The 67,998-nt window shown below is 39.3% G+C and overlaps 2 protein-coding genes across 10 annotated transcripts; one reads left to right on the plus strand and one right to left on the minus strand.

Moving 5' to 3' along the window:
* Nucleotides 1-16,032: 16,032 nt before the first annotated feature.
* On the minus strand, nt 16,033-31,964 carry LOC113965246 (cytochrome b5). The gene is given in 7 exon segments (XM_027678364.1): nt 16,033-17,143; nt 18,015-18,049; nt 20,140-20,169; nt 21,869-21,997; nt 31,654-31,816; nt 31,818-31,859; nt 31,861-31,964. Coding segments are annotated over 7 exon segments (567 nt in total). The 5' UTR covers nt 31,950-31,964; the 3' UTR covers nt 16,033-17,064.
* Nucleotides 31,965-32,042: 78 nt separating this feature from the next.
* On the plus strand, nt 32,043-56,001 carry CUNH18orf63 (chromosome unknown C18orf63 homolog). Of its 9 annotated transcripts, XM_027678285.1 has the most exons (15): nt 34,349-34,907; nt 35,306-35,475; nt 36,129-36,207; nt 37,622-37,678; nt 39,037-39,148; nt 40,206-40,247; nt 41,100-41,176; nt 42,561-42,670; nt 43,288-43,384; nt 43,478-43,563; nt 44,107-44,284; nt 45,727-46,797; nt 47,781-47,897; nt 49,411-49,498; nt 53,833-53,946. In XM_027678285.1, the coding sequence occupies exons 1-14, from the start codon at nt 34,821-34,823 to the stop codon at nt 49,465-49,467; spliced, it is 2,340 nt and encodes a 779-aa protein (XP_027534086.1). In that variant the 5' UTR covers nt 34,349-34,820; the 3' UTR covers nt 49,468-49,498; nt 53,833-53,946. The 9 variants fall into 9 exon arrangements, with proteins under 9 accessions (XP_027534134.1, XP_027534123.1, XP_027534086.1 ...); XM_027678333.1 differs by lacking the exons at nt 34,349-34,907; nt 49,411-49,498 and adding an exon at nt 32,043-32,795 and having other exon boundaries at nt 53,833-55,999; XM_027678322.1 differs by lacking the exons at nt 34,349-34,907; nt 49,411-49,498 and adding an exon at nt 33,146-33,240 and having other exon boundaries at nt 53,833-55,999.
* Nucleotides 56,002-67,998: the final 11,997 nt, after the last annotated feature.

The following is a 67,998-nucleotide window of genomic DNA, read 5'->3' on the forward strand; positions in this document are numbered from 1 at the left end:
GTAGTGTCAAACTTAATGTCTCCAAAACCTTTCTCCTACTGCCAAATTTATTTGAAAATAGTCAATAATTTCAAAATTATACAGGGGAAATAATACACACTTCTGATGCCAAAAGTGATAGTTCTTTGGAAAAAGCACAAACAATAGCAGAAGATTGGTTAATGCATTTTGTGCCCACATTAATTAAGTAATTTCTTCATTGGTTTAGGAAAATTAGATGAATCAACATCTAAATCTAATAGTTTCAGCCCTGAAGCACATATTTCTGCTGTAATTTTAAAACCCTGTCATAAAATGGCAACTCTTAAAATAGTGTCTCAGGCTTGAAGAAGATGAGATATTTCCTAAACCCTAAGAAAACAACTGATGAAAGAGTTACTTGTTCCACCAGAAAATACATTATGATACTCAATTTGGTTTAAGAAGTAGCAGTTTTCTACTCAGAATAACAAACCAAATGTGGAGGTGTATTTAGTGAAAAACTTTGTTTCTAATTTTAAGAAGTTGCTTTGGGGGTTTTTGGTGGTGTGGATTTTTTGGTGGTTTCTATGGGGGGTTTTGTTTTGGGTTTGTTTCAGGTTTTTTAGTTTGTGGGTTTTGGTGGGGGGTTTTGGGGGGTTTTTTTGGGGTTTTTTGTGGTTTTTTTGCTTGACTGGTTAGTTTCATTTGGTTTTCGTTTGGTTGACTGGTTTTTGGGTTTTTTCATGGTAGAGAGTGCACTTAGACTTCATAGTATTCCAGACACAATAAACTTCTGATTCTCTTTTCTTCCCCTCTCAAAGTGTCTGTTTGAAAGGAAGGGAGACACAATTACTCTTACTTTAGATATGTCGAATAATCTGTAGTTTACATATTTCATCACTAGAGGGAAATCCATTACAGTGCTCTCCTCAGTAATGCTGGTAAGCACACTGTTCTCTAGAGTTGCACAATGTGCAACAGGTTTGAGTTAGAATGCAAAAGCCGGCACCCTTCCCTGGCCCAGCTCCAACTCTCACATCCCTGAGGGTGATCTACATTGCTAAGAGAGAGAAAGAAACAAAACGGAAGTGCTAGTGAGGGAGCAAACCTGATTTTCAGTACTGGCTGTTAGGGATTTTATAATACATTTTATCTTTGACCTCATTTGGTAGGAATCAAAGAGAGTCAATGAGACAACAGAAAAGGATTGCATGAGCCTGTGCCATTTTGCATGACCGTTTGTCCATTTCTAGTTCAAACATTTCATTTTAGCATAATACATTGCACTTGTCTCCAGAAACACCATCTAATGCTATTTTTCCTGTGACCTTCTGAGGTCAGGCACTACAGAAATAGGTATTGTGTGTGTATCTGACATTAATTATGTTTTTAATCAAATATTTCATCTGAATATCAGGACATTTTAAACCGTGAACTTCATACTGTGAATAAAAGAAATAATAAAGAAATTTCTGAGTGATTTCTTGACAGACAAATCCTCACTTTTCCATCCATGCTTTCTGGGTTTTTCTTTTATTTTGTTTTCCTCTCCATTGCAATACTACATACTAATAGCTGCTTCACTGCTCTGGCATCCTACTCACAGGTGCTGAAAGATAGAGTAAATCTTTGGATTGACAGAGGGTTACATTCACTTATCCAGGAACAACCTAAGCTCTGATCAGGCTTCTATATAATTTCGCAATTATATTGTTCCTTTAACCCATTTCAAAGTGATTTTCATCTTCTTACACAACTTTCTTTGAATGCAGTTGAGCATTAGATTACAAAATTTTCAGGCTTCACAGATGACTGCCTGAACCTAAGCCTCATTAAACCCTCAGAGATCAGACTGAAGAAACCCTTGCTATAAATCTAGTTTCAAACAGCTGTTAAAATTCATCTAACTTTCAAAGTTTCTTATTCTGGAGTAGCTCTGTGTTTGCATATTGAAAAAACAACACACAGTAATACCTCATGTGTCCTAGGAGGCTTTTTTCTCCTAACAGTATTTCATCTCCTATACACAAATATTTTAATGCACGTATTTATCCATTTAGAAAGGACTTAGATGGGATTTAAGTGCTATTCCTAGATAACAGCAACTAGCAGAGAAAAGAAGAAGATGAAGTTTACCAGGAATAGAGGGAGGAAAAGAAAAAACTAGGGAAATCGCAAACAGGTTATCAACAAAGGTTGATCAAGTCACGCTGGTGGAGACTTCAACAACCTGCCTCCACACTGTCTTAGGCCACCACCTCTGTTGTGTTGCTGCAGGTCACTTTTTGCTGTGCAGCAGGCAAGACTTCTAGATTTGCCTGCTTTGGAGTGAGAAATGCCAAAATATCAATAATTCCGAACTGTTTCTAGATTTTTTTTCCTCCGGGAAACAAATCTCTAGGAAAAAAGAAATTTAACTTGCAGAAACCTATAAGTAATGGCCCCTTACTCACATGAGTTGGCTGCTCTACCGCTGACTTTCCATATTTAAATGCTTTAGAATAGCCAGATAAATTACAATCGTTTTCTCTTCTCAGTGGTTTAGCCAAAATGCCCTATGACAAATTTAATACTGATGCTTTCAGTATGAAAATTATATCCTTAGCCTGGAGCCCAGGAATAACCTCTGTCATATGCATACACATATACAAACTCACAGAAAAACCTCAGTCAGAATGATCTTCCTGATCTCTTCTAGTCTGATCCCTGCTCAAAGCAGGACCAACCTTGAATTCAGAGGCAATGTTAAAATTAGATTGGATAGCTCAGGGTCATGTCTAGTCAAGTTCTGATTATCTCCAAGGATGGAGATATATGCTCTTTCCATAATAAACCCATGGCTTAGATCTAGAGCACAGGCAGCTCAAGGACTTAACCTCTTGTAGTTTATCTGCAAAATAAATTAAGAACCCTAATGGAAAGGATCATGTAAAGGCAAAGACACTTCATCCCATTTGCTAGACCCAGATCTGCATTCGGATTATAATCTACTGTTCTGTGATTAATTTTGCTTTTCCAATTCCAGTGTTTTATCTCATCCTAATATCAAAACAATCATGGATATTCTTCACTCTATGAGGAAAAAATAATTACATTATATACAGATTTAAGGGCTGAAATTAAAATTGTATCAAAATATATTTCCTTTTAGGTTCTCTCTCACCCACAGACTCTGAAAAACTTCTTTTACTGATTAATAGACTTCTGGCAATCAAACAGTCCAAAGTTTTACTGGCAGGACTGAACTCTTTTGCTCTTTAGCAATGATGAACCTTTTCAAAGAGCTGTAAAAGTAATTAGTTAGGCTTTTTAATAAATTACCTGGGGAAAAAAAATCTTTTTCACCAGCTCAGCATTGTCAGTAAGCAAAATGATAAAATCAATTGGTGAAAATATAGGTTCATTTCAAGATAAGATTTAAAATGTGGCATTTGATGTGTTCCACTATTAGTTTGGAAGGCTATGTAAAATGTTGATATTTTGCATTATAAAATACAATTACTTAAAAATATGAATTGTTTTGAGAAAAAAACGGCACAGACAATGTTTTAAATACACAAAATACTGAATAGCTACATGAAATTTTTCAGATAGGTAGGACTCAAAACTAGAAAACAGGAGCTGCTGTACATTATGCCAAAGTAATTTCAGATGTTCTTGACCCTGCTAAAGGTCTCTCTCTTCACCACCGAAGGTTGCTGAGCCCATGGAGACATTGCCCTGTCTCCATCCTTTATCCATCACAACCATGGGCCACTGCAGAACTCTCATCCATCACGAAGATGGGCTTGTACTAATATGCTGATTTGTAAACTGAGTTTTATACCAGGTGACATTGCCACAAAGATGACACCTCCAGCAGAATGGGGCTAAATCCACCAGTACCTGTCTGTCAGAGCTATTAGGATTAGCAGCACACATTAGAGGATTTTTCCCCAAATGAGAAGATTCCAGATGCCTTCTTCCTTTACCTGCCTTTCATCTCTTAGAAGAAAAGTTTAGTCCCACCTGTGTAGCACACTGAGCCTCAGCCTGTCCATGTTCTCAGAAGATACCAAAGCCATTCCTCCCAGATCAAATCCTCAGGGACTTTACACAGAAGGACATTTATTTTACTGTTCATATAATCAAGGTATCAATTTTCTCAGCCTAGTTAATACCTCTGGATACACATACAGATGGAACTGCAGTCATTTGGGAAACTTAAAGCAGATGGAAAGGTTTTTTTTGAGGATACTGAGAGAATCCAAGGTCGAGCAACACCTAGGCATGGTTTATAGGACCTTTATTTTTGGACATTTGTCAATGCTTTTGTCTGACTTCTGACATCCTCAGCAACAGAACATCAGCAGTAGGAAATAAAACAGGACCAAGGCCCAGCTGCCCACTGCACAGATCTAGCCCAAGCAGCTCTACACACGTCAGGGGTTGTGGGTGGCACAACGTGCACAGCAGCAGCCAGGCTGCCCACAGAGGATAAGCATGTCCAAGGAGGTTGGTCACTGCTTGCTGACACAGCACCTCTTCTCCACGGAGCAATAGGCAGGTGAGACAGCTTCATACAGAGATGGCCACAAACCAGGGAAGTCATCTGTTGTAATCCCAGCTGAATTCTCTCTGCTAGCCTGGGCCTCCTGTGAATTGGGACTGCAACCAGCTCCTCTTGTCCTCATTTCCAGGCAGAGTATCCAGCACATCAACCCATCAGTAAATTGAGAAGGATGATCCTAAATCCTTCCTTTAACAGGGCCTCATTTCTCATTGCCTGAGTAAAGGTAGCCCATAATCGGAACCTAACCCAAGCCCTAGTTCAGCCTGTGCCATACTGTCCTCAAGTTGTTTGTGTTCTATTTTCCTGTTGGGACATCAGAAGGTAGCCACAGCCCATCAGAGCATTTGTCCTGTACTCAGTCTCCAGCCTCCAAAAGCTAAAATCACAAATACAGCATCAGTCATAATCTTACCAAATTAGAATTTGGATTGCCACTTAGAAATTGGGTTGATCAGGGAATAAGTCTGGGGATAAAGTTAAGAAAACAAATTACCAAAACAATAGCCCAGATTGTTATATGTTCATTATGAAATTAATTCATCTTTCCCTCTTGGCCAACAATATTAAAAATTAGTGTCTGCAGAAACTTGGCCACCAAACCCATAAAGGATCCCATGCTTCTTTACAAAGTTGACACTGCAGGGGATCCTGGCACATGATCCATGTTGAACCTAGACCAAAACTGAGAGAAAAGAGCATCATCTGGTATTGCCAAACCAAAATTCATCTTGCTACCTCTGAAAGAGGCCAGCATTTTTCCAAACACTTCCAGCCGTCTCTTTGAGGACAATGTGAGTTAGTGGCTCCTGACACAGTAGAGCCAAAAGCATTAGGGCTTCAGGTATGGACCTCTGGCTAAGGTGAAGGTATGGCTTCAGGCAGGATCTCCACTGCTGTGGGAGGCCACTGCCCCGGTGCCAGGGACAGGGCAATGAGAGTACAGTGCCATAACTCCAGGGATGGAGAAAGCACCAGGGGTTGGCCAGCAGACTGACACCTACACAGGTCTGTGGACAAGCATGAACTTGCCCTCTTGCAAGGACTCCCACACCAACCGTCCCATGAGGTACCCATGCTGGGTCATGAGCTCATCCCGAGAATATTGTGGTGGTCCAGGAAGAACTTTTAGGCCATGTGCATGTGGAACTATGGGCTTAAGGTCAGATTTCAGACTCTGCAAAGCCCAATGCAGGAAGGTGACTGTAATGCCTGAGGTTCATTGGGCTGAACTGAGGGCTGCTCTCCATAATTGGCATCACAACATTTCAGCACTTAAGGCTACACAGGATGCCTAGGACAGGATTAGGTTTGGGATAATTTTTCAGGACAGCATGAATATCCAGGTTCCAAAAAATGGGTTGTCCAGGACACCCTGCAGGCTGCAGCCTCAGGAAGCCAAAACAACTCCGAAAAGTAACAGGACATAGGCTTTGCTTTGGCTTTGCAGAGCCTTCAGATGGAAGTTTATCAGTTTTGTTTTGCCTGAATTTGCCTAGACCTGCTTGAAGCTTTCCTTTTACTTGGTTTGATTTGTTGCTGTAACAGCCATTTTTCTAATGACCAAGTAGCTACACCTAACTTGCTTCACTTACCTTTGTGCAGTATAACCGTGGCTTTTATACAGATGGCAGTAACACACAGTTCCTGTGTGCAGTGTGACATATTTACAACCGTAGCAGAATGATGTAATGCAGGCCTGGTACGAGAGAAAAGGCTCTAAAGGTGGGCTCCCAAGCAGTGCTGTAGAGGAATACAGGCACAGGATTTTGGAGATGGGGCATAGGCTGATGCTGAGGGCTGCAGGGTTATAACCAGCACACCAGTGGTGAGCAGAAGGGCTGACCTGGAAGCTGAACAAAACCCATCTTAGGAGTAACAAAAAGTAGAAAAAAAAAAGAAAGGAACAAATTTCCAACATAGGTAAAATGCACCATACATAGTAAATTCAAGTGTAACATAGAATTGCAGACCAATGAAGAAAGAAAAAAGCAAAAAAGGTTTGGGAAATATGAATATGACTTTAAGTGGATCCTAGACAAGGAGGAGGAAGAAACCACCACCACCACAGTCATCCCACTGAAGGACCCAGAATATTGTTACCTGGCCATACCTTCTTCCCCCAGGCTGCAGCCACTGGCCCAGAAGAGCAGTGGAAGGGTGAGTGGGACACTGTGGAAATGGGGTAGAGCCTACACAATATGTGCATAACAGCTTTGACTGTATTGTTATTATTGACACTTTCCATAAATAATAATATTCTTAATTTTTCCCCTCCTTCTTCCTGTTTCAAAAAACAAATGAAAAAAAAAATCCATCTGCAGAATAACAATTTTTTTATAGGACTGCTAAGGCTTCAATTACACTAACACTAAATTCTTGGCGTCCTCCCCCCATAAGAAGATTTTGAATGGCTCAAAGCTTGTAAAAGCACATATTCCAGCAAAGGCCAACAAGCATTGCCAGACTCTGGATAAAGCCAGAGTCAGAGTTTGGTTTAAGGTTGGGTTCATAGCTCAGGTTTGGAGGGCTTTTCCAGAAAGCACAGAGCTTGGGCTTCAAAAGGGCTGTCGAGTGTGACTGAGCTAAACCAATGTCATTCACTGCAATCCCTTCACATCTGCAGCTACATTTTTTCAGGTGCCCCTAACTCTAACAAAAGTATCAATCCCTGTTCGGTGACCCTGTGCAGAGGTAAAGCTCAGTGACCCATGCAGGCATCAGCTAACAGCTTAACCGGCCAGCACCTTTTTTAACTTATCAGTTACCTTGATATATCCCAAATCCCAGCTGTGGCCAGGTTGTCGGGGAGGATGATGGCTCAGGCTTGCTCATGTCTGTGAGTAGCAGTAAGCTGGAGTCTGACTGGTACCACCAGCACTTCTGCAGCTTCCCAGCTGCTCTGCTGCTGCTGCCTAAATCTAGGGGCTTGAAGCTTGGTAAAGGCTCATGCTGTGCCAACAGGTAGGAAAATGGAGAGAGGCTGCCCATGTAAAGCCCAAATCAGTTCACTATCTCCAAGACATTCTCAGTATTCTCTTGGGCTTTCTGCTCTCTGGTGTCTCTGGACTCGGCTTACGTCTCAGAGAATACATTATTCTGAACATTTTTCCTTCCCCTTTGGATACTGGACCATGACAATGGCTCTTAGGCAACAGAAATAGTTAATTAAGCAGCAAAACTCTGAATGGAGTTGTCATATAACAGGGTCAATTTAACTCTTTTGCCTTGGACTCTGTCCTGGGACCGTTGCCTTCACATAGTCCAGAAGGACATAAAGTTCAAGTAAACAAAAGATTATTGGTCTGCTTGGGCAACTGTGAAGGAAAGGAAAGATAAATTAAACTGCCTGGATAACCATAAAAAGATTGATTGTTATTACTAGTGCAGGGCAAGGATAGAGAAAGGGTAAGAGGTTTATCCAAGTTCTACAGTGACAAAAGATAGAAAAGGCACCAAGAGCAAGCCTTTCCCACTTACATTTATATCAAAATTATTCTACGCATAGACACTGAGTTAAAAAAATTACTGAATGAGTATGAAGATAAAAGTTTTTTATAATTTATCCCCTTTTTTAGAAGAAATCAAAACCAAATGTAAAGACCACACTCATTTAAAATCAATGTCCTCATGTTCTTTTCTGTTATTACACTTCATATGTACAAATAATTTTCTAAGACTAAAAAGTATTTTGACCTATCATTACACTGAAAAAAAAAATCTTGAGGGTTTTTTCCACTTCTTTCCTCTTTAAATGTTTTAGTAAACGGTAATTTTTACAGAAGAAAAGAAGTCTACTCTCATTCAGGATGTCAGCTTCATTATGTCTCTACAGTTAAGCCCACAGCCTGACATAACTATATTCCTCATCACTGTAGAAAACCTTTTTGATAGTTAATGAACTTAAAAAGACTTCTGCAAGGAGTATGGTCCCAGAATGCAACTTTGTGATGCCTTGCTTCTAAGGCCATTGCATTTCTCTTCATTAGCATTCACTTGCGTGACACAGCTGATCCTGGCACATCTTCAAAGGAAACCCTCCACAGCCTCTCAAAACTCTCAGGGAAGTGTTTGCACTGAGTGCTTAGCAGTCTTCAGAGGTGCCTGTGAAAGGAGTCTTGCAAATAAAGCCATACTAACAGAAAAGGAAGAATTATGGAAACACAATAGGCAGCCCTGAACCATCACCTTTTATGACCCAATCCACTACAGCCAGACATGTGTTTAAGAACCATCAGCTATAGCTTCTAAACCCTTGGCCAGAGTGGGAGTCAGCAAATGCCTTCAGCCAACAAGCCAGCATTGGCAAGCAGTGAGAAAACACACATGAATACGAAATCTCCTCTTCCATGCAGCATTTATTCCGCCTCTGAACCCTAAGTACTTAATAAAATCCACTAAGAATGTAGGAATCTTCCAAAAGCTCCCCTGGGCACAGACCAAGCCCCTCCATGGCTCAGAACCCTGTTATTTCAGGAAGGTCAGTGGGAGTTAGCCTGAACTTACGGTCAAGCAGCATTTGGCCCAACATTTGCTAAAGGCAGAGTTTTCTTCTGCTTCTGCCTTTTAATTTAAAGGCACAGTAAAACTGCAGGAGTGGGACTGAGTGGGGTGTTTATACCAATCCCTCAGCTGCCTCTGCCCATGGCATGCTTTCCATCACTCATGCTGGTAAGGGAAAGGCTTTGAAAAAGAAGAAAATACTGCAGCAGAGCTTAGAAAAGACAGGTAACGCCATATGGTACAGATTTCGTTAATTTTATCTGGACAAGGAAACAAATTAATGGATCACCTCAACCTCTTAGAAAATCTTTTGTTCCTTATTGCTGGTGTTGTCTGGCAACAGAGTAGTTCTGTGTCCAGACTGAGACCACTGTCTCGGCTGTATTTTGGCAACCTACAAAACCCAGACACAGGTTTTGCCCCATAGGAGCAGGCCTTAAAGACTCAAGAAAGGAGGTGGAAGAGAGCTAATCATTCTTAGATAAAAATTTGAACAGAAGTTTTCAAAAAGAAAAGGGCTGTTCAGTGATCAGTATTCACAGATGAGACAAGTCTGAGAATTTGATTTATGAGAGCTTTCCCTTTTCCAGTTGTTGACATATATCTATATATATGCAGCTAGATAAACAACTGGGAAGATATTTAGGTTCTTTCAGCAGCACAGAACAATAATCCAACTAGTTTTGAGCATTAAGCAACCTTAAGACTGACTTAAGCTCAGTAAATCTGTTTACTTTGCTCAAGTGTTTCTAGTAAATACTGTCTCTCTTTCATGTTTGTGCCTCAGAGAAGTGCAGCTACTTTGGAACTAGGCTGCAAGAGGCTTGGAGTATAGATGGAAGAAGTGGGTGAAGGTGACCTTGTTTTAAATGCACAAGGTATCTCATGAATGCAGCTTCACCGGTACAAAACATCTTTAAACAGAGACAGTGGTGCCCATCTCAGAGGGACCAGCCAGGTCAACGCAATAAAGCACTGCTGAAATGCTCAGCATAAGGACACCCTCTGATGCCTGAGGAGGTTTCATCAGCCACAGCACAGTGGCTTAGCAGAGTACAGGAGCTGCAACATGCGAGTAGCCAGGCTGGAATACTGTCACTACCCAAAGATAAGTCTAGAAATCCTCTGCTTTTGAAAACCACCACCAGTGAAGTGTTGCAGGACGCTCAAAAAGTGGCATAAGAAGAGCAACTATTATTTATTGAGAAGAGTTTATGAGAGTTTTCATAACCATGTGCTTTGTCTTTGATGCCCATGCCTGGGGCAAAACTTACTTTTGTTTTACCAATTAAAACCTGTTAAAATTGCACTTACCTTTCTTATTCTTTTCTATTGCTAGCATTTAAATAGACCTGATGAGTATCATACACTATTTCTGTTTTACTATGATACTTCTAATCACTGAAGTGCTTACTGACATGGTAACTCACAATATTATTAAAAACTGGAGGAATTTTTGGACGCAAACTTCAGTATTTGAAATGTTGGTGAACTTTCCCTTTGTCTTTTAGAGTAGAAATCAAATCAAGTTCTCACCTTGTGAATTCATTGAATGTACCCTATGAAATTTGTGTCACTAGGGCAGACGTGAAATGCCTGCACCCTGACTCAGGCACATTAACTTGTAATAACAAGACTCATACTATTTCATGAAATGGAGCAACTGGGAGGAGGATGATAACCAGCATATATGGCATACCTTTCATTAATGTCTTAGCCACCTAAACAAAAGCCACTAAAACTTGTTTTGATACTACTTTCTGCTTATACTGTTTATAGTGTAACACATTGATAAAGAGGATGCTTATTTTGTTATACTCATAGTAGACAAAATTTTTCATATGCTGAGCAGCTGCTTGAAAGGATTTGTGGCCTACCACATAGCTGATTTATGTAATAAGATGCTAAAAAATACATATACCTAAGCAAACAGGTTTATGGAAGAAGACTATTCTTCTTCCAGAGCATTTCGACAGCATTTTGTTGCATAGGCTGGGTTGATCCCTCTAAAATGAGCACTAGTGCCTGAGTTTAAAAGTTATTTAAAGTTTTAAACTTAAAAAAAAAAGCAAGCATTTTATGATCTAGCATCTAATTTCTGTGGAAATCCTGTTTTGTTCGTGATATTCCTGGTCACTGATCTCCAAAGTGAACATCACAGCCAGGATGTGATCAATGAATAATAGAACTCATAACATTTATATGACACTTTGAAAATCTATGTCCCTTCTCATTATGTCAATAAAACAAGTATTAAAGTAAATTTAGCTGTCTTCTAACAGCATTGTACGAAGGTTTCTCAAAAGACAGAATTACTAGAGTGCAGTATGCTAGAAGAAATAGGATGCTGACATACATACTCCTCTTGCTTGCTTTTAAAGTAACACTGTAGCACAGCTCACAGTCACTGTGCATCACAAACTTCACACCTGGTGTCGCATTTTGTGCTTAGTTTCAAGACAAAGTTTTTAGTCTTAATTTATTCCATACATCAGATTTTTAATTGCACAGGTAGTTTACATAGTAAACAAAAGAAAATCTAACACGGACATGTACAAATTTGTATTTATAAGGGAATTAAAACTCATCCATTTGCCTGCAAGCCCCATTACTGACACTCCTTTCAGCAGTGTTATTAGAACTCCTGAGCACTCCAAACAAGATCATAATCTGTTTGCACACGGTTTTTTTACACAAAAGAGTGAAGTCCTTGCACCGATGGATTTAAAATATGTGGATTTTTAGAGTACAAAAGAATGTAGTTTGGTGATTTGTTATTAATGCTAACCGTATGCTGCTTTTTTATTTTTTTAACTGCGTATTAGCAGTTGAAGTGGGAAGGCCATCTATTTTTAAGGGATTCATAATGATCTTGTGACGACTTCAAGAAACCGAAAGGTTCCCACATGAAAGTGTGGGACAAGTCTAGAGCTGCATTCTCGTGCTTCATGCAAACCAGAAGTGAGGCCCAGCAGAAACCAGCAAGGTTACGCCTACGGGAATGATGCAGATGCATCCAAGCTCACTCTAAACAAGGCCAGAGCCTGCCCAGGCTATAAAACTTTTTCCAAGAACCAGGATAAATATTCAAGCAGTTCATCCGTTCCAGTAGAAAAAACAATGTTGGATTCATAGCAGAGAGGAGAGAGTAAAAATCTCTTCAATCAGCAGTTAGAGCACAGAGCTCAGAAAGAAAATCCTGGACAATAATCCTTGTTTCACAGGCTGTTTCTCTTTTCTTCAGTGACTGTTCCTGCTCTTCCTCACCTGCTGACATTTATTTGAAGACACCAATCTACTGTATAAAAAGTATAATTTGTTTTGAAAAGCCTGATAGTGTTGATGCGTGTTACATGTGACCTGAGACACCATCCTGGATCAAGACTGTCAATGGACCTTGAGGCAGGAAAGTCTTGTTTGCTCAGACTGGCACATGTACCAGATGCTGAGCTTCTCAAGCCTGTGATCATATCACCTTCAGCAACGGTGCAATCAATTATCTTGCGTGCAACTAAGACAAAGAGCAGCCCACCAGGAGGAGCTGCCTGAGAGTAGCTAGTTGGCTCCAAGTCTGTACACCCTGGCTTGTATTCTAGTAACTTGTTCATCCATATCCTCACATCTGAAGATCTCGCCATGACAAGAAAGTAGATAATAACCTGCATTCTCAAATGTCTTCGTTACTTCAATAGGGTCAAAAAGTAGTTCTACAGAATCACCTAAAAATAAAACAAGGTGTTCTCATTCCGATCCCAGAAGCCATGACTGCTCAAATACAAACTTTCCTTTAATATTTTTAAATTGCTTGTCCTCCTCAGAGTGATGCAGAGAATGTTATCAACTGCAACACTTCTCTGAAAATGGATCCAAACAAATACAAGTTGGGATCCACTCAGTTTACAAATAAAAGGACCTATTTGTTTGTTTCCAGTTACCAGCCTACCACTCTGCAGGCTTCTAAGCAGCAAGCTAAGCTCTTCTTTCATGTCTACCTTAAGCACCCACACAGAAAACACACATTTTATGGATATCCCTACAAGCCATGTTAAGACCAGATGAGTGACACTAAAAGGATCAACTGGCTTCAGAAATCTGTGACAATTGAATGTGACAGGAGAGTGATCTTTCCTTTTTTTTTTTAAGTCATTTAGGAAAGCACACCCCTTGCTTGGCTTACCTTTTTCTCTCTATCCATACCCTCCTAAACCTTGAAGCAGTTTCTAGAACTCATTTTCCACCGCTGACAGGTAAAAAACCTCTTAATTTCAGACAATAAAAGGCTGTATTTATCCAAGACCTAAGTAGGTGGAACTCGAGAGATACAGTGGAGTACTCTCATCCTGCAACAGGATCAATCAACCTTTTCCACAGACCAGGGTCTATGGAAAAAGGTAACATTTCTGTGGTAATTAGGCTACTGGGTACAGTTCCTGGACTCTGGGGATCTGCACAAGTTCTCTGGTGTTCTGTCCAGAAAACCAAAAAACCTTCCCTAAGGCTTTCCAGTGCATAACTCTTCTCGCCTGACAGTGCCTTCCTCTCAGTGAACAGAATACTATCTGCCTAAGTGCAGTAAACTGTTTAAATACAGGCAGAGAAATTATACCACAAAGGATAAAAGTAAAAATCTATTCCTTATCCATGAGACTGCAGTGCAATCACGTCTATTCTGAGCTTTGTTTTAGCAGCTGTCAATATGGACCAGTAGTCACATTGTATGTCCCCAGTTTTAGAAAGCTTGCAAAGAAAATGTCAAGGATTGTTTTATGCACATTCTTACATGTAAGAAGATTAAGAGCAAGTCTAACTAGTTTTCAGAAAGAACAGAAAATCTAGCATTAATCATCTACTGAGATCCAGTGTTCCAACATTACTCATTAATTCATGTGCTTGTCTGCCCACCCACTTATAAGCCAGGTCATAAAAAACTCAAAATATTTCAACACATAATGAATTAATCAAAGGAAGGAATTTAATGCAGTATGAAAGTAAAATTCAAATATGTCATCCATCAGTTACTAGCTTCGCCGCAGATGTGAACAGGCATTAGAGCTAAGCACAGAGGAGTATGAGCTTCCTCCTGCTTCTTGTTCCTTCTATGCTGTTTCCAAAATCCTTTTCTATATTCAGGAGAAAATGCTGTAATAATATTAATATCCTACATGTTTTGTGTGCCAGTGATACAGCTCATTCATCTTACCAAGTTTTGGTTAATAATCATTGCCAGCCTTGCAGAATATACAGGAACAGTTTTCCTCCAAATGGCCAAGCATTTGGAAGCAAGCTTTCATTTACCCTTAGTACTCAAACATTCAGAAAATAACACCTTTGCATTTTTTTTCCTCTGAAGAAAATTTGTGATCAGCTTCCATTTGCCTAGCTTTTACCCCTTGCCAGCTTCTCTCTAGCATTCTGCAAAATCCTGACTGCAGTGCACCACTGAGGACTAGGGAAAGGCATCAGAGCAGCGTGCCAGAGTAAGTAACCCAGAGAAAGGGACAGCATACTATTTTTTTCCTTGTCATCGCAGAGGGAGCAAGTGAACAAGTTGTGCTGGCTGTACTCCCCAGACACCAAGTAGCCAAGGTCATCTCCATTTAAGGGGGTGCTCTCTGCCACTGTGCATTCTTGTGAACAACAGAAGTTGTTCTGAGGAACAACTTATATCCACACCAGTAGAGGGGAATACAAACAGACCCACTACAGGGAACAAGCTGTGCATTAGCATTTTAACTTGTGTCAGGTTTTGAAGCATTGCCTACTTACCTCCAATCACAATGCTTTTGGTTCACATTGTAGAAATTCCCTGCACATGCCAGCTTGACTACTTTTAGATGGGATTGAGTTTGCATCATTACTCCAGAGGACTGCATAAATGAACATCCAGTATGTGGGATCCAAACAGAGCTGTATCATATTAAAACTCCAAAAACATACACAGCATGGAAAAAAGGCCTTTCACAGCAAGTGTTTTGCCTTATGAATCCACTTTGATTGCACTACCCTGTCTGCTGATGCAGACATACTTATCCAAGCCTGAAATTCTTGGCAGGGTGAAGCTAAGCTTTCTAAAGTTGCCTTTTTTTCTTTTTTTTGCTTCACCTAGAAATATGGACTTGAATGATGTTTTAAAAACACAGAGAATTCAATACTTGAAACTTGATTTGTGATTCTACACACCACCTGTGAGTTACTATATCCTTTCTAAAAGTTATCTATAAAAACATCAATAAAGCCTGAATTTTTAAACTCTTTTCCACTACATTCAGAAGAAAAGCTAGGGCAAAACCAGGACAAAATAAGTTAATGCCAGACACAAAGCCAAACACTGCCATTTATTCTGCAGGTTAAAATTAGCAAAATAAAGAAGTTGATGGGATCTAGTGTAAGTGCACATCTGTAACTGTAAACCAAATCTGACAGTACACATGAATACAATGTACAAAATACTTAATGCTTTCCAGTTGAAGCTATTTGATAACCTTTTTTGCTATAACAGTAAAGGACTTCCCACAAAAGGAAATCCACAGTAAGAAATTCTTGACGGATTCCTGTATTGACATATTCCTACACGTGCAAAAGACAATCTCCTGAAGTCATAGCACTTTCCCTCCCCCAATTATTTATTTATCTATTTTTTAAAGCTCATGTTTAGAGTGTACTATCTTCTAATTTGATTTGGCTTGACACTGGCCCTAAACTGCACGTATCTTCCCTGGTGCTGCAAGTAGCAGCCCTTGGAATAGTGCTTCAAATCCTGAAGAATATCAGTGAGGCAGAGCTTGCAGGGCCAAACCACTGCTAAGTCACTAGTTGGTGTTGAGGTCATGCTGATGAAAACACCTATCTATGCCACTGCTCCATGATACACTTTTTCACTTCTTACACTTCCCTGAATTAGGAATTTATCTTGACTTTGAGGACACACCATCAAACAAGTACTTCTGACAAGTGTCCCGATATGACATCCCTTTCAAGGCCTTCAGAAAGTTTGAAACGAACGCGTTTGAGCCAGCAGGTGTAAGTAATTAAACTTTTATTCACGATCATTTACACATGACTAAAAATGTTCACCACAAAATGCAAACTTTCAGTTATCTTGTATATTGAGGGCTGAAAATAGTCATCTCTTTGTAGTAAAACACCAAGGAGTACATCACAGAAGAGTCAGAAATAGATTTCATCTATAATTTTTTTCCCGCTCACAATGTACATGACAAACTTAAAGATTTTACCAAAGCCTGAAAGTCCCAGAACAAATTTTACAGTCACCTGAGTGTTTGGCAGGAGTAGTACTATTTAGTAGCAGTTACTTTTTTCTGACTTTTTTGAAAAAAAAAATATATTTTTCACATAAGTGAGACAGACATAATTGGGCCAAACATTGAGTTTCATATTTCACCTCAATTTTTCAACGGGATACAAACAGAACAGTTTGCTAGTAGGAGTATCGACAACAACTATAAGAGCAGATGGCAGAAGAAATGTAAAAAAATCAGCTCATTATAGCCTGACTGGTAGGGCCTGCTTACAGGCACCTATAACCACTACTCCACTTGGTTTTATTCATTACATTTAATTTGCATTTCATTCAAACATACTACATTTAAGAAGACAACATGATTTTTTAAGTTAATTTGTGTACATAGACAAATACATGTACACAGTTTTGGTAGTCATTTAAAGCTGTAAAATGTATATGTAAAGAGAGTCCTATGGACCCCATTACAAATTAAAGAGAAATAACCAGAATCAGTGTTACATACAAAACAATATTCTAACACAGAAACCAATACAGTTATCCAATAATTCATTAGAGAATAAAATTGTTATACAAAAAGAGAAATGCTGCCTTTTTATCACTACAGAGCAGCACATCAGAAGGCAACATTAAGAAAAGTGCACAGTAGAAAAGAATTTTTCAGTTTTCTGAAAAAGCTGAATTTTTCTTCAGACATGAGGCTTTCGTCCAGAAACATATTGGGTTAAGATTGCTTATATTCTCTTCCAGAGAATGTATTCTCTTCTTGCGTTAGTTCTCCATAAGGCGCTTACTCTGACATGTAGGAACGGTACATCAGGGCCACGATAATTGCTGCTATTGCTGGGATCACCCAGTTGGACCATGAACTAGAAGGAAGTTTTTTAAACATCAGTTTAGGAAATGACAACCAGTAAGTTAGAAAAGAAAAAAAAAGAAAAAAAATAAGTAATTGCTTAAAGAAGTCCTTCCTCCCCACTCCAATAAATACTTAAAATTCAGGGCAACAGAACACCTGGGCTTGCCAGTAATACTCTACACAAGTAAAAAAGTTTGTACTGTTAAGGCTTTGTACTAGAGCTTACAAGAAGTTTGCTTACTAGAGAAGAGTAAAACCCTAGACATGTTTAAATTCATGGCCTGCTGCCCAGAATATCATTCATTCAAAAGCGATTTAAGCAGCAGCATCACATGACACTTAAAAAGCACCCAAGCTCCTCATCCAGAGGGGCATGGAACAGTCCTCTGAGGTTTCAGCAGTAGGCAATTGTCAGCAGGATATAACTTTACAGAGTTTGATTCAGTGGTGTTCCAAAGTGTTTTCCAACCCCCTCTCAATTCTGACACATTCTTCTTCTAATACACAGAATCCTCTTATTTCCCTCAGACACAACAACAATAGCAAATTTTAAAAGCAAGACATCCGTGTCAGTAAAACAGTTGGCAATGGCATTAAGTGTCTTCCATTCACGTGGCAGACTTCAGAAACAAAGGCCTGTGCAAAATAAACCATTTGGTAGATAATGACACATGTCAATATGAGAAAAATATCTACCGAGTAAGCTGACATATTTGTAAAGTGGTACATAGATGCCAGCTTGGACTCTACACAGAAAATAAATTTTCATGCACCATCCTCTGACATCTAAGCTTCCAGCAGTTAAAAGCTATTCAGCTTTCTAAGCTTTAGAAACACAGTCACAGGGAACTTCAAGATTGACATAAGGTGTCATACTGTACCTGGAAGTAGACTGAACAGTGGTAATAAGAGTTTCCTGGAAAGCAAAGCATAAAAAGATATTTACATAAGGCAGACACCCCTCTCCATCTTAACCAGTCCCTCAATTTCTCAAAACTTTTTAAGTGGGACTAATTTAGAAACAACTCAGTGTTTCATCTGGAAAGCATCTTCTCATAATTCCTGTAACAGTTCTGTTGTATTAGAAGCTAGCTAGCAGCAGTTTCTACAGCCAACATTGCATCAAGTTCCTAAACCAATATCATCAAGAAAAATTTTGCTGCAAATTTTCCGTGAAGCTAACTTCAACCTCAGGTTACATTTGAAAAGTTTTAGTCACCAAAAAGACAGAAATCAATTACTTGACTAAAATCTAATGGAAAAGACTCTGAATTAATTCACAAATATTTTTTTATATTGAAACTACATGAAAAAAGCTACTAATTTACATCTAAAGGCTTATTAAACTCAGTTTTTTTAGTGTCAGTCAAATTGTTATAGCTGTTTCTGATATTGACTTGAACTTCTTGTTCAGTTTCCACAGAGAAAGCAGCACTACAAGATCAAATCCCAGATGGGTACGTGTGCACAATTTATATGAAGACTTACTAATTTGAATTATTCTAATTGAACACGACCCTAAGTGCATTTTAAAGATTTAAGCATTAAAACTCTACTTAAATTTGGTGGTACAAGATCCATCATTGAAATATGAATTACTTCAGTAACATCAGAACATTTGAAATTGATTTAAAGAAAGATTCTCAACATCCTCTCAAAGGTCCAAGCACACTACTTCTGCAAGCACTCAAATCTTCCTAGGTTTACATGTGACAAATACCATGTTTAAAAGAATATGACTCAGTAATTACATCTATATTGCTTTTATGAACATGTCAGTGAAAAATTAATCCCAAAGCCAAAAAGCACGGAAGAGCTTGTGCCCACACTGTCAAGGCTAACACCTTCTACAAGAGACCTGGCACATCCAGGGCTAGGGAATGGCTCCTCCCTAGAGGACACCAACACAGTAAGAGAAATAGGGCCCAGCTCATAAAAAAACTCTTTTTTTACTCTATGACACTGGATACGAACACTGAGGGTTACTTTAAATACAGTGCAAGTGCAAGAAGGACATCTGAAAGCCCAAGGCCTTCTGACAGTTCCTAGAGAGCCAGGGCACAGAACCCACCTAACCTGTCACATTACCCACCAAGAGTACAATGCAAAATGAAACTGTCTTTCTACAGCCACACATCCTGCTGGAGAAAAGCACCCCAAATTCCTTCTGGAATGACAGAAAACAAGCGTAGTGTAGGTAGCTATTTGGATACATCTTAACTCCCAACTGCCTATGCATTGGCCACATTAATATTCTAAGTACTTGTTCAGTGAGCTTACTCAAAGGATTATCTACAACTTGCACTGGGAAGTCTGTTTCTCATTTATGGTTTCTCCTTTTACAGCTCAAGTGAAACTGTCCTGAATTTCAAAAGAAATCTGAATAGCAGATGTTATTCTTGATGAGAAGAAGCTCAGAATTCCAGCAACTACTCCATTTCTTATTTTTATTAGTGTACTAATTCCTTAATTAATAATAAAGTTAATAATTGCTACAGTGAACGGTTCAGAGTGTGTATACATATATATATATTTATATATATAAAATTTACTTTCTTTCTTTTTACCAATTTATATGATTCGTAGATGTTACAAAAGTGATTACCTTTAAGAAACAATCTATCAAAGAGCAAGAGTAAGATCCTATTCTTACTAAGCTTCATTTAAAAATAACCTTTAATTATTTCCTAAGCACACTGCCATACTGGTAAGCCACCCTGAGCAAACATCCTCTATAGACACAGCAGCAGCAATTCTAGAGTCACCTTTTTGCTATGGTACAATATCATTGCACTTAGTAATCTCCTGGTTTGATGCCACACAAATTAAAGAAAATAACAGGAAGAATAATCTGAAGCCATAACAACAGGTTTAAGAGATTTATAACCTGAACCACCACACTTAAATCAAGCTGAATTATTTTTATTTCTGGGGCTATACCATTTACACAGACACTGTCCCTATTGCCTAAAAGAAACAATGTGGCATTTCAAGAAACACACTTACTGTTGGTTTCTGAAGCTTCGGTCTATCATCCTGTGGGGAAAACAAGCAGGAAACATTTAGACAAAATCCAAAAGCATTAAAAAAAACCCCAAACCCACACCATTTATCACTAAGTTCCACTGGCAATTTATTCTGTTAACATGTAAGTATTTTTCCCTAGATAAAAGCACACTTGCAAGAGAGCAGATGTCAGTGTGTGATTTTGAGCTACCATAAACAAGATTACTTCCTTAAACAATACTTCCCAGTATGCAATAAAGAAGTGAAACTTGAGCCTCCAACAAATTTCATTATTCTTTGTGCCCATGTTTTTGCCTTTCCTTTGTCTCTAGAGAGTACACATAACCTTATCTTACACACTCATTGCAATCATATTAGTTTACTTCTACCTAGTCTACTAGTATCATTGGGCAAAGTCAACTAAATAGTTTTTAGTCCAACGTCCACTGGACCAAAGGTCCCAAATTCTATGGATCTTTCCTAAGTTCGTGAAGTTTTACTTGGCATAGTCATATTCATTACATTAAAGTCCAACAGTATATAGTCTTGTCAGTGCTGCATTTTACATTAAACTACCAAGCTGTTTGTTTCATATCAAATGAAAACAGGCACTTGCCAAACAAGGAAGAATTGGACTGATAGCCAGGTTAAGAACAATGCTACTGGCATCGACTGCCATCTGAAATACATGGCAAGTCTGCAAGGACACAAATGTGCATCAGAGCTGAGTTATTTCTTATTAAGAGAAGCTACACCAGTACCATTTATCAAGAGAGGACATAAGACTGAAACAAGATCAAGAATCTTACTGTGAAATAGGCTACTCAAGACAGTGATATTTACCCGGAATGCAAGACGAAACACACAAAACGGAAGAGGAAAAGAGAAGAGGCAGGAATGGGCAGTAAAGTAGAGCAAATGGGCACACTAGCAGCCTAAACCTCTAGCCAGTGGTTTTCAACTATTAAGATGCAGAAGAGTTTAACTGAAGGACTCTCTGAAGGAAACCAAGGCAGCATCCTTCAAAACTTGAGACAGCAGAAAGGTGCTTGTTAAAAGTACAGGAAATGGTATGGACAGTACAGAAAAGAGGAAGTGACAGATGATCCGGTGGGAACTGATCATAAACAACCCTGACAATCACACGTAGGGAACGCTGATACAGCTTAAAATGGGGGGAGCCACAGAGAGGGAAGACAGCCTCAAACTAGAAGTACAGTGCTTATAACAGCCATTTTCTAAACATACATACGAAGAGCCAGGGTTGTACTTTTAGATCCAGATGGAAGCCTCGCAGACATATATTTACAATGATGAAAGTGTGAAAGTGGCTGTTAAGTAGTCACTCTGCATATTGACACAGGAAAAGGTCTAGACATTCTGACACATCACCTTCAAGGGTTACAGAGTTTCATTATAAAACTGGCAGGGTACACCAGAAATAGCATGATTCCATATTCATGGAATATAGCATGATTCAGTTTATTCAAGAACTAGGCTGTAAGACAATTTAAATCAGCAAAAGTGTGATCATCCTTACACTACATTAATCAAATGCCTTCACACTGGGGGAACATGTCTCCAGCCCAAGTCCATCCACAAACAGCTGCAGGCCTGGTATCCAACCAAACTAGCAGTTCTTCTTGATTTTGAAGTAAATTACCAGATAAATAACCAGATGGAAAAACACTACAGTAAAAAAAAAGTAATGACGCTCTCACACACTCACCGGATGAAGTTCCCCAATAATAAAGGATTCTGACAACGTCCTTGCATCTGTGGAATGGCCAACATCTTCAAAGTTCTCAGTAGCATCTCCTCCAGCTTGCTCCCTGAGGACCTCTTCACCTCCTGGGTGCTGCAATTTTTAATGAGTTTGAATTTGTTACTGAAATTTTCACATTCTAGAAATAGAAATTCTTCGTTTTTACATTTATAAAATTAAAAAAAAAGAGCAAAATCAACTGCTAGACCTTCTAGAGAAAACATAAGTCTTTCTAAATAACTAGAGTTTTATCTACTCTCTGCAGCTGAAACCAAAGAAGCTAAGTCTCTATTTCATCAGCAGCAAAGTAAAAAGACCCATTACCCCTTGCAACTAAAGCATTTAGACTGTTGTGTGGGGATCAGTCTGTATTTTAATAGCCCAACTATTATCTGAAGTTATATTCTGTGTTCTGACTTCTGTAGAAAATGTGTATTTTTATCCAAGCAATGCTTTATACAGCAAAAAGGATAAAAGCCAAAAGGTATAAGCTGCAGCAAGAATATCCCAGGAAGATATAACAAAAAAAACTGTTCACAAGAAGTGCAACCAAGCACTGGCAAAACAAGCTGGCAAGGTAGCACACAGAATCTCCATCCTTTGCGGCTTTCTACACAAGGTGCTAAGGAACCTGACCTTCAGCTTAATCCTAGTTTGTGCTGGGGGTTGGGCCAGATTACTTTCAAGGGTCCTTTTCAAAAGAAATTAATGTACGAATATCGAGTAAGCCAGCTACATCGGAACTGTTTAAGCACAACTGAAAGTCATATGAGACACTAAAATAGGAATTCGGTTTTCATAGACTATGGAATCCCAAACCCACAATGCTGATAAAACCTTGAGACGTAGAGAAGTCATCTCCCAGTATCTTCTAATACCTCACCCCATCACCATTCCCCTAACCTATATTCCTGTTCTCCGTTAACTGCTATTCTGCCCAGGATGCACTTTCGGGATTTTATGAAGTTCCACATTTCCATCCATCAAATTATTCTGCCTGTATATACAGCAAGATATATCACGTGCTGTCAGTGAATCTCCTCTACTTCAAGTTATTCATATAACAGAAAAATAACATGCCCAAAATTCAACACTCAACTTTCAAGTAAGCAATAACTATATAAACATAGGGAATGATTAGGTAAGCAAGTTAAAAACACTTACTAGTACTGCCTTGGATTAAGGCAACCATGGAACAGATATTAGCACTTTACCAGTGGCAGAGGAAATAAAAGGGTTTGGAGCCACAATTCAGTTTTTAATACTTCCGACTACAGGATCTAAAATTTCTACTATTTAGGGTTATCTTGCCTGGAGCATAGCTGACCAGAAAGGCTATGCTTAGCCAGTAGATTAAAATAAATGGCATAAACATTCCTGCTAGTCTAGCAATTCAGGCTAGCATTTACTTCAAATCTCATATCAAACTTTCTCTTCCAATAAATATAAGATTTGTTTATACAGATGAAGAAAACACTGCTACTACCAGTTTCCAGGAGTACCAGAACTCCAAAACTTGAATCTTTGCAGTAAAGGCAGACGTTTATTTTACTAGATTAAGAAAGCTGAGGAGAAAAAAAAAAAAACAAAACAACACAAAAAACCACCAAAACCCCAAACCAACACTTTCTAAAGAGCCAAGATACCACAGCTATTAAGGTAAGGGATTCCTACCATGACTAAGCAAAAGCAAGGTTAAGCAACTGATAGGGAGATTAGACACAGGAACTGATCCAAAAAAGGTTAAAGGAGTGCATGCAGAGTAAAGATTATGCAAGCAGATGTGCAAATATGGCAGGCTTACCAAAATCCTGCCCTTGAATCCATTCTGATAAGTATTCAGGAAAAGAACTGTATGAAAGTTTAGGGATCACTCAAGTTCAGTGCCTTGAAACAGTACTTAAGAACTTGGGTCTAACAGTCTCTCACAGGTATTGACACAACTAAGTCTTCAAAGAATTTCTTCAGCAACATGGGTTTGGAGGGTTTGTTTAGGTTAGGTTTTTTAATACCATTCTAAAGAATTGTGCTCCCAAAAATAGAAAAATATATGTAGCAACTTCAGCAGAAGAGGTGGCACAACTCCTTGGAAAACATGCTTAGCAAACAAGGTATCAACTAGCAGCAAAAGGCACCAAAGTTAAACGTCCTATAAAGCACCAGCAGCATGTAAACTCATACTCATGCACTGCAATGAAACCAATCCCTATTCACACAAGCACATAAAATACTACTTACCCCAGCAAGTCATCAAGATCACATGGTTTACACTAGTTCCCCCAAAAAATTCACCAGCCAACTAAACAAGTGGATACCTACCAATATAAGTGCATCTAAAATTACTCCACAGAGTACTTTAACAAACTGCTTGCAGGTTGGTTGCCAACTACAGAATGATCATGTACTAACTTGTGTTCCCAAATTCCTCCCTTGTGCCACTACAAAGCAATCACGTAGCTTTGGGCAGCATCACTGAGGCACTCCAGCTCTTCTCTGTAGAACCAGTTTTTGGTATAACTAGTAACTGATCCCTCTGTTTACAAAACCACAATATTAGTGTCACCACAGTGACTGCAACCAACCCTCTCTACCAACTCTCTAAATGTCTATCACTTATCAGCTGAAGTGGACAACTTCACCCTGACCTCTGCCACCAGACCTGGAAAACTGGTAATTTTTTTTTCTGACATAAGCAAGGCTAAGTACAGAGAATCACACACAGAGTTCCAAACTTAAGCTATCTACCAGATGATGCTACTAGTAACCTACTAGACATAGATAAAAGTAGTTTAAAACTAAACACTTAGCTTTTAGATGGCACCTCTGTTCAACAATACAAACTTACAAACCCTCTGCAAACAACTAGCACAAAATACAAGCAATTAATGAAAATATTTCACCTCCCCTAATGAAAGCGAGCAACTGTAATGTCTCACACAAAGGGCAGGAACTGACTTTTCTATCAAAAGCTGAGCATTTTCCATGGTTGGATGAGTTTCCCGAAGTTTGTTTATACAAGGCCTTTGTTCATGCTTCTGACGGGTAAACAAAGCTTACTACCAGAACTGTTACTTTAATGAAGATTCTCTGGACAGACTCTGGAACGGCAAAGCCCACAAGACTACACAGATAGTGACTCCTAAACCAAAATCCTGGTGATAAAAATAATTGAAGAGTTCTTGCAGGTAAAACTGGGGTTCAAGGGGAATGAAAAAGCTTTTGATGATAAATTAAGATAGCCTAGCTCATTCCTAAGACATTCCCAATATACTGACATAAATAAGTTACACGCATAACAGATGTCTGTATAAATCCAGCGCTAGTACATAGCATAAACTAATTCCTAACAGCAGCACAATAGAAAGTTTTAGATAAAGCAAGTAAGTAGTTAATCTTGCTGCTCTCATCTGGGTCAAAAGTCTGAGTTACTTCATCCTGAATGCTATCTCTTCTCCCCCTTGCAACAGTCATGCAGATTTCTCAGTGTCATAGTTCAAGACTATTAAAGCATAACTACCTTAATTTGCAGTTCCTGCCCCCTTTCCCTTCCCACACTGGGGTCCAATTTAACTTACGGGGAGATTAGCAAAGGTCTCCATCAGTGGCAGTCACAAATTCATGTTTCTGCACTACAGGGATGAGAAGCAGAAAGGGGGCAGGGACAGAAACAGAAACACCCAGAGAACATCAGCTTTATTATGCAAGACAGACAGACAAATGCTTGTTTGTTTCAAGGGCACTTTTGTGTAGTCTGAAAAGAGTCCCCAAATTATTTCCATCACCTATTTAAGTTACAGGACAGAAACTGTCTGTTCACGTAAAATGCTAGGAGCCTAGAAGAGAAGAATGCTCTCTGAGAGTGTATTTTTGAAAACCATCATTAGGGTTTTAGATGAAGTGCAAAAGAAATACCCAGTAGCTGAGTGCCTGTCCTGGTTCTACCTGTGATAAAGTTCCATTTTCTTTTTAGAGGCTGGTACAGTGCAGTGCTTTGGATTCAGTACAAGAATAATGTTGATAACACACTGATGATGTAGTGGCTGCTAAGTGGTGCTTACTCTAAATCAAGGACTTTTCAGTGTCCCATGGTCTGCCAGCAAGCAGGTGCACAAGAAGCTGTGAAGGAGCACAGCCAGGACAGCTGATCCAAGTGGCCAAAGGGGTATTCCATGCCATAGAACACCACATCTAGTATATAAACTGTGGGGAGCTAGCTGGGACCTGCAGATTGCTGCTTGGGAACAGGCTGGGCCGGGGTCATCATCCATCTTTTTGTCCCTCTTTTTATTACAATTATTATATTATATTTTATTTCAGTTATTAAACTGTTCTTATCTCAAACTATATGCTTTATCTTTTTTTCCCCCTGATTCCCTTCCTCATCCCATTGTGGGGGCCGGGAGAACAGTGAGCAAGGGGCTGCAGGGTACTGGGGCTAAACCACAACAGTGCCCATTTCCCCACTTACAAAACAAATACAGCTTGCTGCGTTTTGCAAAAAAAGAGTGCTAAGAAGTGCTATTTCTCAAAGCATTTTCAAATCCTCCTGCAAGCTTCATCAGAGCTTAAGGAAGTGATAACATCAGGTTTAAGCCTTGGACTACAAGGTTCTGCAATAGCAATTCATATGGTACACTGGTAGACTTCAAATGTGCTAATATTGGCACCTTTCAATGTAAGCTGCTCACTATTTTAAACATGGAAGGCCTTATGCTACTCCTCCACAATACCGCCATACAGAATTAATGTAACTTATTGCCACATAGGGGAAAGAACATTTTTCATCCTGACACAGTAAAGCAATATTTGCTTTTTGCACTTTATCTGATCAGCATTACAAAACACATTTAGTGACAGTTGTCCATTCTGTTTAGAAAAAGTGCTGTGAAATCACAAGTTCATACTTTATGGAAAAAAAATAAATTTATTGACCAATATTGTTTTTTGTTGAATTCCAAGACCACCAACAATTGAAGTAACCAAAACAAAGTTTGTATTAGATTAATATTAAATGTATATCACAGTTGGTTTCCAGAACAAAAATCTCCTCTCTGGTAGAGATGTTCCTATACATGTCAGCTTTTTTGCCTAGCTTAAAGAATCCAATCAAGTTCCCACAAAAGCCTCACCACATCAGCAAGCAGATCAAGACACTTACCGTTCATTCTTACAGGCCCAGTTACTCTTGTTTAGCTCATTAGATTGATGTCAAAGTCTGACTAGAGGGATTACTTTATTAAAATTATGGGGAAACACTATAGGGCAACATACTTAGTCCAATAATTGATATTTAATGTTATTCATATATGTAATTATCTGCAATACAGATATAGCCATGAGATCCTGCTGTGATTACACATGCATTTCTAGTAGCTATTTTCCTTTAAGCGACATAGGACCTTATCCTGGTTTCAGCTGGGATATAGTTCATTTTCTTCTTAGTAGCTGGTACAGTGCAGTGCTTTGGATTTAGCATGAGAATAATGTTGATAACACACTGATGTTTTGGTTGTGGCCAAGCAGTGCTTACCTAAGTCAAGGACTTTTCAGTGGCCCATGCTCTGCCAGCAAGCAGGTGCACAACAAGCTGGGAGGGAGCATGGCCAGGACAGCTGATCCAAATTGGCCAAACGGATATTCCCCACCATAGAACATCATGCTCCATCCATAAACTGGGGGGAGTTGGCAGCGAGCCACCAATCTCTGCTCAGGAATAGGCTCTGCATCAGTCAGTGGATGGTGATCAGCTGTATTGTGCATCATTTGTTGCTCTTAAGTTTTATTCCCCTCTCTCTCCTTTTCATTACAATTATCGTTATTATATTTTACTTTATTTCAATTGTTCCTATATCGACCCACAAGTTTCACCTTTTTTTGATTCTCCTCCTCATTCACAGGGTGGGAGGGCAAGTGAGCTGCTGCGTGGTACTTAGGTACTCTCTGGGGTTAAACCGCAAGACCTGAAACTATGAAAAGGCTTCCCAAATTTTCTGTAACACAGGTCTGACAGCCTTTGAATGACAGAGATAACATACAAGTTTCTGTTTTCAAGTCTTTCATGCCAAAGAAATTAAACCTTTTAAATACTGCACTCCAAAAGCTCAGGTCTCTTGACTTCCTCTCTTACACTTCGATAATCAAAGAAAATTCAGAGATGAATATTCAAGTTATGAATTTTCCCCAATATCTTCAATTTAAAAAAAAAAAATTATAAAAAAGCAGTTACTGGGATCTTCATCTTCAGTAACCCTAAGGATAAGGTGTCAAAGTACACAACTGTTTCCTCCTTCAGTACTTTATATTTCAAGTGATCTTTCTGAAACCTTGCCAAGCTAATATGGGTCACACCACGCGATGCTTCTGCTCCTACTCAGCCTCACCACTCTCAACACATACACATCACCACCCCCAGTCTATTTACTAACTTCAGTCAAGTGTTCACAGAGGCTGATGGTTCCCAAAAACCAAACACTCCACTAAATATCTACAAGCTCTGTGAAGACACCAGCTCGAGAGAGGAAATACACCCTTTCAGTACTGTAATGGAGTAAAAAGCAGCAGCACACTTTTTCACTTATTAAGCATGAGAACATCCAAAGTGTCTTCAGGATGAAAGCACAGTAAAGTTTTCAACTTCTTTATTAATGCAAAAACATTTCCATAGGTTAATGCAGTAGCTGAAAAGATTGCTTATTGATTTAAGAAGTGGGATTGGTGAGGTCAGCTTCTGTTCCCATTTCTTCACTCCCTTGTATACTGATACTTTTACTTATTTACTACTTGCAAAGAGCATGAGTGAAGAGATGCTTTAGCAGTGCATACTTCTTAGTGACACTAGACTTGAATTTTGGTGGCCCACATTTAATTCTTAAAATATATTAAGCTTTTCTACTCCTGCAAGGAGCTGCAAGAAATAAATAAACCTGAGTTTAACCAATAATGCTATTGAAACAGCTAACATAATCCCCACTTGGAGAAGGGTTTGCTGTACTCGGGAGTGAACCAGCAAGAGGCTAGCTCCAATTTCTCCTCAGCTGTCACATGTAAATGCCTCAGGGTGTCTGACAGTGTCAAAAGAATTAGCATAACACTTAATAAGTTAACCAAGTATCAAAAGCATTCAAAGAAGGTTAAAAAAAAAGTGCCCTATGAAATATCTTATTTCAAGGGTTCCATATTACAAAAATCACCAACACAATGAACATTAAAATATCCAAGAGCTTTCCCTAGGAGAGTAGCTTCACTTAGATACTTCAGGTAACTATTTTCAATAATCTCATTGATTTATTATCTCAGAATGACTCCAAAATTTCAGCTCCAACACCAGCCATGTTCTATTGCAAGGTGTTTAGTGTGAGGTTAAAGTCTGACCCTTGTGTACCAGAGTGTCTTAAGACATCCCCCAGTTGTCCAAAAAACCCAACTCTTTAAACACTTACAAACTGAATTCTTTTGATATGCTGCTGAATTATCAATGTTGTCCTGAACGCTGAAATTAAGATCTTCTTGAAAAATTTACACAAGGTAGTGCCTCTTAATATTGCCCAGTTTCACCTCATGTACTGAAGGAAGAGGCTGTGCAACTACTTAAACTACTTAAACTCATTAGATTCTGATTTTTTTTTGTCAAGTGTTTTTTTTTCTTGTGTTGTGTTAGGTTTGGGGTTTTTCTGAGGTATGGGCTTTTTTGTTTCCCCCTGCCCAATATGGACATTATACAATACAATAATGTATCAATCAGAACTAATCAAGTTTCAAGAACAGCTACTTCAGTTTCACAAACTACATAAAAAGCTTCATTCCCCTCCAGGGCTTCTGTAATTAAACTGGTCCTGCCTGGATAACCAGAGATTTCCATAACAAAAGGATGAAGAAGACCAGGGCAGAGCTAGATGAAAAATAATCAAGGAAGAGTCAGTAGATCAGTTTCACAATCCACCTTGCTGAAAAGTCAAACAATTTGCACTGACACACAACTTCAGAATGAAATACTACCTGTGTCAACACTGCCTTTGAAAAATTGCTTGTCAACCCTTTCTTTGCAAAATGCTCAGTTTCTACTTTGAATTGCAAGTGTTTACAAGCACAAAAATAAAGACAGGGCTATGGAACTACTGAGGCTTGAAATCTGTCATGTATCTACCCATCTGAACTGTATTTTCTAAGAAATTAACATAAGTCTACCATACACTTTTTAATTGGATGCTAGGTCTTCTTTAGGAAGAACTTCTTCACAGAATGGGTGATTACACACTGGAATGGGCTGCCCAGGGAGGTGGTGAAGTCATCATCCCTGGAGGTGTTTAAGGAAAGACTGGATGTTGCACTTAGTGCCACAGTCTAGTTGACATGGTGGTGTTGGGTCATAGGTTGGACTCAATAACCACAGAGGCCTTTTCTAACCTAACTGATTCTGCGATTCTTTGCAAATTGGGAATAATGGGAGCAAGGGAGAAAACTCAAAATATCTAAATCCCAGCTCTATTTAATATGGAAAAAAAATTCTTGGTGGTTATATTTCTGCATCTCTACAGAAGAACATTTGAGTCCAATAACTAAAATGCTGCTTTATTAACCACGACTATCAATCATTAAACCAACTGCTCACTGTCTGTAGGAGATCAAAAATGTCAGCTGCTAACTGGGGAAGAGAAAAACCCAGTAAAACATAACCAAAGGAATTCAACCTGACTCTAGTCCTCCACACCAGAGTCTGAACTCCTGCAGCTCCACAGCATCCCTCTGCCTGCTGGCACTGAACGGATTAGGGTGGCAGTGAGATCACAGGCCCTGGAGCAACACTGGAGTTAATTTTCTGAACCTGGCTGCCTGTATGCAATGCCAGGTCTACCATGTCCTGCCAAAAAGACAGGACTAAGGTCACCCATATTGTACTCATTTGGCAGATATGTACACAAGCCACTGTGACCAAGTGTCTTTACCAAGGATTGGATATATGGAAAAGTTTTTTACAATTACAGTAGTGAGGTATTGGCATAGGCTGCCCAAAGAAGTTGTGGATGCCTCATCCCTGAAGGTGTTCAAGGCCAGGTTGGATGGGGCTGGCAGCAACCTGGTCTAGTGGAAGGCGTCCCTGCCCACGGCAGGTGGGTTGGAATGGGATGAGCTTTAAGGTCGTTTCCAGTCCAAACCATTTTGTGATTCTGTGACTGTTAGAGTCACTCCAAAACCTGCAATATTCTGGATGTTGTGATACTTTCCTTCCGCTCTGTGAAGTTTCCCTCCTGTTCCGTAACACAACACACACTGTAAAAGTGTGAAGAGAGGAGTTGCTGACCTTTTCGCTCACGAGATAACATGGTTCAGGGTCCTAGCCATATTTTAAATTCCCACTTTAAATCTTGCTCTCAGTCGGCACACTAGAGCAAGAGGCAGACGGATACACTCTTGGCACCCAACATTAACAGAGACAGCCTGCTTGTCTGAGCCCTTAAGACTGACTCCAGTGGTTTTTTCTCGTTGTCCTCATTTCCTGCTAATTCACCTTGAAATTCGAAAGCCGAAGGTTTAAGGCAGAGAGCGGGTCTGTGCTGCCCGAGAGGCGCCCGGAGGCCGGGGCCGCCTCGGGGCTGTTTCCCGAGGTCGCTATCGCGGCTCCGAGGGCGGCTCCTGCCGTGCCGCACCCGCGGGCCGGGGCAGGCGGACGGAAGCCCGGCCTGGGGCAGCCCCGGCCCCGCCTGGGTCACGGCGCGGGCTCCGGCAGCGCCCCGGGCAGCGCGGGCACCCACCTCGTCCAGGAACTTGGTGACATCGTAGATGCGGTGGTGCAGGATGATCCAGGTGCTCTGGCTGTTATTGTGCTTCTGCACCTCCTCCAGGCGGTAGTAGCGGCCCCGCCACGATTCGCCGCCGGTTTCGCTGGAGCCCACCATGTCCTGTCCCGTCCCGTCTCGCACCACAGTCCCCGCACCTCCGCAACAGCAACTCGCCGAAACCCCGCACGCAGAAGCCGAGCCCGCACCGCAGGCCTATCACCGCCCGCCGCTGCCGCCGACCCGCCCCTCCCTCCGCGCCGGCTTCTCATTGGCGGAGCGAGATGCCACTCAAGGAAGGCGTTCGGGCTGGCGACCGCCCCGGGGGCGGGGCTTGCCCGCCGCCGCTCCGCCCCCCCACGTGACCACTGCTGGTCACGCTACCGGTGCAGGGGGCGCGGGCGGAGAGCGGTAGTGGGGTGGTGTTCGCAGGCCATAAACTGAGACACGTGAAGTTTAACCTCAACGTGAGGAAGAGCTTCTTTACGCTGAGGGTGGCAGAGCACTGAAACAGGCAGCCCAAGGGAGGTCGTGGAGTCTCCCTCTCTGGGGACGTTCCAAACCCACCTGGACACGTTCCAGTGTAACCTGCTCCAGGTGACCCTGCCTTGGCAGGGGGCTAGGACTAGATCATCTGCAGAGGACCCTTACAACACTAGCAGCTCTGGGATCCTGTGATGGCGCACCCACAGCTTCTCTGGGCAGCCCGTTCCAGTAGTGCTTCATCACCCCGGCAGTAAAGAATTTTTTCCTAACATCTAATCCAAGTTATCCTCGTGCCGCTGCGATAAGGCCGGCTGGCGCCCCGGCTGTGCGAAGTGCTGCCCGTGCCCGGCTAAGGCATCCCTGGCACGGGCAATGCCCACAACGCCGTGCCGGGCTGCCTTACAGCGCACACACGGCGCGGCTGTGCCCAGGCTCCCACCGCGCCGTGCCCGCCCGGGCACGCCGTGCCCCGCGTTCTGCCTCGGCCCGGCTGCCGAGCTTCCCTACCGGGAGGTCGCTTCCCACCTTCCCGGCGGGTCACGGCCGCCGAGCCCCGCCAAGCTGCGACCGCGGGACGGCGCCCGAAGAGCTGCCTTTCACCACCGCGGCTGCCGCCGGTCTTCCCTCTGCAGGTGCGAGCGGCAGCCTGCCGTGCCGATGAGGAGCACCCTTCCCTCTCCTGCCCAGTGTCCCACCAGGCCAGGCGCTGGCCGGGAGGTTACCCTCGCAGACCTCCCCGCCCTCGATTATCCAGGCAGGCGGGAGCGCCTGGAGGCGCCCGCGCGCGTCTGCCGCTGTTCCCGCGCAGCGCCGTGAGGTGATCCCGGCAGAGGCGGCTCCAGGAGCCTCCCTGCCTCGGCTGCTTCCTCACAGCTCCTCAAAACCTCCGGCTGTCGCAGGAGCCCCTCGCCGTGCCTTAGGAGAGCTCTCCCGCGGGCCTTGGAGAGAGGCTTCCCTGTGACAGCGCCCTGCCTCGCTGCCGGGTGGGCTGAGGGCTCAGGGAGCAGCGCCTTCCCCTCCTCTCGGTGAGGCTCTGTCCCCCGCCCAGCACCCTGTTTCCCCTCAGTTTTCTCTGAGGTAAAACATGTTTCCTTAGCTCTGGTCTCGGATGTGTTTGATGGCTTTGTATGTCGGTCCAGTACGGGTCCCCCCATTACCATGTCACGTCCACACACAACTTGGGTGCCTCAACAGCAGTAGTCTCGTGGATACGCTCCAGCGTGATTACAGGCTGGGTTGGGTTGGGTTTGGTTTGATTTGGTTTGAGCTTTTTTGTGGCATAGAATTTACCCAGCATGACCTGTCGCCTTTTCTCAGAGCTGGTGCTTACAGATGTTCTGTACTCTGTGTGTGTGTGCAGGACAGCTTCACTGTACCCCACCACCACCTTCAGGTCCTGCCTCTACTTCTTTACCGTCAGCCTGACAGTAAGAATAGCCACTGTCTCTCAGATTGGTGGTATTCTCAGCTTTAATAAGGAGACTCTTCATCTTCCAGGTTGTTAACTGAAAATTGCAAATATCGCTGCCAAGCTCTGTGATTTACCTGCCTTTTCTGACAGAAAAACAGCAATAGCCATTCTCTGACTTATGTTCTGTTCAGCTTAGTAGGAACTCAGAACAGAAACCACTTAGTAGGTGGTTTCAAGTTCACGTGTTGTGATTATTGGCATCTAAAGGTGTAATTTCTCCCACACACTTAAAGTTCTCGTACAGAAGGCAGTTGAGTTTATTTCCTGTGATTTATAACTGGTAGTTCTTTCTTAACTAGTAGTTCTGTGTTAACTGGTACTCCTCTCTTTATCCTCTCCCCTGATGGGAGAAGCCTTTTGCAAGCACTCTGTCCCATTAACTTTTAAGATGTCTGGGAAGATTTAACTTATGCATTATACAGCGAGTGGTTCTCACAGGGGAGTTGGCCTCAAACAGCAAGCAGGGCACGGTAGCATTGCAGCATGTGTTTTACAACATTGCTGGCACAAAAATCCCCAATAAACATTATGAAAGCAGAGGACTTGGGCTTTCTTCTCTGGGTTTGCAAAAAGACAAGATTTTTTTCTCATTTGTTTAAAATGGTCTTTTCCCTTGAACTGTAGCTTTTGGAGTTCCCTGATGAAGTGATAGTCTTGGCTGGCATCTTAAAAAAATCTTCTTTTCATACTTGTTGAAAAAACTTGAAATGTGTTTTCCTATAAGGGTAAGAAACAAGGAAACATGCTATTTTCTTTTAAATTACAGTTATAAAACATTAATCTTGTGATTTTTCTAGGATATGACTAAAGTTAATCTGTTTAATGTGTTACAGTGTAAGCAAAGCAAAATCAGAACAGTGGAATTATCTTTGACATTGGTCCTCAAAATATATTTCCAGTTCATAATTTTTTATCATGCTTTACAAAGTAGCTTTTCAAGGGAATATCTGGTGATTTCATAAAATTTGGAATCAAAATATTTATTGCTGTCTTAACTGCAATGGTGAGACCATTTTCCAAAAGGGTTTGGAGAGGGAAGAACTATTAAAACATCTTTTTCTGCTGTGCAGTGTTTATTCTTGGCTTTTCATAACAAGGAGACTTTCTATCTGCTTGTCTTTCATTGAAACACTTTGATTGAGAAAGGTGCTATTGTTAAAAGGTGTCTTTTAATTCAAATACTGAAATGTTATTTTTTTGTCATAAATATTACATTACAGCTCAGCCTGTGCTGCAATACATAGAAGCACACAACAGGTGTCCAACAAGACAGGTAAGAGCTACAACTTCATATTATTCCTACTGACATGAAGTTGTTTGTACTGCATCAAAGGATCACATTCTCAGTCTGAAATTCTGGATCCTTTTGGTGCTTTTTAGGAGGTTCCAAAAATTACAGAGGTGCATACATGTATATGCATGTACTCTGTATACTTTTGTCCTTGCCTCTAGTCTGAATATTTTGGCTTTTGTAAATAATGATTTTTTCAAGTATGATTCACTACATATAACAAAAGGATATTGAGCTGTTTTAATTGACTAAATTCTTGTATTTCCTACCTATTCTTAATTGGAAGATAATTGATTATTCATTTACTTAATGCCATATACTTATAAAGTTCTGTAAACAAATATTTGCCTTATAAAAATGAATTAATTTTTTATTTTAAGACCCGGGTGCTGCCTTGGGGCAATCAACTATATACCATGAATAAAACCATGCACCAGTCTCTGTTCTTTGTCAATGTACCAGAGCTGCAAAAACTCTGTGCTGCTACAATAACACTGAGTTCTCAGATACCAGAAGCTGAGACAAGGAGTACACAGATAAAAACTTGCAGGTAAAGAATTTTGTGGGCTATTATTTTCAGAAGCTGTTGGTGGTTGCTATTCAAATATTTTATTAGAAGTACTAGAATTAACTGTAATAAAATCAACAAAATTCTTATCAGTGGCAAGCCATACAAAATTATTTAACATAGAGTTTTTTTCTTGGGCAGGGGCCTTGCTGAGTGTTGGGGAGAAAAAACAAATTTCCATTAGGTTTTAAATTTCATCAGCTAAAACTAACAGGGGCCACATACATCAGATTAATAAATGGTTAAAATTAATCTGTGTTCACCTGCAAAAGTGGAATGCTTTATGTGGGCTGAGACTCAGTGAAAAGAATATTTGGAAAGCAAAAGTATGCTCCCTAACATTCACCATGCATTATGTCATTCCCTTTAATAGAAAAGAGGAGAAATGAGAAATTCTACCAAAAGTAGTGCTTTTGGAGGGTTCTGTTTATGTGCCAAATGCCTGTAGTCTTTGTCTTAGGCCACTGTGGGTCTTCTAGAGCAAGTAACTTGGACTAGTCCAATTTATTATACTGAACCACTGGAAACTTAATAAGAGTGGAAAGTATTATATTTGCAGAAGGTGAGGAAAATAAGCTGAGAAAATCAAGTGAGTAAAACTATTTTTTAATTTTTTTCTCTCTTTTTTTTAATAGACAGTTATTATTCCTGTATCAAGAGATCCTTTCTGCACCTATTACTGGAACACTGAATCAAATTTCAGTTGTAATGGCGGTCAGTATCACTGTGTAAATAAGTATCTGTAGTTACATGCTGCTGCAGATGTGCAGAATGCACCTCACTCAGAGAAGCAACAGTATGCTTTATTGAGGTAAAATAATAATTTGACAGATTTCGATGAGTTTGATGGAATTTAGCAAAGTTTTAACAGTGGCTTAACAAGGTTCAGCAAGTTTGATGGCAAGGTTTGCCTCCATAATTACTACATGGAAGAAACATACAAAGGAAAATTGTCTTAGAATGACTCAGAGAGAGAAGAGATGCAGGGAGTAACATGTCCTCCAGTTGAGTCATAGGTTCAGAGTGGACCCCCTTGCTTTCTGAACTCCTTTTTGGAGCCTAGATGTGGCTGGATCCAATCTTAGTCTTGGACTTGATCAACTGTTCAGTGGAATTATCCATACAATGTTTATAGTATCTGAGTAGCTGCATGGATTGGTAATGCTTCATAGTGTTAATTCAGCATGCTATCAGTCACTTACTGCAGATCACAGGTAAGGGCTCTCCTGGCCTTGAGTAAGGAAGGATCTCTTAGTTTCAGGTATGGAATCTCGAAACCTGAGAGGGGTCCCTGCTCAAGGGGAGGGTCACCTGCCATGCAGGCTAGCTGTTGTGTAGGTTGGCATTCAGGGAGAGCTCAAATTGAGCCCATCCTGATCTTAATATTAAAATGATGAAGGAGTTGGCTCTTAGTCAATTGTACAGATAAGACAGATGTCTTTGATTTAGTGCTGATATCTTGTTCTGTACTTTGGTTATCTTGTACTTTTGGGTTTCAAAAACACCTTTTGAAATATTTTTCAAGACACCTTCACTCCCTTGTACGTGAGCCAGGGACTTTCTAGCTTGCAAGTTCATCCCAAAGATGTGAGACCTGTTGCTTCTTGATCAGCCTGAACCAAACTACAGCTAGGGGTCGATTGTATTCTTACACATACATGTATGTTTCTCTAAGAAGTGTTTTGTTTGAGGATCAGGGAAAAGTAAAAATATTTAATTTAAAGTAAACTTTTATTTTTGTGCATTAGTGATGTAGAGAACACCTTAAGTCCTCTACTCTTTTGACTGAAATGGATTGTGAACCTTTTTGTGGAATGGAATGGGCTCAATTGGTAAGATGCCACCAAATTTGCAAGAAGAGAAGCAGAGTTCCGCAATTGTGTTTTGGGCAGACTTTTCCTTGTTTGTTAATGTATCTTCAGGTAGAAATGAGACTACACTATGACAGATGCCTGAACTAATTTTAGTTATCTCCTTTAAAATACAGGATAACATGTTTGCTTAACTATTCCGGAGCATGTTTCTCAAAGGCAAAGTCACTGTTGTACCAGAATTTAATTTACGATTTGGTAAAACACCTCTTAATTCCAGACACTTGATTTATTTTTTTTTTAATTGTTATTTTTAGATACCATTTTACAACTCAGGAATATGTCAAGCCTATGTAGAGAGACAAGGAGCTACTGTAAGTGCTGAAATATAACAGTTCTTGAGTCTGTTACACTTGCCTGCAATTGCTGTTGCCAGAGATGAGTATTTTTCATAGGCCATGCAATTTGAACTACAGAAACCAAGTTTCAGGTGAAAAAATCTGCCCCATAGACAAAATGCGTTTTATGAGTCTGGGTATCGTAAGTATACTTTGTCAGTTTTTAGAAGTTCTTGAACAGCTTCCCTAGATTTCTCAGTTGCAGTGGGATCCTGATCCTGCAGAGGGGCATTGGCAACCTGCCCTTTGGGCCAAAGCTTTCGGCTCTCCTACCGATCATCCCCTCCACCAGTGCCCCGTATATTCCCCAGCAGGGGATGTCCAGGCAGCTGAGCTGTCTCCCCATTCACCTTTGGGTTTACTCAGCCTGTATAGGAAAACAAAGCAAAAGCACAGAGAAGAAATGGAAACCCTGAGTTTAACAGCTGATATATTTTTAGTGCATTATGTGTATAATTTGCTGCAACATCTGTGGGGTTTATGAATGTATGTGTGGATGCACTAGAATTGCTGAGTCAAAAGACTGATTGTAATCAAAGCCGGTACCTGTCATAATTCACTGGAACAGCCAGTTGGGTGTATTTTTCTTTGTTCCAAGAACTGCAAATGCTTATCTGGAATAATAAGACATATACTGTTTAAATCTGCTTATCTCACAAAACTGCTTTATGTTGATATATACAGCTAACCTGTCATCGTTAGATTTTCCAACACCAGCAGATAAGAAGCACGAAGTATAGTTAATCACCATGATCTGCAAGTAGTTCCTTGCAGGATCTCACTAGAAACATCCCTCTGGAGATGTATTAGTTAAGTCTTTTTAAGCCATTATAATTAGTTTCTTGACCAATTCTTGACCAATGCTAATGGTCAAGAGAAAGCTCTGCAGGACAGACAGTCAGGCAAGTGGTGCTGCTGGGTGAGCAAAGCTACATTTATCTATTGTGATTGCAAGAAAACATCTCTGGTCTTGAGTTTGACAGCAGAGGTAATGTCAGTTTTGGATGTTGTGCCTATTGTCTGGAAAGAGTTGCATATCTAGTAAAGTACTCCAGATAGTTCAGTTGATCTTTTCACCAAGTCTATTTTCAGCCCTGTGAAAACATTATAGGATCTGTACTGCACCTTACTTTGACGCATGAAATCTAAATGCCTACATCAAATATTATTATTATTCTTTCCTCCTGTAGCTAAGTAGATTATGTGTGACATACACTAGGATTTGGCTCTAAGATGCAGTAGCAGTATATTTGCTTAAATTTTGACTGAGGCTTTTGAAAAAATCTGTTAAATTATTAATAATGTATGTTTCTTTTTTACACTTTTGTTATTAGCTGGAAGCACCACAAACAGTTACTCCAGACATCCTCCAAACCTGTCTCTCCTATACGCTTACAGCCAGACTTGCACCCAAATGGAACAAGGCTGGCCATCTCTTGGTGCAAGGTATTTGGCTCACCTGGGTCAGGGATCAAGCATTAGTTTTCAGTTTTTTATTGTTTCATTTATTTTCCATAATTTAATTTCCATAATTATTTCATTCATTATAATAAATGGTTTTGTTCCTTTGCCCTATTTTTTTTCTTTAATTGCGTCTTTATTGTTCCTTTATCTAAGTTCAATGATTCACGTTAATAAACAGAATGGACATGAATGGACATACCATTCACTTTTTCATCTTCATCCTTACCTTTGTAATAGATCAAATAATTATTTCAACTGAATGCAGTGTACCAGATCAATAATTTCCAAACCAAATATTGTTGGACAGTGAATGTCTTCCAAAAATTGGGCCTGTTTTTCAGATTCATGCTTTCAGCAGTGGCAGGTATTCTTCAGATCCTGTGGTGTCCTCCTAATAAGTAGAGCAATTGTATACATAATTTCAAATGTACACTGAGAAAAGTGTATATGGTGTTATCTTATTTCCAGCCACAATAATAACAGTATCCTATTCTCAGTATCTTCACAATATATGGCTCTCAAAATGAAATCAACTGATTCAGGAGTAGCAGCTAGAAGTAGAGGGCTAGATGGTACAAAGCTGATTGCAACAAAGGCATCACCGGCAGCAACCTGACCCTGATACATGCAGCTTGTCTAATCCTTTATGTTGCTAAAGCTGGGCAAAACATATTTGGTAAAATACATAGTAATACTATACAGATTTGCTTTTGATCCTGAGAAGTGTATTAACTGTTAGTCAATTAAAAAAAGTTCTATGTTCCTATGTCACTTAAAAATAGTTGCTCCTTACCAGGAGGAAAAAGCGATGTATAAATTGCTGTCCAGTAATATGCTTCTACACATATTTCTTTTTTATATAAGATGTTCATGAATCAGTGAAAAGTAGATAGAGCAGGTTTTCTCTCCTTAAAAGGAACGCACCTTTCAGCATTCCTGGCGCACGCGAACAAAACTGTGTGATTCCTATTTTTTTTTCCCCACAAAGACTTTAGACGTATAGTTTAGAAAATAATGCCTATCTATTTTATTTGTTAAGGAAAAGACTTTCTGTCTCATTCAGGAAGGCAAAATGCTGTTGGTAAGTACAAATTCTGTTAATGATAAACTTGAGAGAGCAAAGTATAATTAAATACTTTCCTACTGCCACAGTCTTGGCATTTGTGTCTTTGGTTTTCATTTTGAAATCACTTCTGTCAAAATACACTTGATGGCAGATGATGCTCTGTCTGTAATAGTTGTCAGCTCAACCGAACCTTTGAAAAATTACCCACAAAAAAGGTAATTTTAATGCTATTAATCTACAGCCATAGATTGAAATTTACCCATTTAAAGTTATGATTATTGTAAATAAATGCACTTGCCCCAGATGATGAGTCTTGCAAGTGATGTGAAAGTTTCATAATAATAGATAGGAAAATGAGCTATAGTGACTGTCAGTATGTACTATGTTTGTTGTTCACAAAAGTGAAGTCACAAAGCATGCTGTTTAGCTACTGCAAAAATTACAAAGTAATATTTTTATTCCTATATAAAAGGTCAAGGCTACATTTGGGGATATTGGAGCCTAAATTTGTAACAGGGACATATGTTGAGGAACTCAAAGCTGGGTAAAAGTTATGGAGGTGTGCCAATAAATGCATGCCTTGCTCATATAGTCTTTCCTATTGAAAGATAAGAGTATGAAGCATCCAGTTGCACATCCAGCCTTGAGTTTCTAGGGAGATGTACTGTACAATGGTAATTCATTATTATTTTTACTTTCATAGAAAATGCTCTTGGTTTTAATTTCCATGCTGAGAAAGTCTAGCCTTTTGATTTTCAAATGCAGCATTTTGACTAACAATTACCTTAAATAAATACCTGGGTTAGCTTTCTGCCTAACAGATCCACTGTAATTCAAAACAAGGCTTTCTGCTTTTTTTAATTTTAGTTGTAGACCTCAATGTGTCAGAGAGACAGCTTTGCATCAGTGTGGAGGCTTGCTGTATTCGTTTGCCACCCCCTGAGGTATAAGCCGGTTATATTTTCTATGACTGTGTTTGTCTTATTAATCTCTGTCTTCTGTTAGGTGACTTCCAATTAGCATGACAGGGATAGAAGTGCTTATTTCTGATTGCACTGAGACATTAATCATAGTCATTGACTATCTGCACCTGTTATAAGAGCATAACATCCATATCGTATCTATATTGATACATTCTAGCAAACATTATAAAATTGAGATTCTATAAGAGACCTTTCAAAAATGCAAACAGAATATAGTAGTGGAGTGTTTTGTAATTCTAGATTTCCTTCTAGCAGTGTTTTCTAGAAAGTATTCAGTCTTACTGTAATACATAGACAGTTTTTGAGTAACAACATTGAAGCTACCAGTGAGTTGTCAGCACCATGTTTGAAGTCCCTGTATATGATTATGTATATGATTATTATGGAGTCTGCTTCATATTCTTTGCAGCCTCCAAAGTACTGGAGCAGCCAGGACTATGCTGCTTGTAAGCATAATGAATAAATTGTTTAACAAGTCGTGGCTGAGGTTGAAAACTTACCATCCATTGTGACAGCCATGTCACCATTGGTGCATATGTCCATATAGGGTCATATTTGTCAGGCTTGCCAGTTTCTTCTAAAATTCTTTCTTAGAATAGAAGAATAAGATTTCTTCTAAGATGTGCTTGGGACAGCATAAGCATTAAAGCTATCTGTAGGAATCCAATTCCCAAACAACACAGACCAATGATGGACGTGATCATGATGTGGCTTCATTATCAGTTTGATCGTTTCAATACCTTTCTAAAACAGAAATGTCCAGATTTTCCTGTCAGTGAATAAACACAAACCCTGGTAGACCATAGGAAGATAAAATGTTTCTCGAATCTCAGTCTTTGATTGTCCCATAGAGTCAAATTTTGACATTGTGAAAATGTGTGGTGTTTTTTGATTTCTCAGAGGATGAAACTGCATGTCCCATTAATTCTGTCACTTGGATATTTGCACTTGACTAGGCAAAGTGACATACACAGTTACTAGAATGTCAAACATGGGTTTCTGATTTGCATTTTAAAAAATGTGCATGGAAGTAAGACAGCTCTCAGTTTGATAAATTCCTGTACTCTTACTTACGAAAGCATTTCAAATAAAGTTTAAATATCACTGATTTAAATAAACTTTAAACCTTGTACTTGTATAGCTTACGGAAGTGTGGGCTCTAAAATAAGATAATGTGCAATTTGATAACAGGAATATCTTCTAAAATAATCAGTCTGTGAGAGCTGGTAAAAGAAAAATAATGTATTAAGCTTCAGTGTATTGAGATACACAATTACTTTTGAAAATTTTAGTTTTGGATGACTGTAGAAATATTTCAAAAGAACTTTTTTTTTTCTTTTTTAAGCTGGGAGATTTCGATATTTTAGAAAACACTGTAAAGCTGTTTGACAGCAATGAAAATACAGTTATTCACCAACATTCCATATTAAGTAACTGGTGCTATGTCTTGCCAAGGTAGGAATCTGTTTACATTTCAGCAGAAATAAACACTTCCTGGAATGCTTGCCCTACAAACTGTGAACTTGATACTACTGATAAGAACACTTCTGTTTTGCGGTCTGTTTTACATTCAGGAATCTTTTTTTTTCTTTTATTATCTCAATGTTATGGAAAATGAGAAAAATTAACTGATGAATCATAAATTACACATTTAAGTATTAGTTCAATTTTGTGCTACTTCTGTTGTATGCAAAAGCATCATTTTTTCTCAAATATAATTTTAGCAGAAAGTGTCAATTTAAAGAAAAAATATTTCCATCATTGCCACAAACTATTTTTATGTATGCTTTTTCATCATAAAAATATGAGAAGCAATGATATATTTGCTTTTTTTCTATATTCACTGGTAGTGAGTATTACAGACAAGATAAATTAGACTTGTAGATGCCAAGTTCTTTTCCACACTTCAGGAAGTATTGCTATTGTTATGTCATAAACTTATGAGCTAAATGTCCTGAAAACAAAAATAATCTGTAAATACTTTGAATGCCAAATTATTTTTTTTTTCCAAAAGAAAATCAGCTGGATTTTTTGACACTCATTCTAAGCATCCCTTCTTTACCTGTGCACAGCATGAAAATGGGTCAAATCATAAACATCAGCCATATAATTCCTTCAGAATCTCCTTTCCGTTCATATAAAGAATTTCAGGTGCACTGGAAGAGTTTGGTAAGAAACATATACAGTTTTCATTTTTCACTCCCTTTTTTGTGCCTATTGAGTTTGTATTTGTAATACATATTTGTGTTTGGTTTTGTGAAGTATGGATATATTCTTCCTGAGGATCTTGAAGAGACAAAAATATACTTGAGTGTTTACTTCAAACCAATAGGGGAAAGGTTCTTCACGTATCCTTTCAGAATATATTTGTTACATTTCCTCTACTACATTTCTAGCAAAGCTCTGCTTTTCATTTTTGAGTGCACCACATTTTCTTCTTCATACTTTTATAGAAGCCAGTAGAGAATTGTTTCACTGGACAAATTGAAACAAAATATTTAGTCAAGTCTCTGTCAAAGTGTTGAATAATAGTCAAATGGAGCCATTTCTGTAAACGTAATAATGCCACTCTAAATGGTGATGTAAAAGAAAGAGTTAAATTCCTGTAAAAACATGCCCAACAAATATTTGTTTTAAAGAGAATTTTCCTGCCAGGAAAGACTAGACTAAGGATTACTTCTACTGAGTAATCTTTACTACTGTAGGTTAGTATGGTATAGTCATGCTGAAGTCCTGTAACTTTATAAGCTTCAGTCCTGTAAGAAACTAAATGCTTTTTTTCACCTTTTTAAAAAAGCTTTAGACCTGTTCATGCTTTCTTCTCAACGAAGATGATTAGTAATTATAGAAACATAAAGAAACTTGTTATGTATCCCTTAACACTTATTCAGGTATCCTTTAAGTTGCGTTCGTAGTCAGCCAGTGCAGTATTTCCCTAGAACAGATGCAGAAAGTGTAGTGAACTCTTTTGTTTCTGACATGAAGAGCAATTTTTCACAACTGTGTGGATTCCCAGTGAAGATGACAAGTAAAGCATTTTATGGTACACAAGAACTCTCCAGGGCTCCGGTGGGTGTGAGGCTTTTTTATAAACATATTGATGGTGTGTGCTTTTTCATGGTATGAAGTGGTCTTTATCATATTCAGAGCACAGTAAGAGCATATAACTGTGCTTTTCACAACAAATAACTATCAATCCTGTAACATTTAATTAAATGTGGAAGGAAAAATTACATTGTTATTTGCCATTGTTATTATTCATATCACAAATACATTAAAAAATTGGACTTGGTGTTATCAGTATTTGCAATTCTATAGATGCTTTTTAACAGTTGGATATCCAGAACTTTCTCAGCTCTCTTCCATAACAATAATAACAATTACATTATTGTTATTATTACTACTACTATTACTATTATTACTATTACGAGGGCATGTAGTGACAGAACAATAAGGAATGGCTTTAAACTCACAGAGGGTAAATCTAGATTAGATATTAGAAAGAAATTCTTTACTGTGAGGGTGGTGAGCACTAGCACAGGTTGCCCAGAGAAGTTGTGGATGCCCCATCCCTGCAAGTTTTCAAGGCGAGGTTGGATGGGGATTTGATCAACCCCGTCTAGTGAAAGGTGTCCCTGCCCATGGAAGGGGAGCTGGAACTAGATGACCTATGAGGTCCCTTCCAACTCAAAGCATTAATAATAATAATAACAATAACACTAATAATAAGTGCATAACATATCTATTATGTAATTATATATAATATATAATTAATTATTGTTAATAATATAACAATATTAATTTTTAAAAAGAAAGTTCTGTGAACTTAAGCATTTAAAACCAAGCTGTAAGATTTGCTCCATGTCTAGTGTTGGAAAGGAGGTAAGTAATCAAAACTCCTTTAATTTGAGATTGTGACAAAGGCTGAGACTCAAGTTTCTTCAGAAGTAGTGAAAGAAGAAATGAAGTAATTAATTCTGAACAAAGAATAGTGACAGAAGTTGCAGAGTTTCTAAAATACTATAATCCTCTTTCAGAAAGCAGTTCCTGTTTATGTGTCTTCAGTGATCAAAGCCAGAATGGCTCCTCTGTGTCATCTGCAGTTTTTATAGACATCCAAACTGTCTTTTGCTTAGAATACAGATGCTTTTAGAAGTCTTAAGAGACAAGGAGCCCTGCCAATCAAACCCTGTGCAGACCACCTCAAAAGGGGTAGACGTTATCCAGTTGGAAAGCACTAAACCAAGATGATGACTGTAATTTAAATTTGTTTCCTGCTGATAAATACGATATTCCAGCATAGTTTATAAACAAAGAACTGGAGGCGATGAAAAAAAAACCTTAATTTATAGTGACAACTAAATGTTGTTTAAAAATATAGTAATTCTGATTCAAAACAGGAAAATGTGTGCTTATATTGTGATGTGTATTAGGTTGATATCATATCGTGATGCACTATCCGACTTTTTAAATCCAGTTCATTCAATTTAACAACTCTTGTTTTATTGCAGGAAATAAAATCTAAACATATGAAATTGGATGGTGAGATGGTTTGTGTAGTATCTCTAACGCAGGCTCCTCCAAGGAAACCGACTTTGCCTAGAATTCCTTCACCGTGCAGTACGGAAAACAGCCACTGGATGGAGCGTTTGCTCAAAGAGCCAGGAACACGCAGTTTTTCGAGTAGCAGCGAGGGTGCAGGAGAGGTTAGCATTGAAGCAGCAGAGAAATCAATGAATAATAAGCAAATACCGGGAGTATCGGAGTTACCAGTTGCGAAATCTTTAGGAATACCCGTAAACTCAGCCTTTGAACTCTCTCACCCTAAAGTCAGCAAAATTATACCAATTTTCAAAGGAAAGTTGATGCAAATGAACGGGAAGGCCACAAATCAAATGGATAGGAAGAAAAGGGAAAATGCTGAAAGACCAATAAAAGTTATGGGTGTTTCATCTTCTGTGCTGACTGTGCACAAGTCCAGCATAACTCAGGTTTTCAAACAAGTTCAAAATTTGCCAGTCAAAAATCCTACTGACAGTAACATATTTCAGGTGATGAAAACAAAAACACACACAAAACATGGTACACCCATATTTCAATGGAAAACAGAGTCTGGTGGACAAAATACTAATTCTGATTTTTCTGAAAACTCAACTTCAGGTGGGAATTCAAGTGAAGTCAACCACAAAAAGGCAAATTCTCCTTTCTTTCTTAAGAATGTTGGGCCAGTGCTTCAGAAATCCAGCACCGATCTGAGTCTGAATGCATATGATTCTCCTATTTCCAGTGCAAGAAGGGGAAAAAAGTTTGCAAGTCAAAATACCCTGCAAGTTCTTGAGGAACAACTCCAGTCAAAGGAAGTACACTCGCATATTTGTAAATTAGACAATGAAATTACAAATTCCAGTTTATCGCTGCAACAAACAAAGAGATCAAATAAAGGAGAGGGGTTAAATATTCATGAATCTGTCTTCAAAGATATAGTTTGCATTGCCAGAAGTGAAGAAAATGAAGCATCACGCCATTCTAAGGACTATATCACTAAGACAACCAGTCATCATTCCAGATCTAATTTTGAACAGGTACAGTAAATAACAGGGCTCATTCTTACTGCTTCTCACAAATTCAGTATATTCAAAAACAACGTTAAGCAATAAAGAGCATGACTTTCATCATGTTCAGCCATCATTCTCAATATGGTTTTCTAAAATTCTACTAACTAATGTTTTCAGCCACTGCTGTTTTTTTTCTGAAAGGGAAAATGATTTACTGTGTTATGTGAGACACACACTACTATTATGTGGGACTTTTAAGGTGGGATAATTTGTTTTTCTTTGTTTAAGACAGTTTATCAGTTTATCAAGATCTATGTGAGGTTAACATGGTAAAATTGTTTGGTGTTCAGTCTGTCTTCATATGAAATCATATTAATGGAGTAATTCCTTCCTCTCAAACTTCAGTTGTGTAATGCTGACAGCGGTTGTGTGTAAGGCATTGTGCCATTAGACAAACATGGAAGTTTTGCAAACGGAAGTTTAATTACAGTTTCACAAAAAGCACAAGTTGCAACAGGAAAAAATCCTGCTGGACATAAGGAAAAAATTTTCAGAGTGAGAATGGTCAAGTACTAGAACAAGTTGCACAGAGGGGTTTTTGAGGTTGTTAGCCTTTCAGATTCTCAGAATTTGACTGAATAGGCCCAAAGCAAGGTGATCTATTTTTGAAGTTAGCTCTGTTTTGAGTAAAAGTTATGATTACATGACAGCCAGGGGTACTTTACAACCTAATTTTTCTATGATTCTCTCTGCATTTCAATAAAATAAATACCTGAGGTGATTGCAGTACAGTTTTAATGAGGATGATATCCCATGTATTGGGCACACGGATGAAATGTCCTGTGCTTATCACTTTTTTCATCCATAACATGTAATTTGGTAGAGTATCTCAACTTCGTGCTATGAGGGCACCTTTTGAAAACATAGGTAATTTTAACAATTAGAAAACTTGTTCAAACTTTTGTGCGGTTTTTTTTTGCTAATGAAGATATAAACTTGTATACTTTCAGATGATTACAGGGAACAAGTATCTGACATGTGAAACACTGACCTCAGAACTGACTTCATCAGTCAAGGAGAGCAATATGGAAGAATCTGTAAAGAAAGGTTGTGCCAGAAGAAGACAGGTAAAAGCCCCCCTTGATCCAGTCCAGAAGGACCTAAATTAAGCGACAAAAAGGAAATCTAAATTTTTTTCATCTTAGCATGTTCCAGGTAAAACAGGCAAACTAAGAAATCTTTTTGAGCTGGTTCTGAATAAAACTAACCATAACCAGGATAAAACTAACATTAACCATTGGTTATGATACTGTTACTTCAGGCCTTCATTTAAAATGTTTGTCTCCAGAAAAAGACACTACTAAAATGTTTAATGATGTTACTGTTTCTGAAGCAGTTCTTCTGATTCTACAGAAAACATAATGCTATGTAATGCCAATATAACTATGGGCATTGTCAATGGCTCTGTAAGTATCTCATTTGAAGGGCTTGATTTCAGCAACGTTCTGTAGAAACTGCTTTGTGTTCTGTTAAGCTTTTAAAGCCCAATACAAGACAATTCGGGAAGTTTTAACTGTAATTAAAAGAACACACTCTGTTCTTTCAGTGCAGTTCATAAAAGGGCGGTACAGCAACCCCAGGGGCCTGCTGCAGGAACACAATCATACACTGGAGCTCAAGCTACAGCAGGGAAGAGAGGAGTTGGTGTGGGAAGCGCCAGCCCAGCTGCTCTGAGCTGGCCCCATCCAGCTGCAGCTGGGAAAGGCCCTGCCACAGGGCCACAACTGAGTCACTAGTTACAGACCCAGCACTGCAGTGCTACAGCAATAGAGTCAATCTCATAAAGAGAAGAAAAGTAGCAACTAAAAATAACTGTGGTCATTAGAATAGCAACCCCAGGGGTCTGAGTACTGAAGGGAAACTTCCACCCCAATACAAAGGACAGTGCTCCTTCCCCATTCCAGAAGTGCTGCCAGACCAGCTACAAGTTCTCTGCTTATCTGGTCTGCCCAAGTTGCAGAGGTAGTTCCATGCTCACAAGCCCTACTGTGTCTGAGTCATTCCCAGAGGCAGGCAAAGGACTAATTTTGGAAAGTGTCAGGACACAGCAAGTTCTCACTGCCTCCCTGCCACAGTCAGTGCAGCGCTGCCACTGCTGGACTTAAGTGAGGTGGATGCACAGCTCTAGGGAAATTTCAGCTGGAGTCTCAGGAATAGGAGAGGGACTCGTCTGTTCACTGGGGTAGGGATGTACTCTCTGGTGCTCGTCAGTCTGATTCCTCCTCTCTCTGGATTAAACTACAATGGCACTAACTGGAGACACTGCTAAATACTTCTCTGCAGAGTAAGCCTTAGTCATTATATCTCAAGTTTGGACAACCAAGTTGGTTTTGGAAGTCATGGTTGCCAGCATGTAAAAGAGTATTTTCCCAGTAGCTCTGATCTTAATTATTTAACCACTGTACATATAAACATACTTTAAATTATATTTATATTGAAGAATAAAACCTTTTATTAATTACTTTGCATTCAACTAAGCATTCATGAGAAACAACTTTTTTAGTTGAACTGTTAACTTAGTATTACTGCTTTGTTTGCTTTACTGGTTTTTGCCTCTTTTGTTTGTTTGATTGTGAGCAGAAAGAAGAAAGTTATTCAAAGTTAAGAATAGTCAAAAGAAGTAAGCCTTCTACTTAGGATGTTCTGGAGTACTGAAAGAAAACTCTGGGTATGCTTATTACAAATTTTAAATATTTTTCTTTTATTAAAATAATATCACATGTCTGTAGTAGTTCCTACTCTTATGGATTATGATGATGATGATATCAGCTGTCTACAAAGGAATCACTTTACTAAAGAAATGGCTTCTAGAGCAAAATAATGAGGTAACAGAAGCTAAGTTTCATTGGACACTGACAAATAAAGCTTTGCTTTTTTTTGTGAAACAAGCAATGTTAAAAAAAGACATTTTGTACTTACTAGTACTTAGTGTTTGGATTAAATTTATTTTGATTGGCTTATTTTCTCTCAGATTAAAATAAACCTGGTTTTTGTACTTCAGTGTTTCATTTGAATCTGAGCTGCAGTTAAAACCATAAACCATGCAACTGAAGCTATGTGTATCATTTGATACCGTTTCATGAAATGGGGTGGATAAATGCTTTTGTGGTGCTGAGATCTAATCAAAGGACAAGACTGTCTGTCATATAAACTGAATAAATATAGTTTTGTGATGAGATATTTCAGCCTACATCATGAGTGGTTGTTGATCGTAGTCTTGCAAGATAGAACAACCTTGACCTTTGAATGTTCCTTTGAATTTTAAGGACATATATAGCATAAGAGTCACACCAGTTTTAATGCCCTAATGCCTATCACAAATTATCAGTAGTAAAACATGCAGGAAGGAGTAGCCTATACAGTTAACTGTTTCAGAGATAAATAGAAGTATATTTATTCAGAAGAAAATATTGATGTAAGCAAGATGGTCACACAGACACAACAGCACAAAAATGTACATTACACAAAGCAAACAGAAAAACAGAGAAATAAAGAAGGAAAATATAACCTGTGCATCTTTTAATCTGGCTTTTGGCTTCAACATATGTCCTTCCTTTCTTTACGTGAATATATTTCTTCCAGTGAACATATATATCAGTTTTCTGCTTTTCCTAGAGAAAGTACATTGTATGGATGGAAGCTTTCCATCTATGACCATCATACTTCAGTGTTCAGCATATTCTACTCCTGGGTCTTGCATTTCACCTGTCCTGCTTCAAGCCAGGCAGTTCAGGCATGGTCCTCCTTCAGAGGTGATATGTTTTAGTGATCAGCATAGATATTTGTAGGTTCAAAGTCTGTGACTTTCACTGAGGACTGATGAACAGAAATGATGTCTCTGCAAATGGTCTGAACTTTACTTTTTTTTTGCTCTGTTTTTTTTTTTTTTTATTTACAAGTTAAATGCTGCAGGGTCAAGTTGCTCATGGTAGGTGATGCTTAAACCCTTGAGAGGAAACAGTGTCTTCTGTAAAGGGTTTAAAATATGATTTTTAAAAATTCCTCTGACAGGAGTTCTTCACTGGTGTTGATTTAAAAAGAAAACCAGAGCTAAAATAACTTCTGCTGTTGGGTGGGTGCCTACATATTTGATTCTGAAAAGCTTTGCTCTGAATTCCTCTACTATGTATTACTGCACATGTTTTCTGAGTGCATGTTTTCATTTGAACACTTGAGAATTACTTGTAAGTTTTCACATTTTACTGTGTACTAGGATTTATGGGTAAGAAGGCTTTACAATGGAATTCCATGATGTAGTCAGCAGAAAGGACTTGGTTCTATAACTCATGACAACAAAATCATTTTTACTATTATCTTGCAGCAAGGGTCAGTTTTTATGACTGATGTGCCAGGTTGCACAGCCTCGTGACTTATCCAGGAAATCACAGCATTATCCTAATTTTCTTTTTTTATTTTGCTGGAATGTGTCAATAAAACAACGTGAGAGAAGTATTTAACATTTTAAGAAGCTGAATGTTTAACTCTAATACTAAATCATTCTCATTCATTCTGGTTTTGCCCATATATAGACAATCCCCCACTCTCTGGGGACCGACTCGGGCTTTTCTTTGGCGTAAAAGGAGTAGCCAGACATTAAGCATATTTAGGGGCCTGGACTACGCTGGGTACATTGTTTTTTTCCAAGGCCATGCAGATTGGGCCATTGGAACCTCTAAGGCTGTTGAAGTGTCCAGGATGTGGAGTGGGGGCAGGGTATCTGCTGCTGTGTGAGTTCTATAGAGTCTGTTGGGTAAGTTGTCTAGGTTTTCATTGAATTTAATAGGAGTTTTGACATTTAACACATATGTAGACTGGTACAGGTAGGTGGTCTAAATCTGGAGCTCAAACGCACCACAGGAGTAAGACTTGAATAGTTATGCAGTGTGAATAAAGACCTGCATGAAAACAGAGCTTGCAGAAAAGGTTTAGAGATTCTTTTTAAGCTGTTTTATATTTGCAGTCAGAATTTTTTAAAAAGTCTCCATGCTTACTCCTTTATTCATGAAAGTCATCCTATCATTTTCAAGGTCAAAAACTACTGTGAAAGGGAAGTTTGGCTTCTAAGACCAATCATAAGAGCAGAGCTTCCAAATGACAGTATATATGAGTACAGAAAGATTTTTTTAGAAGAAGGATTTGCATCATCACAAATGTTGGTGCAAGAACAGACATATCACTGAAGGTTCCAAGCCTTTTCCACCGATCTGCAAAACTCTTCCTGTTGTTCTGCTCCTTATATTGTAGTGAGATACTGACCTTTGGTTTTCATTGCCAAATTTCATTTAGCAAATGAGAAGATGCAAATTCATCACAGATAATAGTAATAATAGTAGCATTTCACCTGAAAATATTTGCTGCCATTACCGGAAGAATATTGTATGAACACAAGATGAAGGCAGGAGACCCACACAACTGGAATTACAGAACAATTCTCAGTAGTTTTGGCCTGAGAACTATTGGACTGTTTCTTCTACAAGGTGTATTCCCCAAGGCAACATTTAGGAATTTATCTTATAATTTGAAGGGCACTATACAGACATTTCAACAAAGCCATCTTTCAAATGCATTCTTGATGTGAAAGAGTAGGCTAAAATGATACCTTTTGTACATAATGAAAATATTTAGGGTTTCATTGAAAAAAGATTCTGAAAATGCTCAGTCTTTTGATGAAAAAGCAATTTCATAGAATCATAGAATCATAGAATAGGTAGGGTTGGAAGAGACCTCCAAGATCATCAAGTCCAACCCCTGATCCAACTCCAATTACTATATCATGGCACTAAGGGCCACGTCCAATCTCTTTTTAAAAACCTCCAGGGATGGTGAATCCACCACCTCTCTGGGTAGGCCGTTCCAATGCCTGATAACCCTCTCTGTAAAGAATTTTTTCCTAACATCTAACCTAAACCTCCCCTGGCAGAGCTTGAGCCCATGTCCCCTTGTCCTATTGTTGGTTGCCCGGGAGAAGAGACCAACCCCCGCCTGGCTATAACCTCCCTTCAGGTAGTTGAAGAGAGTGATGAGGTCGCCTCTAAGCCTTCTCTTCTCCAGACTAAACAACCCCAGCTCCCTCAGCCTCTCCTCATAGGACTTGTGCTCAAGTCCCTTCACCAGCCTCGTTGCTCTTCTCTGGACCCACTCCAGCACCTCAATGTCCTTCCTGAACTGAGGGGCCCAGAGCTGAACACAATACTCAAGGTGTGGCCTCACCAATGCAGAGTACAGGGGAAGGATCACTTCCCTGCTCCTGCTGGCCACACTGTTCCTGATGCAGGCCAGGATGCCATTGGCCTTCTTGGCCACCTGAGCACACTGCTGGCTCATGTTCAGCCTCCTGTCGATCAGCACCCCCAAGTCCCTTTCTTTAATGATGGGGGAAAATTTCCTAATCAAATCTAGTAGCAGAAATAACCTTTGGACTGTTTTCATTAGTAGGTTGTTGGTACCTAAGTACTTGACACATACTCCAAAAAAATAGGTGCAATCATAACATTATTTCTGTTATCCTATCCATTTTTCATTGCTGCAGGATTTTTCCAGGTAATCTAATTTACTGTGTGGTTGACCATTTATAAATGCTAAATAATAGTTTCTTAAGATTCTGTCTCTTCCTTTCTTAGAGAGTTAAGATTGTAGTTTGGCTACCTGACCTCAACTGGCTAAGAAGATGTGGATAGACTTCTGCAATTTAAGTTCCTTCTTCCAACACCACAACTGACCGTAATATTTTGAAGGATTTAAATTTAAAAACTCAGACTTAAGAGGAAGGATAAAGCTGTGCATGGTACCATAGATTTGTCAAGAAGAAAATTCTCTTTTGTTCTGTATTAAAAATGCAGACATTTAATGTGGATGCCCTAAATCCAGACTTTGTAAGCAGAATGCAAATACAAATGTGGAACTACAGAAACTTTTTATTCCCTGCATATTAACCATACAGTTCTGAGTTGTCTTTTGGTTTCTTCTATGATCTAAACTTTTTCTATGTTTTTCTTCATTCAGGTTTCCAAGAGGGCATACTTGAGGATCTTTGAGCTTTGTGTATTTAGCTCTGTTTGTCATTGGTACCTGTTTCTTCATGAAAAACTGAGTGTTTAATACAGTTAAGTGAATCCTTGTATCAGCAACTTCTCCAGACAGTTCAGGTTAATAAGATTCTAATGAACTTAAAAATTTAGCTAAATTGTTTAGTTTTGAATCACATTATATCTGTCCTAGTACCTGCTTACACAGTTAATCATTCTTTCAAGTTATTTTGATGTTTCAAGTCTAGTTTGTAAAGATATAATATCTAATTCTTTCCTATAATATCTGGACCACTTTGTTTCATCAGTAAAACATTCCTAAATAAGTTTTCCTTGTCAAGTCAAATGCTTAGAAAATAAACAATAATTTTATTCTAAGGGGAATAATCTGAAGACCAGGTTTGATTAAAGCTTCATTAATTCTTATTGTAATTTTTGACGAATTTTCAGAAATGAAACTGCTCTGTAAAAGGCTTAAGTTTAATTGACAAGCTATTCTTCAGGAGTTTATGCAGAATATGTAGTTGCCCTTTGGTTATTTTATCACCATAAGTGTATCTTCAATGACCTACTTGAAGGTGCAGTTACAAATATAAACACATATATATGTTTGTTGCCCCATAATCACTGTTTAAAAGTGAACATTATTACATTACCTGGAACATAAGGATTCAACGTCACCCTAGCTCCTAAACTCAAGCATTATAGAACTGAAGTTTAACACTTGTTTTAGATACACATTTGCAAATCTTTTTTTCCTAAAGGAACGGATAAGGTAGAACTTTATGTGCTTTATGAAAATTTTTAATGTTTATATTGTCATATCTGTATTTTTATTTGCCTCATTTTTCAAAGCAGGATTTTGCCCTACTACTATGACAACTTTTATTTTGTTTTGTTGTGGAGTTTTTTTGAATGGTGGCTGCTAACATAGCTTAAATTTCATGGTGCAAGTGTTTAAAAGGAAGTGGGCACTTCAACAATGTGTCATTTTCTCATACATAATACAAAAACATACAAGCCAAGACAAATACCACAAAATTTTGAGCAATATGCAAGAAATCAAATTGTATTTACATTCTCTCTGGAAATTGGTATATAAGGCTAATTTTCAAATTCTGTGGATTAGTTACTCTTTTATAGATTTAACCTTGTGTAATTGATCCTTTACTTGTCCTACAACATGGTAAAGCCTGTAGAGCAGTTGCACTTCTAGCGTGCTATATAAATTAGTGCTTTACCTAATCTGTTTCCTGTTGTTGCTTTTAAAATGCTGCTGGTTGCCAACATTTGCCTTGTATTATCACAGAAGTAATTTTGCCCTATTCTTGCATTTTCAAATGTTTACATTGTTTTGTTATCTGTTATAATACTCAAAATACAGAAAATTTAATTATTGCAGATCCAATGTTTTCCATTTAAAATAAACTATTGAATTACTCATGTGTGCTAAATTGCGAGCTACTTCCTAGTCTAAACTTTGGGGGAGAACCCTGCTATTTCACCCACCCACCCACTCCTTGTAAATGCATGGGAAGGTGTTGATAGTGACTAGAACTGTGCTGGGTGCAGGAGTGGTGCCGATGGAAATGACACCAGTGGGGAGGAAGGATGAGTGCTGTGACTGCCTTGGGAGGATTTGGGGATGCTGAAGGGACCTTCACTGCTGCCCTACCCTTCACTGTTTATATGGAGGGATTGTAAGAGCTCACCCCACTTTCTGCTTTTAATCAGTTCTTACTAACTGGGCAGAATATCCTCACTTCTGGCAGGTATATGAACCTGCCAAAGGAACCCTCAACATCTAAGACCACCTGGAGCCCCCACATGTGATGTCTACTGGCTTGATTTCTCAAGATTTAAGAAACAGACTCCTCCACCTGCCCGAAAATATATAAACGTACATCAGGAAGAAGTGAAAATGTAAAAGGTTAAAACAATCCCCAGGTGTGAGATACTGGTAAAGATATCAACTGTCAGAACCTGCCCTTTGACATCTGCTGGGTTTTACAGTGTTTTATAGCTTTTCCATCAGTTTTCAAATCATCTGATTCTATGTCTAAGTCAATTCAGATTTACATTCACAAGAGCTTTCTTTGGCCACTGTATCGGAGGATTTGTCGAGTTGAAGTATTCATAACGAATTCACAATATTTAGCAAATATGCATTTCCAGAGAGTGATCTTCTCTCACATATTTTCGTAAGTTGACTGTTCTTATCCTCTCTCATATTCACAGATGTAAGCCAGAGGGACTTTTAATGTGCTTTAAATTGGCATATGCACAAGTGCTCTGTCAAATATGAACTTAGAAGCTTGCAAATTGTCTTATAGGTGCTTATAACTGCAGGGAAGCTTGTTGTTTAGCTCCTTTAGTGCCAGAGTCATACCAGCTTGTGGTTCAAACCAGATGGTTTAAAAAATACTCTGATCAAGACCTCTGAAAGTACTATGTCACCATATCACAAAGGAATTAAGTAAATACATCAATCTAAGGACCTTGGGCTGCATGGTTTTTTTGCATCAATATGCTCATCATGTCCTCATGGAGAACCCTGAACTGAAGAAATGCGGCATCTCCTGTGCTAGTTCAGGAAAACATCTCATCGCATCCCTAAAAATGATAGTGTGCTGTCTCTTTGCAAAACTGTGTGGTTCTGCTGGCCCGTGGACAGCACAGAGCAGCAGCTCAACCTCTCACCTAAAAATTTGCAGCCAGGATGAGCAAGTATGTTTTCCCTGGGATCTGTGCAGAACTTGATGCAAACTCTGAACAGCTTAATCCCCCCAGGGTAGCATTAGAATCTGGGACAAGGCAGTCCAACTTTGCTGGAAAATATGTGAAAATTGTTCCCAAAGAGCTTACAGATCCACCAGGAACACACGTAGCTTCTTGCAACATTTTTTTTATTGTTCAAAACTGTGACAACAAATTTCTTATTTAACCCAATATGAAAGGGATTCAAGCTTGTTCCAGCAAGAGCAGTTCAAAAGTACTGAAGACTAATATGTCTGATCTTCTTGCAGGAAGCTCTTTGTCTGGGATTAAATAGTTGCTTTCAGGAACAGAAAGTTTCGTTCCAGTGAGAGAACAGCCAAATATGTGTGTAAATATAAATATATATATATATATATATATATTCACACATGTATTTATGTGTATTAGAGCACATGTGTGTGAATACACACATCCATACCTACAGCTGTGCTTAATTACAGATTTTTAAAAAATATGGTGTGGGTGTGTAACATGAAAATTTTATTTCTAGTACAGACAGTTCAGATTGGGCAGCAGCATTTAGTAGTTCCCTGTTGCCAAGTACCAGAGGGTGGTGCAAGAGAGAGAATTTTCATTTTGTTGTCCTGATTCCCTTGTCCATGATGCAGAATTCAATTTACATTGACAGGAACAGGCTGCCAAAGCCTAGCTGGTTTTAACTGTGCTGAGCCTAATTAAGTACTATTAAACCATCAACTGCTACATAAATAAATCAACAGTTAGCCAAGTGTGCTGCAGCTTGCAGGGTGGCTATGGTACGAAATCTTGGGTGATGCCAATTCAGTAATGAATGTAAAACTTTCACTCTTTTCTACATGCCAAGGACATTCCAACCTATTCCAATATGTTGGTCTGCACACTGCAGGTGTGCCTGTGAGTTGGTCACCTGGGTCGATGATCCGAAGTTGAACTTTAACATAAATATACACAAAGTATATTGTGGTTATGTGCTTCTCAGCTTCCACAGTCCAGTGAAATGCATTTCCCTTATTTATGCATGGTATTGCAGCACAGATTTTAGAGAGAATGAACATTTGTCTTACAAAGCGGCTGGCAGACTGTCTCAGCTCAGCCACTGAGTAGTGCTGGGGAATGGAGGCCAGCAGGTTGAGGGAGGGGATTTTCCCCTATTCTGCTCTCACGAGACCCCTCCTGGAGTGCTGCATCCAGCTCTGGGCCTACCAACATAAGAAAGACATGAACCTGTTGGAGCAGGTCCAAGGGGAGGGCCGCTAAGACGATCAGAGGGCTGGAGCATCTCTGCTATGAAGACAGGCTGAGAGTTGAAGCTGTTCAACCTGGAGAAGAGAAGGCTCTGGGGAGACCTCAGGCCGCCTTCCAGTACCTAAGGGAGGACAGTGAGAAAGCTGTAGAGGGACTGTTCACAAGGGCATGCAGTTATAGAACACGGCATTATGCCTTTAAACTGACAGAGGGGGGGCTTAGATTGGATATTAGGAGGAAATTCTTCACTGTGAGGGTGGTGAGGCACTGAAACAGGTTGTCCAGGGAAGCTGTGGGTTCCCCATCCCTGGAAGAGTTCAAGGCTGGATTGAATGGGCCTCTGAGCAACCTGGTCCAGTGAAAGGTCTCCCTGCCCATAGCAGTGGGGTTGGAACCAGTTGGTCTTTATGACCCCTTTCAACCCAAGGCATTCTATGATTCTATGAAACCAGCTAAAACTGCTCAGTGCCAAAGCGTTTTCCAGAATAAAAATAAGAAGGATTATTCCACTGGGAGATGCTAGGAAGAAACCCTTATGCCCACACATCCAAAAAAGATGCGGATACCTATTTAATTTTTTATGTCACATTTTTTATTACATTATGCTGCAGAAATATTTTTATTGCAACTGGATTTTTGTGGCTCTGGGATATTTCAAAGCACATGAGGTAAATGAAACTAAATTAAGCCTTTGCTGAAGAGGGAAAATAGGGTAGTAAATCATAACATGAAATAATAACATAGTTCTCGATTTTCTGATTTTTTATTTTTATTTTGAAGACAAACTTCATTTATTTTCCATTCATACAATGGAAAATAGTATGGAAAGAAGTAAAATGGACCCTCTGTAAAGCAGATAAAATTCTGCAGCTTACTGTGAAGCTTTTAGTGTATGTGAGCAGCACCGTAAAGTATTGAAATATGTGTAAATTCAAGCATTTGTTAACCAGGAAATTTCTGTAGCGCCCTTTGTATTGCAAGAGAGACTTAAGTAAGACTGAGTTTCATAAGTTTATATTTTCTGGGAGTTAAGACTTTTTGAAGGCTGACTGAAGCTTTTCATTTTATATCCAATGTCACAGCTCCTGTTGGAATGCCCTCACTAAATTGCCACCCAGACAAAGTGAGCACATTGTCCTATTGACCAAAGTTGGGTGATTATTTTTCAGCCTCACAGTACTATTGCATATTCTACCTCTGCAGATTTTCTTTCATTTAGAAAGAATAACAATAAAATCCAAATTCTGCACATCAGTGAGAGTAAATGCATTCCACTAATGGAAAACTCATAGCTCCCAATACCTGGGCAGCCAGCCCAGCTGGGCTCAGCTTGGTATTGAGCACACATATTCACTAATTCTCATTTAGAGGCGAATCAATTGATGTTAGCAGCATAAGCACACACAGTGTGAGCCATCATTCAGATGTAAAGGGAAAAACAACACCAGTTACAGGATTTCATCCATACTGGGAATACTGGACATACGTATATCCATTGGCCACTGGCATGCCTGCATCTACTGAAATCTGAGGCCGCAGCTGGGTGAGGGATGCTAAGCTGTACTCTCTTGTGTCCTGCACTCCCCCGGCACAGCCAAGTCTGCCATCCTTGGGTCAGAATGCCGATTTTACCTCCTTTCCCAGGCCTTTTCTGGGCTGGAGGGAACCAATTGGATGAGAGAGGGCAAGAAGTTGCGTTAAATCACAAAGACACTCCTCTGGAAAGCTGGCTTGCATGTTTGAAATATGACTATAGAGATTAACTAATTTTAAATTAGTTAAATGGAAAGGCTAAAAGCTACTTACTTACTTTCTGCATTGTTGGTCGGTGATAATAAACCCATGGGAATTTATTATAACAATTATGCTGTGAGTTTCAATACTCTGAGTATTGTAACTTTTGCAACTTTATGGAGAAAAGTTCTTTTCTACTGGGATCTTTTCAAATATTAATGGAAATTTTAACAGGTGCTATAGAAAAAGGATTTTTTTCTGCTTCACAAATTGAAATATTTGGTGTGTTTTCCAAACTTCAGTTTAAAAAGTCTTATTTTTATGCTATCATATGGAATTTTTAACCCAAGATGGAGATCTAAAGCAGTCATATTGACAACTGAAAAGGCGAACACAGAGTGGAAGATCTCCCAGAGAGTCTCTACAGATAAACTAGAAAAAGATATGCGGAAGGAAAGCTTTTTGGTGAACTAAGCCCAACCCCCCATACTGCAAGGGTATAGCCTTCTAGCTGGAATCTCATCTGAACCCACTGAGTTGTGCATCAGTAATAAGATAGCATGGAAAGTATGCATCATTAATTTTTAAGAGAGCTACTGTTAGAAGAAAACTATCAGACTTTGTGAGGAGTGTAATAGACCTGTCAGGGCCACATTTTAACGCCACAAGATTTTTATTTTCATGTCTCCAAAGAGTCAGTATCTGTTTAAGTTACTGCAACACTCATTTATTGTTCAGTTTCACACAGTACCCAGGGGAAATTTGATGCAAATTTTAGCTCCTTCAAATCAGCTGCACATGCCTGCTACTGCATAATCAGGGCAAGTATTTTCAGAATAATTCAGAATAATAACACAGCAGGCTTTTAACATGTTAATTAAAAAAAAAAAGTGTTTAGCATAGAGTGAACCAGGTGGTATTTTATATTTTTGTAAACTTAGGGTAAAATATTTATGCAATAACTCACTATTTCATCAAGATATAATATGTTGCATTATCAGTTTCAGATATAACAGTCACATAAGCTCAGAAGGTCTGTAAAAATTTAGAAGTCAGATAGCATCACTGTATGTGGCACTTGCTCTTTTGATCAGCAACAGACTCAAACAGACAGGACAGATATAGACACATATTTGGAGCCACAGGCTACAGGCAGGAACAGAGAGCTGTTAAGTATCAAAATGTACAACTGATTCTGTGTTACAGTTCCCACTGAATTCTTTGCACATTTAGTTATCTCTCCCTTTATGATTCTGATAACACTTCTATTAAAGGTAATTAATCAATCATATTGAATATTCTGTGTAATATTTTTCACTCCTTTCTCCCATGAGTTTATGCTTGCTCAGTCCAGTGCAGCTCTCTGCCTGTATCCAAATGAGGGTCTTACCACCTCTGCCTCTTGAACTACAATGTGCTTAGGACTACAGTGTGAATAATGCACTTTTGGGAATGCTCCACAGAAAGTAATTAATGGGACTGGCTTTCATTCCTAGTAAGTTGTGTTTAGGCCAGTAACAATTTTCAAATGGCTTAGGTTGCTCACTCTTGCTTAAGAGGACAGATGTGACTAAATGCATTCAGAGTGTCCAAGCCAGGTGTCTTTTGAAAAGGAAATCTATCAAGAGTCGAAATAAACTTTATTTTTCCCAGTTTGGTCTTTTGAGATTGAGGTATTCCATTCATATCCATACACACTAGATTTCTCTTACCTTTTCTGTCTAACATTTTTTCTTGGGGGAAAAAATTATTTTGACTTAAAACAAAGCTGTGAGCATAGGTATTCAGCTCATATATTTGCTCATGTCTTTTTCATCCTTGTTCTTTCTGTGCCAACTTCTATTGCTTCTTGGTTGTGCTTACAATGTGCTGTCTCACAAAGCTGCAGACTCCCATTTGCGATGATGTTTTGCTGGTCTTTGCTGTTTGCAGCTTTTCCTCCTGCTCTGTTCCCGAGTGGGTCACCCAAGGCTACAGTCCCTTAGGGTGTCCCTGCTCCAGGGTCTCTGTTCCTACCAGCATCTCCCTGGCCAGAAGTGTCAGCCCAGCTAAGCAGCACCAGAACTATCATCACTTGTGAGCAGACATCTCTGGGATGGCAGGGCTCTCAGGCATGATGATCTGGCTGCAGCCCTGGTTGGACAGCAACACTCTCTCTTCTGTCCCTGCTCACACTTGAACATGGTTCCCTGTTCCAGCTTGTGTTTGCCCAGTGCTCTGGAATCAGCAGCTGCAGCAGGCAGGTGCCTGCTGTGCTCCTATCCTCGGACTATGTCATTTTTGAGCAATCCAGTGCTTCCCACACCCCTTTATACAATGTGTGAAAAGATCTTAACAGAAATGATCTTTAATTGCAAACTCTTTTCTCTAAGGTGCTGATACTCCTTGGTATCCACATTCTAACCAGCCAGATGCCTCTTGTGATGCCCTGACACCCATAGCTCTGCTTCTCCATCCCAGGCTTGAAGTGTTTATGCAGTTTGGTTGATGGCACTACATGAGTTGCATGGAAATGATTCCTTCCTGGGCCAGGGACCAGATAATTCTGTCTATAAGTACACACCAGAAATCTATTTCTGAGCAGGCCGGTGTGTCCCAGAAAATCAGACAGTGCCGGCTTCTCCCACAAGACTTGCTCTCTACCACAGTCTTATTCCAATCTGATGTTTTCTTAGTTTCCCAGACAGAAATCTCTGTCACTAATCAGTGTTTTCTTACCCCTGTCTTGGCTTCCACGTTTGTATCAGCCCAAGCAAACATCCAGGGAGTACCAGAAGTTTTCCAGTTGTTTACTCTTCCAAGATTTACTTTGAAGGGACCTTTGAAAGAGGCACCTTGAGAGTTGTCTTTCAGAGCAGTAGCTTTTCCAGCATGCAAGGTTGAGAGAACATGCTGCTGATTTCAGATGGATGATGTTCCTCCCCTGACTGCACCACTGTCTTTCTTCCAGCTCCTACATCCTTTTGTGCACAATAATCTGTGGTAACTGCCAAAAAATATGTTCCTCCAGTTATGCATCTGGAAACTGATCCTCTAGCATTCCAAGACAGGGTGACATATGAAAAAAACCTCTCCATCCCTGCCCGAGCTAGTGCTGACACAGAAGCCATCTAACAAGAATGTCTGCGATGGCTGTGCCGACTGCACAACTTGGTTTCCAGAACTGTCAATGAGTAAAAAACAGTCCAATGGAAGGCACAAAGGCTAAGAAAACACAGAGAAGGTGGATCCATGACTGACACTGAGCAGGAGCCCTGCAAGCAGTCAGTTTTCCATATGTAAGATTTGGCCCCAAATTATGCTTAGTGCTTGGGGAGAATATTTTATTGCTTAGAGTTTGTGATTAAATGGGAAAGTAAGTTCTCATGCCCCTTTGTCTCCCATTCATCAGCATGGCTGCATCAAAACTAAAATAAATGACCTTAGAAAGGAGAACTTTATGTTACAAAAATACTCTTACAGTATGTATGGGAAGCATACAAATATTTCTGAAATATGATCAAAACAAAACCCAGATGACTCTGAGAGGCTGAAGTAACATTATCTTTCCTTTATTCAACCCAAGCAGAATTTAAATTGGCTGCAGGCAGTCTTTAGAAATAGCACTTAATGCAATGCCAAAGCAACCTGCAGAAAAGGTGCAGCACATTAATGTACATGGATTGTCTTTGATTCCCTTTAGCTCTGTGAAAAAGCATAATTGGACAACTGCACTAATGGTAATTGTGTAATTGATTAATTCACAATGATTTGTTAAGTGCAGTGTTGTTCTTTTGTGGTGGAGAACAACAAGAAGTTAGACCATTGTCTCAATTATTAAAATAAATCTTGGCTTGTTTGTCTTGCAGGGGTCTTTGAAACTTGGATTAAAAAGATGATAGAAACCTTCTAGAGTAGTTCTTTGCAAGTTGTTTGGGTACTTTAAAACTATTTTTAATTTTGCTGCCCTTGCCCCCGGGCTCTCAGCCTGATTTTGCATCTCTGTGGGCTTTGAGTTTGGTGGATTTCCTCTGGTTTTCAGTATGTCTCTATGCTGCCATCCTTCCAAACCCAGCCTGTAAATGGAAGACAGACAGACCCATCCCTACAAAGGGACATTGACAGAGGGGGTGACATTAACAGTTCTTGAATCTAAGGGAACTGTGTAGCAGAAATATTTCAATCAAAGCAGTAAAGCGTTAGCACTGAGAGCAAAACTTCCATCGGTTTCAACTGATGCAGACTCAGATTTTCTTCTCTTTGCTGTATGTTTAGCATTTTTGAGTAATTCCTATTTCTTCTGGGTATCTGAGGCCTCATTTTCTCTGTCCATCCTGATTTCAGGGTATTCAATAGCTATTGAATGTTATAGCTGGGTCTTTAAGATTTTTTCTTATGAGCTTTGTTAGAGGGAGGTGAAGCTTTGAGTGTCATTTTGTTCTCTTTAGTTAGCCAGATTGTCATCTGAAATTCCTTTTGCGTTTTCAGTACTGCTCTGTCCTACTCCTTAAGTGGTGCATTTCTCTAACTTCATAAACAGGCACTTGAGATAGACAAGAATGCAGATGTTCGTTATAGCAGAAGAACAAATACATTGGTTTAGGTTTTTTTATTTTGCCAGTTCTCAATAATACCTGCCTAGAGAAACATTAAAATAAAACCATACACTTGCATAGCACTCAATGCCTTTTAAAATGCTACACAAAACATTAATTCATGGTGGTTTTTTTTAATTTCAATTCATTTATATAAATATGCAAAGAGTTTTTTAATTAAAAATGCCAACAACCATTCTTGCAGAGCATTTTGCTTGAGTGGACATAGCACATTAGGGCCTGACCCTGACTTACCCAACACTGTTTTACTTCATGAGAAAGACACTGGAAGAATAGATGGCTGGAAGCCAGCATCAGGCAGACTTAATAGAGAATTAAGTGAGAGTGATTAGCCACTGGAACAAACCACGAAGAGAAGCGGAGGGCTTTCCATGTCTGGATGTCTTCAAATCAACAATCAAATCTCACATGGAAGAAATGAGTAATCAAACAAACATTTTTGGGGCCTCAACAAAGGGTAACTGTATGAAAGCCTGTGATCTACAGAAGATTACAATATTTAATGATTCCTCCTGGGTTTAAGTATGAGTTTGGGGCAAATTAAAATACTGATAACACGGGTGTGACTTTCTGACCCCTGAATTCCCTTGCAGATATTTTGCTCCAAGTCTGCAAAACTTTAAGCATCCAACTATTGAGTAAGTATGGAAATAATTTTGGGAAAACCCAGTTTTGAAAAGTTGCCAAGAAAATCATGGTCCCACATGCTACAGTAGACATCTGTGGGTGAAAAATTCTCACAGCAGAGAGAAGCTGTTTTGATCTTGATGGGCCATCAAGGAGCCCAACCAAGAGATGATCTGCTTGACTCTTTTGCCCAGAGAAAACCCCTCGGTGACCCCAAATGTCAGACTGAGATAATTCTATGGTTCAGTAAGTTGTTCTAGATGGACACCAAATACAAATGCTGCTAGGATTTTACTGTCTTCATGCTTGTCAAGTCCAAGGACAGAAAAATGGTTTGATCAAACTGACTCGTAAGTCATCAGCAGTTCTCCAAATTACATTTTCCATCTAAACATTGATATCATTTGGTAAACCTGAGCTGTCAGGGGATAAGGTACAAGAACAAGCTATTACATGGGAAACAAGCCATTACAAGCACTCATTGCATTAGATGTTTGGGGTGGTAAGTCTCACTCTGAGACTGGCAGACAGACACCACTCAAGACTGCTCGGGGTGGGGGGGGGGGCTGCAGCGAGTGCAGGGAGCACCTGTAACCCACTGCAATCACTCTTCGTGACAATAACTTTGACAACAAACATAAAATCAGTATTTAAAATGGCCACATCAAAGGTGGCACATCTTCTGTCCATATGTTACAAATTAATAGTAATTAGAGGAGAAAGAATTCAGTAGCTTTTCTCTTTGCAGTAAATTATTGTTTGTGTGATACTAAAAGAGCTGCAGATCTTTCTACCCATTTTTGTACTATTTCTCTTGCAAAATAAGCAGATCCATGTTTTAATTTCAAGCTAGCACTCTAGCCAGTGGGGTTTTTTTCAAAATTAGAAAGAAAAATTTGTTCCTTTGCTGAGTGGATTCCTGTGATCTAAAGTGCTTGTTATCAGTATGCAGCTGCTTGCTTTAAACCACTAACTTCTGAAACACTTTTTCAAGTATTCCTGAAATAGAATATTTCATGTGGAAATAAATGAGTTTGTGAAACCCTTTTAATTATTTTACTTCAGTAAAAAGATTAAAATCTAAGTCTCTCTTGCTCCACATCCATGCTGTAACTTAAAAGAATATAAAAGAGATTAATCATTTTCACACCAAATACAAATTTTATTTCTTCCTTTCCCCCACACAGTCTGAAAGCCATCAAATTCTCCCACCCACCTACTGTGTGTATGAGTTGAACATTGTCAAGTACAAATTAAGGATCTGATCTAGCAATTGCTTCTGAGCGTAGCTTTACAGAGCTGTGTTGGCTGCTCTGGGGAAATCGCAGGCTCAATTCAAAGCCTGCAGAGTGCTTCCCTAGTACGCTGGGGAATAAAAAGGTTCTTAATCTGCAAATATGGTCCGTATTTAATTGCGGCTCTAAAAAAAATAGTTACTGACTCAATTTTGGAAAATCCTTTAAAAATAAAATGGCCTGATGAGTTTTTGTAGGGGAGGATGTACTTGTCTTGAGGGGTCATTTCAGAACCAGGTTGGTGGGAAACCAGATGTCAAGTTTTGAGTTCATATGGTCTTGCAGTGCCATTTGCTCCCAGGGAACATAGTAAGCCTCCTGCCCCTCTCCCAAGGAAGCTGGTCGCTGAGAATAAATTAAGGAAGAAAGGCTTATATGTGGCCTGAGCTACAGCTGGTAAATGCCACACCACACACTGCAGAGCCATGAAAAGCTTGATTGCAGTTTGATTCACTGTAATTAGCATTTTGTATCTGTACTATGCATTTTAAATCAGGTGTGCATTAATGCATCAGATATCAAGAATGAGCAGCAGAGAGTGTCGAGATTTTTATAAAGGCTTATTCAAAGCTAGCTGATTTTTAATGTGTGTGATTAGTTGCAACCAAAATTACACTAATCAAAATAAAATTATATACAAAACAGAATAGGAGGCTTTTGCATAAGAATGGGACAAATGATACAACAAATGCCAAATTGGTTTCTAATGCTGGTCGAAATAAAATGTTTATAGGAGTTGCTTATGCTTTGATCTCAGTACTGAAAAATGTGAAGATTTTGTTTAGTAAAAAATACTTTAAAGCTAATAAACTCTCTGTTAATGGAGGGCATTCACGTATTTGTAAATGCCTTAAAGAGTGACACTAAAATTGGGAGTTTGTTTTATGCAGCTTAGTGATATCATTCATGGCAACAGAGGAATCCCAAATGTTATGGAGAGTTCTTTATCTCAAAGTCCCCTTTTGGTCAGAGTCTTCAGTTCCCAAATGGTGAGTCTGTTCTCTGAAAATCATTATTTGAGCTGAGACTTCTACAGTGCCAGTTCTGCAAAAGGGTTTTGGAAACTGTGGGGTGGTATCCTTTGAGGCAGACCAAAACTTAGGGCTATTCCTAGGTATAAAAATTTTGGCGTTTGCAGGATTGCTCCTTTTGCTGAGCAGCCACAGAACAACAGATTCTAGACATTAGGCCTAGAAGATAACTTCAGTGCCATTTTTATTTCTCAAAGCAGATACCTTTTTTTTCCCCCAAAATATTTTCTTTGGTTAATTGGTATTTCTCAGCCCTTAAAAAGTTGCTAGAAACATTCCCAAGCAGCTGGCTGTGGAGGTTTTATACTAGAAATAATATTTAAGTACCCTTGAATTGAATCCTAAGAAGCACTGCACTTCTTGAGAGCAATTTATCCGCAGAGTCTTCTGTAGTGTCTGTCTGACTGTTTTCTTTTTTCCCTGGCTCCGCTCCACACCTTGGAATAATTTCTGTCACCAGCTCACTCAGTGGCTTCACTCTGAACAGATTTCCTGCTAAGTTTCAGATTTTTCTTGCATCTCTTAGGTATTCTCAGTTTCTTAATTGAATTAGTCTGGGCCCCCCAGCTGTGATTTGACTGATAGGAAAAAGGGTTTCTGTTCTCTGTATTCTCTATTTGATGTTTATTCACCTGTTTCTCCATTTGTGCCCACTTCATATGTGTTTCAACACATTTCATCACCTGCTTCCCTCTGGAACACCGCCAAGTGCTGTCTCACCTTTACAGCCCACAGCGGAAAGGAAATGAGCCTGCACTAAGCCTGTTCCTGACCCCAGGGAGGCTGCCTTGGGTGCCTGAGCTGCCTTGTCTACCTTACCTCTGGTCTCTCCAGCTCTAGTGGAGGCTTTGCTCAGACT

Source organism: Neopelma chrysocephalum, unplaced genomic scaffold, assembly GCF_003984885.1.
Source record: "Neopelma chrysocephalum unplaced genomic scaffold, ASM398488v2 Primary Assembly neopelma1_22b, whole genome shotgun sequence".
Lineage (NCBI taxonomy): Eukaryota > Metazoa > Chordata > Aves > Passeriformes > Pipridae > Neopelma > Neopelma chrysocephalum.

What these genes read in the sequence shown, in the direction of transcription:
- CUNH18orf63 (XM_027678277.1), top strand. Translation starts at nt 34,821, where the DNA reads ATGTTATTTTTTTGTCATAAATATTACATTACAGCTCAGCCTGTGCTG. An exon ending in AAATTTCAGTTGTAATGGCG is followed by an intron (nt 36,208 to 37,621) that starts GTCAGTATCACT and finishes TGTTATTTTTAG; the next exon opens with ATACCATTTTACAACTCAGG. An exon ending in AAGAACTCTCCAGGGCTCCG is followed by an intron (nt 44,285 to 45,726) that starts GTGGGTGTGAGG and finishes GTTTTATTGCAG; the next exon opens with GAAATAAAATCTAAACATAT.